The 64,954-nt window shown below is 35.9% G+C and overlaps 3 protein-coding genes across 3 annotated transcripts; 1 reads left to right on the forward strand and 2 right to left on the reverse strand.

The window, feature by feature from the left end:
- The first annotated feature begins 3,377 nt into the window (after positions 1 to 3,377).
- On the forward strand, positions 3,378 to 9,438 carry LOC123556633 (uncharacterized). Its single transcript, XM_045347517.2, has 3 exons — positions 3,378 to 3,742; positions 6,848 to 6,988; positions 7,938 to 9,438. Exons 1-3 carry the CDS (start codon positions 3,499 to 3,501, stop codon positions 8,321 to 8,323), a joined length of 771 nt encoding a protein of 256 aa, XP_045203452.2. The 5' UTR covers positions 3,378 to 3,498; the 3' UTR covers positions 8,324 to 9,438.
- A 5,511-nt stretch (positions 9,439 to 14,949) lies between these two features.
- Positions 14,950 to 43,746, reverse strand: LOC123556632 (cytoskeleton-associated protein 2-like). The gene is made up of 11 exons (XM_045347516.2): positions 43,650 to 43,746; positions 41,188 to 41,266; positions 38,917 to 39,066; positions 36,437 to 36,529; positions 34,689 to 34,736; positions 27,762 to 28,328; positions 27,045 to 27,192; positions 24,808 to 24,897; positions 22,896 to 23,066; positions 21,037 to 21,215; positions 14,950 to 20,143 (listed from the first exon to the last, which is right to left on the reverse strand). Exons 1-11 carry the CDS (start codon positions 43,666 to 43,668, stop codon positions 19,927 to 19,929), a joined length of 1,761 nt encoding a protein of 586 aa, XP_045203451.2. The 5' UTR covers positions 43,669 to 43,746; the 3' UTR covers positions 14,950 to 19,926.
- Positions 43,747 to 53,795: 10,049 nt separating this feature from the next.
- Positions 53,796 to 57,743, reverse strand: LOC123558822 (uncharacterized). Its single transcript, XM_045350672.2, has 5 exons — positions 57,430 to 57,743; positions 56,983 to 57,209; positions 55,773 to 56,466; positions 55,121 to 55,519; positions 53,796 to 54,519 (listed from the first exon to the last, which is right to left on the reverse strand). Exons 1-5 carry the CDS (start codon positions 57,685 to 57,687, stop codon positions 54,175 to 54,177), a joined length of 1,923 nt encoding a protein of 640 aa, XP_045206607.2. The 5' UTR covers positions 57,688 to 57,743; the 3' UTR covers positions 53,796 to 54,174.
- Positions 57,744 to 64,954: the final 7,211 nt, after the last annotated feature.

Consider the following 64,954-nt stretch of genomic DNA (forward strand, 5'->3'; position numbering starts at 1 on the left):
CCCACGACTTGGATTCATCATAATTCTGAATAGCGCGAGGATAGATCTACCACGTGGCGGACGTATGGAAATATTTAAACTTGTAGTAAAACTGATTTAAAATAAATTTTTAAACCTTCATGTCAAGATAGCAGCGATGACTAGGTGTCTTATATATAACAAAATTAAAATTATATTTAAATTATTATTTTATTAAGGAAAATTAATTTTTTAAGGACAATCGTGAAATAATATGTCCTCTACCTTCTCTCTGAGTTCCACAAACGTAAAAGGCCCGAGAATGGAAAAGTTCCTGCTATAGTGCGCTAAAAATAGCTCGCAGACTCAAAGACAACTGACTTGCTAATGGTACTAGAATTATACGGTATTATACAATATGTTTGCTAGTAGCTGACTATGTGGAAAATAAATGGGTTTAATCTCTAACGATTAAACTAGTTATTAATTTTACAGAACAAACTACTAAATGCACAGCACAACCTAAGATATGTACAGGACAAACTAGCAAATGTACGTAACAAACTACTTTATCTACATAACAAATAATGATTTGCACCGAATATATTGGTAATGCACATGACGAACTATTAATTTTACAGAACAAACTACTAAATGCATAGCACAACCTAAGATATGTACAGGACAAACTAGTAAATGTACGTAACAAACTGCTCAATCTTCACAACAAATTATAATTTGTACAGAATATATAGTAGAGATAGTACCTAAGTTTTTCAAATCATAGGTTTGAAGTTAAAAAGCTTTGAAATGAAGAGAAATGTCCATATATTTCTCAAAAACAGAAATATAGACAATATTTTAACCAGAAGTGCGGAGTTATGAGCATTTAATATTTTCATGATAACGAAAATTTTGTGATCAAGGAAATGTAACTCTTCTTGAACATGGAGAGCATAAACATCAAAGGGACATAATATAGTCAATATTTTCTAATTGGGTGCATTTGATTTAACATTCAACTTTGATCTGGATTGCTAAATACTGATCCATGATACTGTGTGCTAAAAATTTAGAACATCTGGAACAGTCTATTAACAGCAAAACTATGCTTTAGCAGAATCTAAATAGAGTTAAGCTCTAACTGGGACTCGAACCCAGGACCTCTCACCCCTAATGCAGACACTCTACCACTTCCCTATAACAGCAGTAGCTAATAGCTATGCAGTTTAATTGCTGGATTACATTGCGTGAACTGGAACAATAATCGGTGAACTCCGGATTATCGGCGTATTCGCTTTGTTACCTAACGGCAATTTTTGTGTAAAGAAAAAATATAATCTAATGCTGCCAACGTCATAATTGGTCAAATCTGCCCAAATTTCTCTGACGTGTTGTTCAGAGTATGAACTTACTAACTGGCAGTACCAGTGAAATATTACTTACACTGAATCTTTTATATTTGCCCTTATTGCAGCTGCCGAACGGCAAAGACGGTGAGTTTTGTCCAAATATAAGTAATTATTTTACCAGTTTTGAGAGGATTTCAATTGATGGGAAATTACAGTTACAAACTAAATACCTTTCTGCAACACATGGAGTCATTAGCATTCACTGTCAATCAGTATTATGACTGAGATCGACTGTCATTCATTCATTTCAAAGTTTCATAGACAGAGTCCGTTGTTTACATTTTTATCGTAACCGGTGCACTTGTAAAAATCACTTTAGTTTGAAAAATCAAAGTATGCGAAGAGCTATGGTACGGTCTCTATATATAGGAATGGCACATGACGAACTTATAATTATCACGCAAAGGCAGTTTAGGCGTTCCATAAAGAAGTACATTTATATATGTAATAGTTATATCGCTATTTTTGTTCGGGCACCGACTCTTAATTTACGGAAATATACGGCATATTCATGAGTGTCAGGTCAATACTTACGGACAATGTAATAAAATAAACAAACGCCAATTGTCCAATAATTACGTGAACCCTGTTTCACGGACGAAACATTAGGATTAACGACCGATGAATTAGAACGTAAAACCATGCTTTTCGAATACAAACCTATATTTTCGAGCGAAAAAATAAGATAATGCTCGTGAACCCAGGTTTATGTTCGATAACTATTGTTTCTCGGTTGAACTAAACATTTCGCTCGTTACTGGCGTTAACCTGGATTCAGGAGCTAAACGAGAGTTTACGAGTGTGAACTTATGTTAGCGACTGTGAACTTTTGTTAACGGCCGTGAACAAGGGTTTACGACCATAAACATAAATTAATGCTCGTGAACATAGGATGACGACCGAATATCGTAGTTTTGTTCTAGAAACCTAGTTTATCGAACGTAAACCTAGGTTCACGCTCGTAAACTACGCTTCACGCTCATAAACCCAAGGTCGCGGTGGTAAACATAGGTCCACGTCTGTAAACTTTTGTTCACGGCAAGCCAGTAATCCACTAATTACGTTCTTGGTCGAAAAACTAGGATTATTGAATACTAACTTACATTTTTACAGCGAAAACATATAATAACGGGCGTTAACCATAGTTTACACCTTTGAACCTATATCTACGTTCAATAAACTAGGTTTCTCGATTGAACTGTAAATTTCGGTCGTTTTCTAAGTTTACGAGCGTGATCATGTGTTTAAGGGCGTAAACCTGGGTTCACAAGCATGAGCCATAGTTTGCAAATGTAAACCTATGTTTACGACCGAAAATCATAGTTTTGTTCAAGAAACCTAGCTTATCGAACGTAAATCTAGGGCAACGCTCGTAAATCCATTTGTTAATCCTAATTTATCAATATGCTTTTATGTTGGAAAAAAAAACTAGTTCATCGATCGTTAATCCTAGTTTTCGACCGTGAACCCGGAATCACGTAATTATTGGACAATCGCCATACATGTCACGTCCGTAAGCTTGAGTTCACGCTCATAACCCAAGGCTTACGGTCGTAAACATTGGTTCACGTTCGTTAACATAGATTCATGGTCGTAAACATAGGTCACGGCCGTAAACCCATCTTAACGTCCGATTTTTATACCATGGTTTACGTTTGATAAACTAGGTTTCTCGACTGAACTACGTAATTTCGGTCGTTATCCTATGTTTACGGCCGTTATCTTATGTTTACGCTCGTGAACCTGGCTAGCTATGTTTACGACCGTGAACTTGGGTTTACAAGCTTGAACCTACGTTTACGAGTGTGAACTAAGGTTAACGGCATTATCTTTACGCTTAGTATTCGAAAAAAATACTGGTTTTACGTTTGGAAAACTTTGTTTCTAGTTATTATTGGACAGTTGCTGTGCCATATCTGCATCCGTTTCTACAAGTCGCAGGTCGTCATCGAATCGATAAAGCCACAAGCTGATAAATCCTGAAGCAGGAACTATTTGTTACAAAGACGTTATAGAAATTAACTGTTTTCATTCTATCTGAACAAGTATAACTGGCAACAGGAAAATTTATGCAATATTTCTCTGCAGAATTGTGCAGTACTTGGAGTATACAAAACATTCTCTGAAAATGGCGAATAGGGCGTTTTCTTCTAGCTCATGCAGCCTCAAAGCTGCCTCTGTGATTTTACTTGCAGTTTTAATTCTTCATATAATTGGATTTTCTTTACCTAGATGGGTTACTGTGGAGTTTAACATCTCCCGATATGAGACAGTAAGAACAGGGGGTGGCTATCATGCCGGTCTCTGGCAACACTGTAGCTGTGCTAGCGTGCTCGATGTATGTCTGTGTTTCTCAAGAACAAATGATCCAGGTATGAACTGTTGTGATCGACATGCTATTTACAAAAACGGTTACATGAATTAGTCGTATGTTAATGTTATTAAAGCTAATGATCCGTATTCGAGGATATTTACCGAAATATTTATCTGCCGCAAATGTAAGAAATATATCCAAACAAGAAATATCTTTAAAAATGATGGTCGGCGAATTGTAATAAGGAAAGAAGTTTATGAATTTTTCATCTAACATTCATCCTTTCATCTAACATTTTTCAAATTGCAAAACTAAACACCGCACTTTAACAATTTAAATGGTTCTCTTTTAATTTTTCGCAAAGGTTTCGTAGGGTTGCAATTTTGTTTCGTTTATCCTTAGACGAATAATTACAGCAGTAGTTTGATGAAGATTCATGAAGCGGTTCATGAGAAGAGGTCATTAAACGTGTTTATATTTTTAGCTAAATTGGTCCCTATCCCCATTTGTAACAAAATAGCAGGAGACCTTACGATATTGTTACACGTCGAGTTTGATAAAAATCCATTACATTTTAGTGCTTAATGCGAAGAAAGGCATATCTACTTTTAGCTATAGTGGTCCCTAGTAGGGCCCAAGTTCCTATATAAATAAATTTGGAAGAGGACCTTATAATGATGCTCCAGACCAAGTATGACAAAGATCCACCAAGCTGTTCATGAGACGCTGTATAAAGGCATTTCTAGTTTTAGCTCTAGCAGCCCCTAAAAGGGGTCAAATTTCCCAGCTGAACAAAGTTGGCTGCGGGCCTAATAAAGATGCTACAAATCAAGTTTGATTAGAATACATGAGAACAAATCAATTAAAGGATTTTTTTATTTATTATTTTCATTTATTTCTAAAATAGGCCAACTGATCCCGCTTTAACAAATGCATATTCGCTACTCATGAATCTTTGGACAATGACGTCACACCTATAAAAAAGTGAACGTCAAGCAAAACATACAATTGTAATTATTTCAATATTTCTGTTTCATAAGCAAAGTTTGACCGTAGTCATATCACATAGATAAACTGTATGCAGCGTACCTTCATTTCAGTGTAATGAGATTCAGTCGTTATATAGCATATATATAATGAAATAGATTTCAACTGAGTTCAATATTTGCATACCATACTAAAGAAAAATATTCATATATAATAAATCAGTTAAATAATTTATAACAAATATATCAAAGCAAACAAGTACTCATTTTAATATGCAATCTGAATAAGTCACAAAAGCAAGAAACCTTTTCATATACAGACGACAATTGTAACAAGGAAAATCTTTTAAAAAGCACTTCTCTACATAAAAGACTCTTATCACACCCTTATTCATGTGATACGCAGACCGTATTCAGCTCTTTCTTTAATTTGATATATGTTGGTATTTGAACAGGTTTTTATCATGTTTATTAAACTTACTTATCATTTTGAGATATATCAATATTCTTGCTAAATATACTGAGCCAAAGTTAGCTTTAAAACTGTGAACAGCGTCGTTTAGGATAAAACGCTTTGTCTACATTTCACTCAGCGTAGCACAATCAACAGAGTGAAAGAAATTGACACTCTCGTCCAATCAGGCAGAGTGTTGCATAAATCTTCCATTTTGATAAATAATCTATAATGCGTTATCAAGTAGTTTGATTTGCAAACTGAAGTCACGTGGCATAGGTAACGAAAACGAATTTAGACGGCGTCGCCGAAAAAGTAAAATGAGGACCACGAAGGCGCTTAGCCGCTCACCAGACATTAATCTTGAATGTTTAGGAAATACGTTTGATCAGGAGCAATTTCAATTTCTAGAAGAATGGTCGATGAAAGGCTGCTACATATTTTGGTATATTTGCATTTTAGAGATCCATGGAAAAGAGTTGATGTTTTTACAATGTGTGTTTTTTTTTTATTCTGTGAAGTTCAGCCTTTTTTATCTATAATTTGAGAAAGTGACCTAAGTTTTAATCCCAGGTAATCTAGTTTCTAAGATTTTCTAGAATTCGTAAAGATAAACATTCTGCCCATGTTTCATGCGAATCATATAAAAAGATGTTGTTTATTAAACTTTGATAACAAAAGTTTTGAATGATTATGCCTAGTGGCCTAGTTTTTACCACAGTCAGCGGAGAAGCTCTGTCTAAATGACGAAAGATCAATCTGACAAGTTTTCAAGCTGATCGCCAGAAATTTGGCAGGCTCTTCTAAGATTTTACCTAGTTTGGAACCTTAGATAAATAAGTTATATACTTGACCTAATCTTATAAAGACAAACTATGTGTAGTTTTCAGGTTTATATTGTCTAGAGTGTTCACAATGGTTTTATTTCCATAATATCACCTAGTAACCTAATGCAAAACCAAAAATAACCTGGTATGAATCTTGATACAAAGTTTAGAAGGCTGAACAGTTTTACTAGAATTCATGTAAATTTTGTAAAGTTACAATTTTTCCTACGATTTAACAAAGTAAGTTCGACTTTACCGCGGATTTCTCAGTATCGAATCCGAGATTTCATTGAGACAAATATATCAACCGGGTTTCATTAAATCTGGGACACTTTGATTACCTCTAAAGTGTTAACAATAAAAGTATTGACCGACGACGGTCGGAACAGGGTCGTACCGAACCTTGATTTCATTAAGATGGTTACTGGTAGATCAGAGAACATGTGGCATCATAAATGCTAACATGGTATTTCTATGACTGACGTTATGATCTGATTTCGATCGAAAATAACCACACACGTTTTCGGAAAAGTTTCATAAAGATTTGCTCAAAGATGTGACCTCTAAAGCTGTTGACGCCTACGGGCTGTCATAACAGCTCTTCACTTGCCTTTCATCGCGCTCAGGTGAGATACCCATTTAGTTTGAAAGTCTGGGATATTGCCAACTTTATTCTACGTTTTCGCACTTTTATCGAGCTATGTTATATTTTGTATTGAAATTTATATGAACTGTAGCTCTAACTTCCGTTGGAATGTGTTAATGGTAATTTACAATCTATAGGTTATTGTGAGGTTTTGCATTTGTTTGCTTTTCTAACGATACATTGATGGACAACAGTGAACATTTGTTACTCTATGCCTTAACTTATGTTATTTTCTTATTTTTGTTACTAGCATGGTTTAAGATGGTGCAAGTTGCTGAAACTCTCGGACTTATTGGTTTGATCATCTCTGTGTTCTTGTCTCTGGCTCTGATGTGCTACAAACAGAACAAGAACTACAAAATCACCAACCTGATAATTATGCTCATCTCAGGTAATTTAGTACAGAGATTCCATTCCACTGAACTCCAATAGCTAATGGGCTTATATTGCTATCATTGATAGGCAAAAGTAATGAAAGAAATATACATTTTACTTCACAGCGTGACTACAATAAGGGGAACAATAACCTGCTTATTGCGATATCGCTTGATAACAGCTAATTATGATTGTACCGTTTCACATCTGAAAATAATATGTTATACCAGATTTATATAGAGCCCTTTTCATGAAAAACACGGCGCCAAATTCATCCTCGACCAAGAGAGGGACAGAGCGAGAGAAAACCCTCAGAACAGAGAGCGGGAGAGAGGGAGGGGGAGAGAGAGAGAGAGAGATCCTTTATATATAAACATGTCAGGCTCTTTGCAAAAAGACTGCTTAATCAGTATTTATTTCAGTTAAAGAAGCGCGTCAAAGTTTTGATCCGAACAAGACCAGATAATGATATAATTTGACCCCTAAGCATGACCTTGACTTTTGAGACAGGGGCATGAGGTCTGACCGCCATACTCCGTCACCCAAACAAGAAACAGGATTTCTCTTAGCTAAAGCCCATCAAGATGTGACATCACCTTTTACATCGCAAAACTGCAAAAAAAATCTATGCCTAGTTCAATGCAAGTTAATATGCATCCTATTGCAAATGACTATCTACAACGTAAGATTTGATTCGTTTTTAAATCTATAATTGAGTTACCATTTTATTTCTAATGATATAAAACCGACACGGAGTATACCTAAACGATACTGATATCTAATACAATGCTTGCAAATAGTAGACAAAAATATGGTAAGCACCTTTGTTAATTTTTCACTGCTGGCAAGGATATAGCAACATGTCAATTTACTTAATCCCTCAAAGAGGTAGTTCCGTAACTTCCAAGGTGTGTCTCTCATAACGTCAGTTTGAAAGTATTTAATCGGAAAATTCTTCATTTCAGGTGCACTGCTGTTAATTGGAGTGATCGTGTTTGGAATTAAAACAAAGGAAGGTCTAAAAGAATTAAAAAATTATCCGGGCGCTGTCGAATTCAAAGAAGGTTATGGAGAGCTTACTTATGCTTTTGTTCTCTGTACTGTTGCTGGATGCATTTGCATAGTCGTGTGTGCGCCTCTCTTCCTGCGCGACATGTACACTAACACTTCAGAGACCTCTCATGACGCTTCCGTACATTACACAGCTCAGTCTCCTCCGCAAGGTTATGTGCAAGGCGATCAGCAACCAGTTCAAAATGTGCCTACACACCCACAAGCGCAGTACGGGCCTCCGCTAGGATATGCGCAATATTATCAGCAGGATAATAGTGGAATACCATACAAGGCGTAGCCAGATAGTATTTAACTTCAGCTTCAATGTTTGCATTCAGATAGTATTTAACATTCAGCTTCAATGTTTGCATTCAGACAGTATTAAACATTCAGCTTCAATGTTTGCATTCAGACAGTATTTAACATTCAGCTTCAATGTTTGCATTCAGACAGTATTAAACATTCAGCTTCAATGTTTGCATTCAGATAGTATTTAACATTCAGCTTCAATGTTTGCATTCAGATAGTATTAAACATTCAGCTTCAATGTTTGCATTCAGACAGTATTAAACATTCAGCTTCAATAATTGCATTCAGATAGACGTATTAACATTCAGCTTCAATGTTTGCATTTATAAACTTATTAACATGTATCGTCTAAACAGAAAATTCGGGGAAAATGTTAGAAACGCTGAAGTTTAGAAAAAGTTCAATACGAGATGTGTATGGCAGTATGCTGCGCAAAACAAGGCCACATCACCTCTCTCATTAATATTTTTCTTTTTGACAGAGAGGTGGATATCTATGTATGAAAAGTTTATTGATGGAACTCAGAACTTTCACTGTTTCATTTGTTTTAACAAAATATTATATGAAAAAGCTACAGGTAGGAGCGACTCCGCGAAATAAAAGAATGTTTTCCAAATTATAAATTGAACGTAATTTTTGCTTTACATGAAACATATTATAATGAAGTAAACGTCTTAAGAGGTGCTTCTTATATACATAATAAATATATATTGTTGAAAACTGGCCGATCATGTTTATCTAGTGTAATGTTTATCAAGTCGAAACGTTTCCGGAAAACTTCTCCCTATATTAGTTTAAACTAGACGATGCTTTTGTAGAAAAGCGCATGTCTCCCCAGTGCATAATCGTGTAGGCAAGAAGTCAATAGGGGACAGGAGCGAAATTCAAAGAGACACTGATGGTTGTCTACAATAGGGATAATCTACTTGGGATGTCAAATCATCCCACTAAGTTTCAACATTCTGGGCCTAGTAGTTCTCAAATTATGAACTGGAAACGGTTTTACATGTTCAGGCCCCTTTGACCTTGACCTTTGATCAAATGACCCCAAAATAAGTAGGTGTCATTTACTCCGCATGTCCAATCATCCTATTAAGTTTCAACATTCTGTGTCATGTTGTTCTCAAGTTATTGACTGGAAAGAGTTTTCTATGTTCAGCCCCCTGTGACCTTGACCTTTGATGGAGTAACCCCCAAAACAACAGGGGCCATCTACTCTGTAAGTTCTATCATCCTATGAAGTTAGAAGGTTCTAAGTCAAATGGTTCTTAAGTTATGGACAGGAAATGGATTTCCGTTTTCTGTCCGCTGCGACCTTGACCTTTAATACAATGATCCCAAAATCAACAAGCAAATTCGATGAATTGGTATCCCCCGCCGAAAGGGTTTGTAGTGAGGAATGGCAAAAAATATATCCAGCAAAAAGTTAAGGATGTTAATAAGAAGCAAATAATTTCATTAGTCAAAATCAATTTAACAGAAAACAAATGTTTAATTAAAGAGTACATAATAAATGTATGATATTTTGATCCTGACTAAAGAATTTATTTTGAATGGGATATGCTTACTGTAATAAGCTTAGCTTTTAAAATTAAATGCAGTTAATTGAAATGCGAGGTGGGGGAATGATACAACTTGCATGTTGATAAATATTCATGGAAGGTTTGAAAAAAATCTCAAATATGGCATGAACAAAAAAATTTTTTTAGTAGGGGAGGGGGGGGGGGGGACCAAGGTAAGTGGGTGACCAGGTGTGGGTGAACAACTTCACGTGTTAATAATAAATGTTCAGGGAAAAGAAATTTTAATGAAATTCTGCCAAAAGTTTGTTATGTACAAATAAGTGGATTTTAAGACAATTAAAGGGCAATAACTCTGAAGTTACAAAAGAAATCCGTACGAAATTGTGTGTGCACAACCACATTATAGTGCTCTAAATTCTGTTTAAGTTTCATAGTTCTAGGTCAAATATATCAAAAGTTATGATGCAGAAATTGCCATATTTATAGTACCCTATATAGTTAACACTAGAAACTTCTAAGGGTGATAACTCTGGTGTTACTTGGGCAATCTGACTGAAACTTGATTGGCCCCATAACCTCATAGCGGTGAACATGTATATGACGTTTGTTTGAAAAAAATCTAAAATGTAGGGATAATACACGTTTTTTTGTGTATTAACGTCTGCAGAAGCCCGCGGGATTGTTTGTGACCGAGACCGAAGGTCGAGGTCACAAACATATCCCAAGGGCTTCTGCAGACATTAATACACAAAACAAACGTGTATTGTCGCTATTCTTGCATAAAAAATATTTCACGACGATTTATGTATTGTTTTCATATGTGATGACTTGACGATTCCGGTACATTTTTTATTTACCATTGGTTAGAGACCACCAATTGTTTTCCCATAGACTTACATTGTAACATTATGGCGTGTACGGCCTTCCATACATCGAAACATGTAGAGCTATATCTAATTACAAGTTTTTCAAGAACTATCTTAATTCTACCAAAATATCGGACGAAATACATATGAATAGTGATACTTTATTTAAGTAATTTTCGTGTGAATGAGATGACCCCCTGTTTACATCATTGACATGGCGGGAGTAATTCGTTTGATAAAACTTTTTTTCAATACACATAAAATGTAGCAAATTTTGTCAAAATATATAATAAAATACTGTAAATGCAGTGAAAAAAATATCAATTTTGAACAAATAATCACTTCCTGTGTTTGTTTACATGACTGACCAATCAAAATGCACAGACGTTACCTTATTCCCAGGTATACACTTACCTCATTCCCAGTAAGTTCCCTGTACTTTTTTGAATTGGTGGTCTCTGACCCATTCCTGTTGTTCTTGGAAACGGTAAACATGTTTTAAATATCCGTATCCAGGGCCCGGAAATAAACAACACTATCAAAAGCACATCCTGAAGGTTTTTAAGCGATTTTTTTTATCTCTCATTATTACAAACATAAAATTACCAATAATTGTTCATATCATTTCACAATTCGGTGGACTCGATCACAATTTCAAGAATACCAACTTTACATTCGAGTTATATTGAGTACGGACACGCATTTGGAGTACGGATGAGTACGAACGTAGTGTCAAATCAAATCAAATCAAATCAAAATTTATTTATTGTCGGAGATATTTAACAAATCAACATAAGCTATGTATAGCTTTTTACCGACACATGTATAGCTTTTTACCGACACTTTTTTAACCAGTGTCAAGTTTCCAAGCTGTTTACAGTATATAAATTCTTCGAGAAATTAGATAAAAACATAGCGACTGATACTTACCAAAATCATAAATATAATAGAGAAATCTACCTAAAAACGAACAATAGCACAAGTTACTAATAAACTTTGATAATGTGGCAGTTGACCTCAATACAATCGACACTGTTTATTTTCCAATACAGGTAAATCCAATACTTGCTTTATAATGGATCTATGACGGATTATCTTTGAACACCCCTGGACTTATTGGACTCAACTGCCACGTTATCAAAGCTTATTAGTACACGCGATACTTATTTATTCACAGTTATTTACAATAACTGAACAGACGCTTTGTAAAGGGAGTGAACTCTAAGAGAAGCTAGTGCGTACATTGATGGGGGCAGTACGTTTGGGGTTGGAAACAGACACAGCTAAACATACTATGGATTACATTGTATCTATAATGCTACAAGAAGAGGTTGTTATGGAAGAAACAAGACGCAGATGCCAAATTTCAGTGTGCGCAAAAATACATATATTATATACCTGGTAAAGCATTTCAAAAATAAAAATCATGTATTAACAGCACGTGAATTGCCTTGTTTGCACACGATTTTTCTCCCGTTTATACATGGGCGGATCCAGTGAAAAAAAGTAGTTTTTATGCAAGAATAAGGAATATTTATTTTTTTTTGGGGGGGGGGGGGGGGGGGGGGGGGGGGGGGGGGGGGTGTGATCAAGGTAAGGGGGTGACCAGGTGTGGGTACACAACTTCACATGTTTATACAATAAATGTTCATGGAAAAGAATGAAAGAAATTTAATTAAATTCTACCAAAATGGTAAGTTTGTTATCTACAAATATGTGGATTTTTATACAATTAAAGGGCAATAACTCTTTAATTTACAAAATAAATCTGAACGAAATTGTGTGTACACAACCACATTATGGTAATCTAAAGTCTGTTTAAGTTTCATAGTTCTAGGTGAAATATATCAAAAGTTATGATGCAGAAATTGCCATATTTATAGTACCCTATATAGTTAACACTAGAAACTTCTAAGGGCCATAACTCTGGTGTTACTAGGGCAATCTGACTGAAACTTGGCGGGCCGCAAAAACTCATTGTGATGAACATGTATATGAAGTTTTATATAAATATTCCCAACCATTTCCTAGATATGGCTCCGGACGGACGGACAACGCCAAAACTATATCCCTCCGACTTTCGTCGGGGGATAAAAGGGTCATCTACTCTGCACGTCCAATAATCCTATGAAGTTTCAACATTCTGGGTCAAGTGGTTCTCACGTTACTGACCGAAATGTTTTTCCATGTTTAGGCACCTGTGACCTTGACCTTTAAAGAGTGATCCCGAAAATCAAGAGGGGTCATCTACTCTGCATGACCTATCATCCTGTGAAGTTTCAACATTCTAAGCAAAGTGCTTCTTATGTTATTGATTAGAAATGGTTTCCATGTTCAGGCCCCTGTGACCTTGACCTTTGATGGAGTGACCCCAAAAACAATAGGGGTCGTCTACTCCATAAGCCCTGCGACTCTGGAGTTTGAAGGTTCTAGGTCAAATGGTTCTCCAGTTATTGATCAGAAATGAAGTTTGATGGATGGACGGAAGGGCGGGCGGACAGGGCAAAAACAATATGTCTCCCCAAGGGGGCTGGAGGGGACACAATTTATACTTTTGTGATCCAACTTTGTAGTGATCACGGCCAGGTGAGGTCGTGCGTATTATCTGGTCAAAAACTTATAGCAGACCATGTGACATGCAATATTCGTTTTTATCGTTTGTTGACAATTTCTCCTACATCATATTTTATTTGACTTCGTAGTAATTAGCAGTTTTGAGTCTACCTGCGCATTTCATGTCTTGAATATGTGTGAACGTTTAATCCGATTTGTTTAAACATCGTCGAAATGCCATCGTCTGTACTAGTTGTGATGGACTATTCCATTTGAATATTTTTAACAGAATCACTGAATTTGGAATACATAACTCAATTTCTTGATCATTCTTCGACATCTTTTTTTTGTGTGTGTGTGTTTAACGTCGCACTGACACAATTATAGGTACAGCTGAGAAATCAACGCCCCGAGTGAGGCTTGAACCCACATCGGTGAGGGGCAAGTGATTTGAAGTCAGCGACCTTAACCACTCGGCCACGGAGGCCCCTCGACATCTTTCCTCAGTGGGTATTCCGGAATATGTTGCCTTTTGTAATAATACTCTAATTGGTCGCGTTCTAGAGAAGTTGTTATTAGATTCTTTGAGAATTCAGAACAAAGACATATTACCGTTGCTGGTCCCACAATTTTACATGCACTCTATGATTTTGATAAATTAAGTCTGAATAAAACCATTCCTAGTTGGTCGTACAATTTATTTGATTATAGGGACCAGAGATGTATCTAGCTTATGCTACCTGACGCAGAATATACACTTTATGACTGCTACGAGTGCATAAATATCATTACTTTCTTTTAAATAATCTTTTTTTTCTATTTCTTTCCTCAATATATTCTTTTCCACGAAACAAGTTGCCGAAAGACCATTTTTTAAGTTTTGACGAAATTCAAGTGTTTTTTTTTTCAAAATTCCAACATTTTTCAGATTTTTTAGAGTTTTTATCATTTTCAAGGAGTTTTCAAAGACTAGCACCAGATTCAATGAATTTTCAAACCCTGTAATAGAACACAAAAGAAAAGCAAATATGACAGAATAAAATTAATTTATTCATGTTTCAATAGCATTAAGTAATATACTAATTTGTATGTGTACTGAATTTACAATACATTGGCATAGTTCATTCTTTTTAAAGACATAAGAACAGCATCTCTTTAGTATGTTAATTTCATGGTAAGTTTTATTTTTTTTATTTGGGTTTTACGGCGCACCAACACAGTATAGGTTATATGGCGCCAAACAGGACTACAAATTTTGGTTTCACATCTCATTTACATCGAAATAAAAACATTAGGTATGGAATCAAAATTTGTATACCTGCTGGAATCACAGAGTTACAGCAAAACCAAGTGTTAAGACCCTATTAGTCGCCTTTTCCGATCATGAAAGGGTAAGGCAGTGGTTCCAATTCTTTTCATACAAAGATCGTCCCAGAACCACATCATAGCTTGTACATGTTGTAATATTTGACTATCAACTATAATGTGAACAAGCAAATTCGATGAACTGGTATCCCCCGCCGAAAGGGTCTGTGGTGAAGATCGGCAAAAAAATATATCCAGCAAAAAGTTAAGAATGTTACAAAGAAGCAAATAATTTCATTAGTCAAAATCAAATTAACAGAAAATGAATGGGTTTTTTTGTTTTTGTTTTTTTTTTGTTGGGGTTGGGGGGGGGGGGGGGGGGGGGGGGGGGGTGACCAAGGCAAGGTGGCGACCAGGTGTGGGGTACACAACTTCACATGTTTATAATAAATGTTCATGGAAAAGAATGAAAGAAGTTTAATGAAATTCTTCCAATTAGTTGGTTTGTTATGTACAAATCTGTGGATTTTTAAACAATTAAAGGGCAATAACTGTATGAAAAATTGACCAATAGGCTAAAATGGCTGCGGACGGACATTTTTCATTAAATCAAGGACAATAACTCTAAGGAAAATTGAAGGGCATCATCGCAGTATCTTGGTTCATGTCTATTTCAAGTTTGATGAAATTCTACCTGCTAGTTACTGAGAAATGGCTGCGGACAGACATTTTTCATTAAATCAAAGGCAATAACTGTAAGGGAAATTGACCAATCAAAAAAAAACTTGACGGGCATCATCGCAGTATGTTGGTTCATGTTTATTTCAAGTTTCATGAAATTCTACTAGGTAGTTACTGAGAAATGGCTGCGGACGGACGGATGGACTGACAACACCTTTTCAATACCCCACTCCCGATTTCATCGGCGGGAGATAATAAATAACCAAATATGGTTGGTTAGTTCATACATTTTAGCGACTGTTTGAAAAACACTGTCATGTTTATTGAGAAAGAAGATAGACAAAAGAGTGTAAGCAGTATAAATGTACCATTTCCCTTAAAAATATTTACAGCATTAGCACATATTGAAATAAGCAGCATCAGCAATAAATCCTCATATACAATATGACAGAATGAAATATTAAATATTTTTAAACCTGCACTGACAGCTATCTGTAAAAAGCAACCCTTCTAAAGGACCCTGAAACCCTTCCCCTAAGGCATATGACTGAAAAGAAGAGCTGTCACTATTGGTGACAAATGCCCAAGAATGCTACCAAGAATGCTACAGTTGTCTGCGCAAAAAACTCACACATCATTTCTGGACCTTGACCAGAGAAATCTGGGTCAGAAGTGTGACACACCTCAATATGGTTAACATTTCGTCGCTCGAGAACCGTAATGTTCCATGTGTATTTTTCTTGTTTTCGAGAAAATCAAGTTTGAAGTTTCAGGGGTTTATAACTTTTTTGTTTGTTGACGAATTCTAACAGAAATTGGTATGTGTTTTATTTATGTAGTTCTAAGGAAAGCTTTAAAATATTATAAAGAATCGTTGATTCAAACACCGCACTGGAAATCTGTCTAGTGCAGATAGAACATTCTACAAAATGTAATCGCTGTTCCACTCAGAACCATAATGTTCTTTGCATTTTTCGTTCCTGCCTGTTAATCATGCCTATGAGCAAATTCAATTAAACCGAGACTGCAGTTTCACTGTCTGGTTTGGTCTTTCTCAGTGCTTTCTAAGGAAGCATTGAAGTGTTACACCGAAGGGAATTACTTTTGTCCAAATACGTTCTCATCCGAATTATTACAGCACTCCAGTTTCACAATTTTTAATTAAACGTGCCATTTCTAGAGCAGAACAATTGTACAAATATGTATGAGTTTGGAATTAAAATGATTACTTACATCTAGACTACTGCTATGTGAGAATTCATTTGCAATTTTACTTGTTGACTTCTACATCAGATTCATTCTTCATCCATTTTATATGATATCACATGACTTGATAGGAGCAATCTGTTGGTTACCATGCAGATAGAACATTTTGGTTCTCAGGAAAACATGAAAATTGCAGATAGAACAAAAAGGCTCTGTTGATATCTAAAAATAGAAATGCCTCCCGAAAGAGGACCAGGTCACTGTAACCTAGATCTCACCGAGATCTTTCCAATGGTATACAATACTTATTTTGGCCAAAATGACAGAGAGAACATTATGGTTCTCAGGCGACGATTTGTGTCAAATTATTTTCAAATCCCTTGATAAATGGCAGGGTTATGGACACACAAGAAACACCTTTGTCTTCTAAGTTGGTCACCTTGGAGCTAGGGGTCTGGGTCTTGCACATGACATGTCATCTCAATATAGGGAACAATTATGCCAGGTAATTTTAAAATCCCTTCATCAATGGCAGAGTTATGGACCAGACAAGAAACAGACCATGATAACTTTTAACCTGAAAGTGTGACTTTGACCGAAGAGCTAGGGGTCTGGATCTTGCGCAAGACACGTCGTCTCATTATGGGAAACATTCAATCCAAGTAATTTTAAAATCCCTTCACCAATAGCAGTTATGAACCAGACACGAAACAGACCCTGTTAACCTTTGACCTCTAAATGTGATGACCTTGGAGCTAGGGGTCTGGGTCTTGCGCAGGACACGTTGTCTCATTATGGTGAACATTTATGCCAAGTTACTTCAAATTCCCTTTATGGATGGCACAGTTCGGGGCCATAAAATCCACTGGAAGATACCCTAAATAAGAGGGTCCCTAAGGCCGTGTATTGCTAACATGATCTAGCTCTTATCCCAGGCAAGTCTTGAGTATTTGTATGATTTTATAAATTTCATGAAGACTGAGCCAACATGTGACTGTGAGTGTCAAAAAGGATGACTGACACCAGGCAATCACAATAGCTCACCTTGAACACTTTGTTCTCAGGACAGCCAAAAATGAAACTTCCTCTGTTGTTTTTTTTTCCAGAAAGAAAACAATATCTCTTCAATAACATTGAAAGATGCCCATAAATCTATGAAAAAATACACAATACACTTGATAATATATTAGCATCTGATTATGCTAGTTCCTTCGGATCTAGTAAATATGATAATAAGCCATCCAGCAGTTACATCTATATGTGTGCATTCAAGTACTATAATGCAGTGTAAACATTCAAGCAGTATCAAATAAATAAAATGAAAATAAATACATGTAAACTTGCATGCAGAATTCTATTTATGTAACTGTACAGAACAAGCAAATTCGATGAATTGGTATCGCCTGCCAAATGGGTTTGTGGTGAGGAATGGCAAAGAAATATAACACGCAAAAGGTTAAGGATATTACAAAGAAGCAAATGATTTCATTACATTTGAACTTAAAAGAACAGATGTCCTTAAGACAGCGTGGGTGGTGGGTGGGGGTTACAACTTCACATGCTGATAGGGGGAGGGGGGGGGGGGGGGGGGTGACTGGGTGAAGGTACAAAACTTCACATGTTGATGATATTGATGGAAAATTAAAAATGAGGAAAAACTATTTGTTGGGGGAGGGGACAGGGTGCATGATCTTACAATTCTTTATCTAGTGAAATGTAGGGCAAGTCTTGCTGTTTCTCCAAAGAAATCAATAAGTACAGAGTAAAGTGTGGTTGAATTGTAAGGCTGCTTATGCAAAAAAACATAAAAAAATGATGTGAAATTTCCTATGGTATTTTATGATAATGGAACCCTAATACATAACATGCTATTAATCAAACAGCTTCCCTCTAGGAAATTCAAACTTTGTCTTACCTACTAATAAAAGGGTGATCATTGCACTTCACAAACAGGTAATTTCTTTTCTGGTTTCATACTTTGATACGTTTATTTTTAAAACAAAAATTGGTGTCAATCATCAGTGGTATTCTATGTCTAAAAAGTGACAAAGAATTTTTATTATTGCTATTAACTCCCACTAAAGAGGCAACTGTATTTACAAGGGTTGATCCAGAAGTAATGTCACTGTGTCCAGCATGCATTTATTCATCATTATATTATCATACAAGTTGTACCAAAATGAACGCTAATTCAGGTAAACATTATTTTCCAGGGTTATTTCATTCGTAAAATCATACAACTTCTAAGTTCATCCCTGTAGATATTTCGTCGCACACAAAAATAGAGTTTCTTTCACAAACAGAAAAAATAAATAAAATTAAAGACAACTGTTAACTGATATCAAAATAACACACTTTATCATATCACATTATTATGATGTAAAGTTACATCTTTCAGCAGTCAATGGTTAAAACTATAGTGGAGCCTTGCAGATTAAAGTAAGCTGTATAGTGGTAAGACTTTTTATTGCTTAGTGACAAAAACCTGAACTGCTAACTTCAATAATGTGCCGTGATCATCATTACCATACTTTCTGTACATGTCAATATTTCGATAAGAAAGCAATAAATTTTTATATTTTCAAAAATATTCCAAATAGATCAAGGTACTCAAGTAGGATTTTTGCTGCTTTTTTATGGCTATGGTAACATTACTTTTGGATCAACCTTCATTTGTTAATAATTTTAACCAAAAAGTAAGGTAATTCAATGAAGTGTAGTCAGTATAGCAACAAACTCAGTGCATCAAATAAATTTCAGACCTCCCTGTGATGTTACCTTACGTTGGTTGCACTGACTATACAGAGTAAATCTCCTAAAAGCTTTCATCACTCAATAGAAATATAATGCAAAATATGTATTCTTTACAATACTAAGAAAATATCAATTTTAATAAGACTGATTTATAACTTTTGTTGTTTAATGTATGCTCCAACCCCTCATTTTTTTAAGTTTTGATGTTCAACTGAAGGCAGGCCCATAAAAGAAAAACAACAAAAATTTGAATGGGCAACATTAGGTAAAAAAAGCAGTGTAATTCCACTAAACTCCTATAAACCTGTTTCAGATTATCACTAGATAATATCAACATTTCAAACTCACATCATTACTCTACATATTTCATGTCATTTGAACAAAGATTTATTTCCCTTTGCAATCATATTTCAGCTGTAAAATCTTAAAGTTTATTTCCACCAATTTCCTGTTATATTGGTGAATTCTCTGCTAATGCTATGACATTATCGATTACTGATATTTTTCAAAAATGTCATATGCAATGTTTTCCACATTTTCCAACTCTCATTGCATGACTCTTCAATCCATGTTCAGACATTTTCAAATACAACACTAATTTCATATTTTAAGAAAAGCTGTTAGAATTCCAGATACAGTCCATGGCTTCATGTTTCAATTTACATTTTTCTTGTGAATTACTATTTATAGAACACCATGTACATTTACGACTCCTCCACTGCTGCAAGTGCAGAGTCTAATGCCAGGTTGGGCTGAAACAATACATCGTCACCTTTAACATCATCCAGACTTGAATAACTCTTTTTCTTGTCTTTAAGTGATTCTGGGAGATTCTGCAGACTTCGTCTCGTAGATCTACGTACGGGAGTGATTACCTGACACTGACCGGGTGTAGATGTTTTCTTACTTGAGGACCGCTTTCTGTTGAAACAATAGAATATACTGTAGAACAACATAATACTTTTATATCTCTATAAACATTGTCATTGAATTCTTAGGTGTACATTCATACAAGTATGTTTTTCCACAGTAGTTCATTTAATTGTAATTGGTGTGTGTTGGAGGAGGGTTGGCAGTTAACCGAGCAGACCTGTTCTCCGCAAGTAACTGCCAACTTCCCCACATGAATCAATGGTGGACACATGATTTGTAACATGATCTCTTTTATCAAACCATCACAGAGAACATGCACCTCACCCTAGGATCAAACTCATGACCCTGCAATCCATAGACCTGTGTGCTCTCCCTATTGAGCTGAGCGGGTAGGCTTCAAAAAAGTATGTTTTATTTTTTTAAAGAATCAAACTGTAATGGAAGCATTACAAATAAAATAAGTCATCTTTGTACCTGGTACAAAATTTTAATTTTGTTCAAACTGGATGTATCTGTAATAAATAAAAATCTCCCAAAATAGTTCCCAATGTTTGTTTATTTAATGGATGCCTCTACCAGGACAAAATAAGACAATTTTCCTTAAAAACCACTAATTAACAAATAAACTAGATATGTGTCCCTACTTTCTGTCACTGCACATGGTTTTATAACTCTAGGTGAAATATTTTTAAGATATATTCAACACAAATTTTTAAGCACTTTATAATGTACTTTTTACTAAGTCAAGGACAATAAATCTGGTTTAGAAGAGTAAAATCCCATTTTGAGAACATCAAGTGCACAACTTCACTTGCTTTTTAACAATCCTCTAATGTACTCTAAGTCAAGTACTTTTTTAGACACAAACACAAATGTCAAAAGCAAATAGGACCTATCTGATATATTTGTTGAACAGTATTTCTGAACAGAAAAATACAAACCCTTCGCTAAATGGAGTAACATTTGATACTGTGTACACAACAGCGGATGATTCAAACACATTTTCCTCCTGGACTTCAGACCGACGTGGGGTATAACATCTTCGCTTTGCCTGTCTCACCTTCTCCTCTATCACATATTTCAATGTCTCTGTTTGACATTTTGCAAGTCCTTCTTTTGGCTATAAAATGAAATATTACTAAATGTATATACAATCGAACTTCGTTCACTTGATCTTGCTAGGCCCAGCAAAATTTGTTCCAAGTATTAGTGGTTCGAGCCATCGAACAAAATATATTATACAGGGATTTTGCGGGCCCTGACGACGAGTCCGAGTGATAGGTGGTGTACGTGTTATCCAAAGAACAAAGTTTGACGGTTATTAAGACAAATCTAAAATTTATTTGATAGTACATTTATGTATTCAGTCAAACACAAACATTACATTAAGAATAACTGAGGCTCAGAAAGTTACAAATATATGAAAATCCATGATTGTATGATATCCAAAAAATACCATGCATGCAACTTAGTCACTCAAAAAGAGGTAAAGTGATTCGAAGTCAGCAACCATAACCACCTGGTCACTGAGACCCCTACTTTACCACTGATACTGCTGAAAAAAACTATTAAACTACATGTATACTGGTAATTCATGCTAATACATGTCATCTGGAGTCCTGATATGTTTCTTTGTAAAAAGTCAATCAGTTAGATATAAAAACAAGAGCACCGCCTTGCGTGTGCTGACGCTCATCTGATTTTTTTTGTGTAATAGAAATATTGTCCTACCCATGATTTTCTAAGTCTAAAAAGGGCCATCATTCTTGCAAAAAGCAGGATAGAGTTATGTTTCTTGATGTTCAGTGTCCACTTATGATGGTGAAAAACTGTTGCAAGTTTTAAAGCAATAGCTTTGATAGTTTATAAGAAAAGTTGACTTAAGCATAATACTCAACCAAGAAAATGATTTTCTAAGTCCAAAAGGGGCAATAATTATTGCAAAAAGCAGGATGGAGTTACGCTGCTTGCTGTACAGGGTCAGCTTATGATGGTGAAGAAGTGTTGCAAGTTTCAAAGCAATAGCTTTGATAGTTTAAGAGAAAAAGTTGACCTAAACATAAAACTTAACCAAGAAATCTGATATTTTCTAAGTCCAAAAGGGGCCATAAATCTTGCAAACAGCAGGACAGAGTTATGTTTTTGCTGTACAGGGTCAACTTATGATGGTGAACAAGTGTTGCAAGTTTTAAAGCAATAGCTTTGATAGTTTAGGATAAAAGCTGACCTAAACATAAAACTTAACCAAGAAATCTGATTTTCTAAGTCCAAAAGGGGCAATAAATCTTGCAAAAAGCAAATGGAGTTATGTTTCTTGATGTACAGGGTCTGCTTATGATGGTGAACAAGTATTCCAAGTTTCAAAGCAATAGCTTTGATAGTTTGGGAGAAAAGTTGACCTAAACATAAAACTTAACCAAGAAATCTGATATTTTCTAAGTACAAAAGGGGCCATAAATCTTGCAAAAAGCAAGATGGAGTTATGTTTCTTGCTATACAGGGTCAGCTTATGATGGTGAACAAGTATTCCAAGTTTCAAAGCAATAGCTTTGATAGTTTAGGAGAAAAGCTGACCTAAACATAAAACTTAACCAGGCAACGCCGACGCAGACGCCGACGCCGACGCCGACAACCGCTCAAGTGATGACAATAACTCATCATTTTTTTTCAAAAAATCAGATGAGCTAAAAAATGTATATATCGTAAATCTGGCTATTTTTTAATATGACCATACTGTTCAATGTATTCTATTTGTGCATATATGATAAAACTTGAACAAAGGGATGTCAGTAGAATATACCTGTGCATTATTGATGGTTGCTTGTGCAAATATTTCCAATACAGCGTCAAGATCAAGACTGGATTTGATCACCTTGGCTTTACATATGTAAAATCGTGCCGAGGTATGTGAACATGGTACCTGTTTGTAGATGTCATCAAGCCATGGAACAATACTTTCTGTAGGACAACCCTACAAACATGCAAGATACATTTTTTACACAAGTAAAATTATAACGAAGTGTGTGAACTAGGTAAGTGCAAGTAGCAAGTCATTAAGCCATGGAACAATTATGTCAATACTTTCCATAAGACACCCTTAAAATACATTAAAAAAACTTAAGCCTTACAGTTTCAACATATCCTCAATCTCTCTTGTACATTTAAATGCATGCACCAAGACTGATAAAGTTTTTAGAAATTTAGAAATCATTTGTACATAATATATTTCCTATAAAAAAAGGTAAAAAAAAATATTCAAAGTTTAAAGAAGTATTTATTTATAAAACATGAGCGAATTATGTAAAATGTGTAAAAAGATGCATTAGCCAAGCAACATGGATCGAATTTAGCAGTCGCTAACTCGCGAACTTCGTGTAAGAATAAAAAAATGCGAGTAGAAAATCATGGCACCCGAATATATTCACGATCATGTTCGAAAATCGGGGAATTCCCTCAAACTGTTCTTTTCCCTTAAAAACTCCTTTGGTGCAGTTAATTTACCGATAATCACGTGACTGCTTGTAGACGCTTTACACAAAAGTAATTATCGGATATCTAAGTAAGCGTCTAGGCAATATTTGTTTTCATTTTAGTCTGTAACCTGCAAAGTTCTGCGGAAATGGAGAGGAAAATAACATGTTTCTTGGTGCAAAAAGGCCCGCAGAGACCGAAAATACTAGCAACACTAGGGGCAGTGCCTGAGAAAAACTTAAAACTTCAACGTTCAGCCAAAGTCCAAAGAATCATTGAGTACTACGGTTCGTATCGTACTTTCAAAACCAGAAAGTCCCCGGCCTATCCGGACCGTGAACTTTTATATGAAACCAAACAACAACAAAACAACTTAATAAATTTAGCAAGTAAACAGTTTTTAAATAACTGCTTGTGGAACCCATCATTTCGCTAGTGGAAAAAAATGGTACTAGCAAAAATGGAAAAAAAGTTAAATTCGATCCCTGCAACAGTATGTAATTTAAGATTAAAAGTATTTTGTTGTCTATAAATTGAGGCATGCCCATTTGATCTTAAAACTGTACTTTGCACTCTAGAAACACAGGTCACTGAAACTGCATTGTTTATCATTTTTATATATCATGCTATTTTCTTGAAAAGACAATGTGTTTAGTGTTGGCAAATATATTTCACATATTAAAGCCATTCATAACCACCAACATTTGGACAACTACAATGTTTTTGTAACGTCTTTAAAGCAGTTTGACTTAATTCTTGCAATATTTCAACTGTAACTTAAGTAAACCTGTGCAAAACAATAAGCTATAACCATTTACAAAAGATACAAGTTATGTGGTTGATTAAAAAAAAAAATGCAGCATTTTCTTTTGACCTTGCTCAGTTCTCCTATTCTTTCTATTTTTATCATGGATGTACACCAAGTTATTGCCCTCTGTGTCCTGAACAAGTTGTCAAAATTTCAAAAGTATCCCTCAATTCATTTGCAACATGTTGCTTAGGTGACAAAGGTAAAAATCTTTTTGAGACCTAACTACGTATGTTGGTCTTAATGTTCTAGCACATGTAGCTTACTGACATTTCATACAACTAGAAATTCTGATAACATCTATACCATGTTTTAACGGAGGTCATTCCATCTCATCAGCATAGTCTGAAACCAGTGCATCTGCAAAAACTATTTACAACTTAACTGACCGTAAAATTCTGACCGAGGATTCAGAAGGATATAGGTTACTTACGGCATCAAAGAGCAGCATGCACTCGTCTAGCATTGAATTCATCTTGTCCACAGCCTCTGCCTGGAGACGCTCCTGTTCTAGAACATCCATCTGTTTACAAAAAAAATTATCATGATAATAGAGCAAACCCTTAAAAGAACCTAAATATGACTCAAGTTCTAAAGTAAATGCAACAACATCTTACCAACCAGTAAAATTACTTTTTCTATAAAACATCTGAAAGTTTTCAAGATAACTTGGTACATATAAACTGAAACTAGAATGTGTCTGTACGACACAGGGTGTGCCCCCCACTGGTACATTTGTCACAAATAAGTGGCAATAATTCAAATGTTTGCAGTCTAAATGGGGTATAGCCTCAACAAACATTTTATGAAAAGGATTCATTATTCTAGGCGCTATACTTTTTGAGCTGTGAGCATCACAAACAAAAAATCCACTATTTTGGCTATTTCAAGGGCCATAACTCAGTAATAAGAGCTAAGGTTCTCAAGAAGAATGCAAAGTGTGCAAGGTCACATCACGATAAAGACTCCAGCAAGGTTTCCTGAATTTACATCAAATACTTTTTGAGCTAGATATATAATTAGGTGAAAAAGTGCATTTTTTTACTATTTCAGGGGCCATAACTTTAAAAATAAGGGTGAAGCCAGACAAAAAATTAGAGGTGTGCAAGTTTATATCATGATAAAGACTTATGCGAGTTTTCAACCATTTATATTAAATACTTTTTGAGCTAGGTGTGTCACAAGGTGAAAATGTACATTTTTGACTATTCAGGGCCATAACTCTAAAAATGGGGGGCGGACCCAAATGAAAAATAGGAGGTGCACAAGTTCATTCATGATTAAGACTCATGCAAGGTTTCATGAATCTATATCAAATACTTTTTGAGCTAGGCATGTCACAAGGTGAAAATGTGTATTTTTTGACTATTTCAGGGCCATAACTTTGAAAAATAGGGGGTGGAGCCAGATGAAAAATATGAGGTGCGCAAGTTCATTCAAGATTAAGACTCATGCAAGGTTTCATGAATCTATATCAAATACTTTTTGAGCTAGGCATGTCACAAGGTGAAAATGTGCATTTTTGACTATTTCAGGGGACATAACTCTGAGAATAGGGGGTGGAGCCAGACGAAAAATAGGAGGTGCGCAAGTTCATATCATGATTAAGACTCATGCAAGGTTTCATGAATCTATATCAAATACTTTTTGAGCTAGGCGTGTCACAAGGTCAAAATGTGCATTTTTGACTATTTCAGGGGACATAACTCTGAGAATAGGGGGTGGAGCCAGACGAAAAATAGGAGGTGCGCAAGTTCATATCATGATAAAGACTCATGCAAGGTTTCATCAATTTATATCAAACACTTTTCGAGCTAGGCGCGTCACGAACTTCGAACGGACGGACGGATGGATGGACAGACGGACGGACGCACGGACAAGAGCAAATCTATATGCCCCCACCACTCATGGGGGGGCACAACAACACTATTCTATTTGCGAGATAAGTGAACCACTACTTTTTTAAAATTATATCTTAACTTTATTTTGCTCTGGGTAACAATCTCTAAAATCAGGACAAGAGCATGCCAGTTAAGACTAATTTTCAACCGTATTTCAAGTATTTTATCAACACATCTCAAAAACAGTTGAAAAACAGTCTAAAATGATGGAGTTCCTGCCGTTTTTACTATCCAATTTCCTTGCATTTTATTACAGTTCTTCATTAACTTATCTCTCCACGTAATCAAAGGTGGAATAAAATGAGTTTGCAAGAGATCAAAAGCCTAGCATCTGGTTGTTTCTGAGGGAATTATTTTGAAACTGACCAATGACAAGACAGCATTCTGGCCTCCAAACAATCTTTATAACATCTAACCCAGAAGTTTTATCTTTATGTCTATTTTGTTAAGAACATTCATCTGACACTGAAATGCTCTTTTAGCAGTTGTGTACACTCCCTCCTGTCATAACTGGGCAAGCTTAACAGATTCATGGAATCTGGATGTTTTCAGAAAAATAATGCATAAATCAAATGACAATCTTACAAAACTCAAAAAATTTTGACAGCCAAATTATTAAAACTAGTATTTTGGAAGAAATAATTTCAATATTTTTTATGAAGAACTAAGTAATATTGTGGTACTTGCAAGATTATACACTTGTTCATGATTTCAAATACCCATCAGTATAATTTTGCAGAAAGACTTGAATACCTGAATAAAATTTTACCTGTTCACTTAATTCTTCAACAGACAATGTGTTTTTAGTGTGTGGATCTTGTGACTTTTCTTCTGCCTTTTCACCATGGAAGCACATCAGGTGACGGAATTTGCTTGGTGTTCTTCCTTTTGCTTTCAGCCAGTCACTGAGCTCTGCACTATTAAAGTAAAATGATTGATATTATGTTTCCATGTTAACCTTCAGCTTGCTGGCGGCATGTGATTTTGCTTTTGCGACTAGTGCAGACCAAAATCAGCCTGCACCCCTGTGCAGGCTAAATGATCTGCACTGTTCGCTATTTAGTCAGTAAATTTTCAGTGAACATCCCTTTAACTAAGTGAGTGGTACTGCACAAATTGAATGATGGACCATTTATTTTAGAAATTTAGCAGGGTGAAGGTAAAACTCTGCAAGCATTCACTGAATTATGTCTGAAGTGTGTAACAGTTAAACAGTTCAACTTTTAAATGCCATTCTGACTGAGTTAACCAATTAACATGATTCTAAGGAAATTTTGCACAAAGTTCAGGCAAACTTAAGAAAAATCTATGCTGATGAGTATTTCATAATCAGCTGAACTGTGAACTCAAGATGTTGGGCATTTTAAAGTCTTCATCTGTAGTTTTACTTTATGGAAATATTGGTAAAGGAAGTTTGAAGACTGCTGAAGATTACACACTAAAAGCTATGAAAATGTTACTTTAAAGCTATAAACTGAAAATGAACCTTCTTGTTGCTGGTGTTTTTGGAGTTTTTCTCAGTCTCCTTCCATCAACGTGTGAGTGATCATTTGGTGGTGTTGAAAATCTTACATTGCGTGTAGAAACTCCAGGGGTTACAGCAGCTGTAGACACTTGTCCACTCAAAAAATTGTTATTGTCATTGTTTGGTTCATTATTTTTCTCTACATAATTTCCTTTGGTGGTTTCATCCTGTTCTGTGTTTAATGCACCTGAAACACGTCTTCTTTTAGCTGCTGACTTATCAGAGTCACCACCGGTTAAATCAAATGATCCAATGCAGGACTTTCTTTTAAGAATTCCTACTGGTTTTGAACGTGGTTTGACCTTCTGTACATCAGAATGGCGTCTTCTGACACCTGCTTTAGAAACTTCTGTTTTCCTTGCATTTGCTCTTGGGACAGTGTCAGTTTTTCCACTCGAGATAAACACATTTTCTTTGTCCTTTTGACTGACATGTTGTTTTGGCTTTGACTGATAATCAAACAGCCTTGACCTCACTTCCTTGTAAGTGGGTTTTGTTGTTGCCTTTGGGATTACATTTTTCTGTATTCTGTAGAAGAAAAAATACCTGAATTAGAATAGAAACACTTCCTGGATACTCAAAATAAAACAAATAAAATTTTTCTAACAAATTTCAGTTTAAATCTGTCACTATCATAATCTGTACTAAACTAGAGATTGTTTCCAACACCATTTAAACCAGAATTGATATGAAATATATGGCCATAGCATAGAGAAATCTGTGTTTACATTGAGCTGACATGACTTAAGTCTCATCACAGCAAGCATTTGTGCCACGTTATTTGAAAACCTTTCAGTGGGATAAGCCAAAGTCAAGCTACATGTATTAAGAACAAATATAGAATGGTAGTGCTATGAGCTAGTGTTCGGAATAGTTTATTTCAATATATGGTATTTAACTAATTTATACCAGACAAGACTTGGCTCAGTTTGAGAAAAAACTAGATGTGTGTCCGTAGGTCACTGGTGCCCACCCCCCTCCATTCCAGTCACTGTACAGGATATAGATTATATTAATTGATCTTACGTCTCAGTCACAATCAAATGCATTTTTTTGTTTCACTTGGGGTCAAAAATAAAAGTTTGTAAAACCTTTTTATTTTGAAATGTTAATTTACCATATACCTTGGTTCTACAAAAACAATGGTAGTTGTCGCTGTCTGATAGTTCGACAATATTTTTTTTTCGATATAAAGATGAATCTTCAGGGAAAAAATAAAACAGACATGACCATTTTTAAAGGACTGTTTTATTCAAATAACTCTTTGAGACCCAACAAAATTGTTACCACATGATAAGGCACATAAAAGTAATGTAGAAAACCCAAAAAACTAATAAATTACACAAAAATTTGTAGTTATTTTCTTCTTTTGAAGTTCAAAATTCTAGAAATTTTTGTTTTCTACTTGCTTTCAGTTTTTGCATACCTTTTGAAATGCATTTATTCAACTCAAATATGTTATTTTTTAAAAATTCAGTCATTTCTCTTTAAATAATGGTCTCATTTTTGTGATTACGACTGTGTTTGGCAGAGATATCGCAATTTTAAAATGAAAGCTGAAATTTACCCAAAAAGTCTACAGACAAGACATCATTGCCAAGTGCTTTCTACATAGGTTTTAGAAGACAGTCTTTTAGTTCTGTTGAACTTTTTATGTTTAAAATGATCAAGAACAAGTAAATAACAAACAAATTTAAGAAAAGAAGTATAACTGACGGTCTTCGGAATGTGTCTTCGAATAATTGAAGGATTTGAACAACTGTGACTAAATCAAAATGTCATTATGTGACAAGTTCTGTGCTATTGCTTACATAAATTAGGACTAACTGTTTTCATATTTCACTATATACTAACAAGAGGACCATGATGGTCCTGAATCGCTCACCTCTTCCCACATGACCCAGTTTTGAGTATGACGTCGTTTTTTCTATTATTTGACATAGTGACCTAGTTTTTGAGCTCATGTGACCCAGTTTTGAACCTGACCTAGATATTATCAAGATAAAAATTCTGACCAATTTTCATGAAAATCCATTGAAAAATATGGTCTCTAGAGAGGTCACAAGGTTTTTCTATTATTTGACCTAGTTTTCGAAGGTACGTGACCCTGTTTTGAACTTTATCTAGATATCATCAAGGTGAACATTCTCACTAATTTTCATGAAGATCTCATGAAAAATATGGCCTCTAGAGAGGTCACAAGGTTTTTCTATTTTTATACCTACTGGCCTAGTTTTTGACCGCACGTGACCCAGTTTCGAAACTGACCTAGATATCATCAAGGTGAAAATTCAGATCAATTTTCATGAAGATCCATTGAAAAATATGGCCTCTAGAGAGGTCAAAAGATTTTAATAATTTTAGACCTACTGACCTATTTTATGACCGCAGTTGACCCAGTTTCGAACTTGACCTAGATATCATCAAGACGAACATTCAGACCAACTTTCATACAGATCCCATGAAAAGTATGGCCTCAAGAGAGGTCACAAGGTTTTTTTATTATTTGACCTACTGACCTAGTTTTTTACGGCACGTGACCCAGTTTCGAACTTGACCTAGATATCATCAAGTTGAACATTCTGACCAATTTTTATGGAGATCCATTCACAAGTATGGCCTCTAGAGAGGTCACAAGGTTTTTCTATTTTTAGACCTACTGACCTAGTTTTTGACCGCACATGACCCTGTTTCGAACTTGACCTAGATATCATCAAGATGAACATTCAGACCAATTTTCATACAGATCCCATGAAAAATATGGCCTTTAGAGAGGTCACAAGGTTTTTCTATTATTTGACCTACTGACCTAGTTTTTGAAGGCACGTGATCCACTTTCGAACTTGACCTAGATATCATCAAGATGAACATTCACACCAACTTTCATACAGATCCCATGAAAAATATGGCCTCTAGAGAGGTCACAAGGTTTTTCTATTATTTGACCTACTGACCTAGTTTTTGAAGGCACGTGACCCACTTTCGAACCTGACCTAGATATCATCAAGGAGAACATTCTGACCAATTTTCATGAAGATCTCATGAAATATATGGCCTCTAAAGAGGTCACAAGGTTTTTCTATTTTTAGACCTACTGACCTAGTTTTTGACCGCACGTGACCCAGTTTCGAACTTGACCTAGATATCATCAAGATGAACGTTCAGACCAACTTTCATACAGATCCCATGAAAAATATGGCCTCTAGAGAGGTCACAAAGTTTTTCTATTATTTGACCTACTGACCTAGTTTTTGAAGGCATGTGACCCACTTTCGAACTTGACCTAGATATCATCAAGGTGAACGTTCTGACCAACTTTCATGAAAATCTTATGAAAAATTTGGCCTCTAGAGAGGTCACAAGGTTTTTCTATTTTTAGACCTACTGACCTAGTTTTTGACATGTGACCCAGTTTCGAATTTGACCTAGATATCATCAAGGTGAACATTCTGACCAATTTTCATGAAGATCTTGTGAAATATATGGCCTCTAGAGAGGTCACAAGGTTTTTCTATTTTTAGACCTACTGACCTAGTTTTTGATGGCACGTGACCCAGTTTCGAACTTGACCTAGATATCACCAAGATGAACATTCTGACCAACTTTCATAAAGATCCCATGAAAAATGTGACCTCTAGAGTGGTCACAAGCAAAAGTTTACGGACGGACGCACGGACTGACTGACGGACTGACGGACGGACGACGGACACCGCGCGATCACAAAAGCTCACCTTGTCACTTTGTGACAGGTGAGCTAAAAATAATGATACTTGGAAGGATCCTCACTGAAATAGGCTGTTAAAAATCTCCTTCAGCTTGGTGTCTACGGACAAGACATTTGACCATAATTTCTGTCTAAAGGACAGATAGAGTAATAATGTTTCTGATCAATGCTCATACATTTAATGGGCTTAAGAACTGACCTTGCAGCCTGTTATGTACACCATTTAGACTATGTTTATTTATCTGTAATAACTTTTAACCTCAACTAAACAAAATAAACCACACTCTTCCTGAAATTGGATGGTGGAAGAAACCAGGTGACTAGACTTTGTTGAGGCAAATTATTTACATGCTGTTATCAACCATATCAATCAAGAAATAAACACAAAGTTTAACATGAAGAACTCTATGAGTTCATCTAAACATGTTCATTAAAGCAGAAACATTAAAAAAGTAGGAAGAACTTGTTAAACTTATAGCTGAGAACAACATCTTAAAAAGATTACAACTGTGTCTTAAATGGAAAACTAATGAAACAAACTCCCATGCTGACTGCTTAAATAGCTGTATGTTGTAAAATACTCATATGACATTTATTCTGTGAGATCCATAACTCATACTAATATTTTAAGTAGTCCTGCAAAATAAAATTCCTGTGAATTTTAACCTGTTTACAGAATAATTAAATGTTTTTCTAGCCAGTAATATTTTTGATTAATATTGACCTTTTTCCATTATATAAGATAGTATGACTGGAGACAAAGTTTTTTAATTATCTTTTTATCACATTTACTTCTTTTTTTTCATGTTATCACCTATATTAATATTATTTTCTTGGAAAAATACTGGAACAAATGTTAGTAACTCCAATCGTAAATCAAACTATGATTTCAAAATTCTAGACCTCTGCCTCTGATGCATGTGGGGAAGTTGGCAGTTACTTGCAGAGAACATGTGTACAGAATCAATTAACAATTGTTAAGTTACATAACTGAAATTCTGTTGAAAAAGGGCATTAAATCCCCCCAAAAACAAACAGATCTATATAGCTCTCATTTTTGAAAGGGAGAAAGCTGCAAGGAGACTACGGTAATCACATAGTAAATTGCTTGTAATTTCTTTTTTAAGATGATTTAAACTGCTTCAATTTTATGTGATTTCAGTCAGTTACAGAATAAAAGTTGATAGGCAAATGAATAGAATGAAATCTTGAAAACCAATCACCATTATATCTTGGCCCTGAAGAGCACAGAAATATGCCATCTTGAGTGGATTATAACAAAATGTTTAAGTTGAAAGTGGACAGCCCACACCATGTCTAACAATAGATCCATACTCAACTAGAATATGACCAAATGTCAAATGATTTTGTTTCTATCTTCTCATTCTTTCTGTTTTACTACTAACTTGTAAAAGATTGGGGTTTTTTTGCATTTCAGAGTCTCTTGATTTATTTCAAAGAACTCTTGATATATTTCTAAGGTCCAGTGCTGGTTTTTATTGAAAACAGAAAATATATTGAATAGTATTTGCATAATGTCTTGTCCGTAGACACCCTCATTGCATTCCTTGTTTTTGCCATAACAAAGGGAGGGTTAGAAAGAAATGTATTATTCCTTTTTTGATAGCTTTTAACATTTATATAAGTCATGTATAAGATTAAAACATATTCTATATCCATTGTACTTCTCAGATTCAGATTGTACACACAAGAATAAATGGGTAACATTTTGCATTTGGAAGAAGTAAGTTTCATTAGAAATATATTTATTCTATATTTTGTATAAACATTAAGTGTGGTGTATCATTGAAACTTGATAAATAGCTCCAGTATGATTTTATAAATGATATTTGTCAAAAAACCTTCGTTTCTTTAGTGTCTACGGACAAGACATGTGTCTACAGACAAGACATTTTGCAATTCAACAACTATTTATATCTATATAACCCATTTTAATTCCGTCTAATGTTTATCAACTTAGACACTATCCTAGCAGCTTTCATACCAACAGTGATTAAACTCTAATATTGTATCCTTCACAAAGAAAATAGGTGTCTACGGACAGGACAAAAAAATTGGCGCATTTATCATTGTCTGTTCAGAGTCAAATTTGAGGAGATAAGAAACTTCCACCTGAAAGAATGTTATTATTTTCAGAAGAAGGTAGACTGAAGTTCACACAGAGACAAATAAGACAGTAAAAAAAGAATTATTTCATAATGAAATCACATATCTGATATGAGGAAGAGCAAAAAGGCAAAATATATAACAAAACGGTCATGTCAGTCTTCAGTAAATATCTTCTGTTGTGGGTGACATAGACAGTTGAAATAACTTGCAGCTGAAAGAAGACAAATTTTCCTGTAGACCAAACAGCACAAAAAGGTCTTGCTGGTTCAGGTTTTAATTAAAATGAAATGACAAAAAGCACATTTTTTAAGGTGAAACAATATAACGCTGAATTTTGGCCTTTTTTCTGTTATTGGACAGCATGGCGTTCGTTTTATATGTACATCAGATACCTGAAAGTAGTTCTACCTGCAACTGGGTAGTGATATGTAACTCCTGAAGTGCTGAAGACAGAATATATAAACATGCACTTTTAAATTTGGGTGTATAACATGGAGCACCTAAAAAGTATGCATTTGATTGTGACTGAGGCGTTAGCCAAAGTGTGATGAAAGCTTCAAGGACGAGCCACTCTCAAGTCCACTTCCTGGAAAAGCCAGTAATGGACAGTGGTGTCATATGAGATGTGGCTGTGACCTCAGTGGGGCTCAAACCTATGATTCCTGGGTTGAATGGCTGAAACTTTAACCACTAGACCGCTGATCCCCTTCCGTACATGGTTTCATGACTCTTAGGGGATTTCCTTTTTTATTATTATTGTAGATTTATATATAATGTAATATTGTAAATCTGGTAGGTGTGATGATAGGGAAATATTGTGCAAAGTTTCGAAACTTTAACAAAGGTGAACCTGGTGTGATGCTGACACCTGAGCAAGTAGAGTTTCTCTCACTATTCTTCCATAAGTCAAGCTATAATTTAGTTCAAAACCAACCAACCAGATGCCAGTTTTGAGTCCAGCTTTCAAACTCTACTGTACAACCTGGGACCAGCTGATACTGCTGAGACACTATCAATATAAGCTCAAAACTTACTGTTTCTTTTCACTTTTCTTTTCTTCACGCCATTTATTTAACCTTTCACTGAAAGAGAATACGAAGCACCAATAATTTACAATCAACCATAAAATAAAAGAAAATACCTACCTAAGTCCTTGTCATGCATATCCATGGTTTTGTTAATATGTATGTAATTCTGAAGCGCTAGCCACTCAATAAAAAATTTATGTTATATAAAGTATTAGGGATAAATACTGGCCATCCGCTGCTGCGAATACTACAATGCATTTTTGGTACAGAGCATCTCTATGGAGAAAGTTATTTACTACTATAATTAAAAGAATTCTAGTCTGACAGGAGGGAAATATCTGCCTTTGGTATGAAAGATGCATTTGCAGCCTCTTCAGGCGAGTTACCAGAGATCAGTACAGTACTTTGTATCAACACCTCATCTGCAGGTATGTCTCATTAAACTCTATTTTATCTGAGATACTCCTGTATCTAGAAACCAAACAAGAAAGACTGATTCTTTAGACTTCCATGTAACTTTTGCTTTTCAAATCATATGGTGACTTTCTAGCTTTAATTGTAGAGCCGAAGATAACACCCTCCAAGCTTAATTTCAGTCATAGGCTAGCTCCTTGTTAGAACCACCCATCTTCCCTCAGCTGTATGGCTCACATGATCCAGATATGGCTGGAATGCTTAGAGGTTGGGGACTAATCTTTGAAATCAGTGACTAACCACTTGGCACTGGAGGCATCACCAAAACAAATTTTATTAAGTCAAGTATAATGATTTGTGTGTGTGTGTGTCCAGGCTTAATGACTTTTTCAACAATTTTTCAGTCATATAAACCACGGTGTCTACTTGTAGCAGTATGCACAATGCCCAACAGTGCTGCCTCACTGGAATATCACAAGGCAGACACCTGACATGATACCCCACCCAGTCACATTATACTGACACCGGGCTGACCAGTCCTAGCACTACCCTCTCAATGCTGAGCGCCAAGCGAGGAAGCTGCTAGTACCATTTTTTACGTCTTTGGTATGACGTGGCAGGGGATCGAACCCACGGCCTCCCACGCTCGAAGCGGACGCTCTACCAATAGGCTACCGAGGCGGTAATGTATAATGATTCTACACAGCAGTATAACGTAGATAAAATTTTGAACATTTAATCCCGAGTGTACACTTCAAATGCCACTAGCATCATACAAACATCTTAAAGGAAAACATTGCTTATTTTTTCCTCAACTAACAAATTTTATTCAAGGGTTCTACAAAAATCAATCATTTGTACACAGTATTAGTAGATTAAAACTGAAAAATAATAGGCCATATTACTTTATGATCATGTTTGACGTCATAGGAGTGAAATAAAGCCATTACATAATTTTAGTATTACACTTGTGTAATAAAGCTTTGACATTGATGTCATTTTAAGTTCTGGAGAGATTGCCCGAATTGACTTGGTGTAAGAGAAGAAATTTTGATGTTTCAGCAGGAAAAGCTTACATGTCATAAAACAATACATGTATATTAATAGAGTCAATGTAGAAAGACACAGATGTTATTATAACATCTGCATATGTGTCTTTCTACATCGACTCTATTAAATATGTTGAATAAAATTGAGAAAATGTCAACAAGAGCTTTGCATTTTGTTGTTTAAATCAACTTGTCTAGTAAAATCAATATGAAAAGACACCTATGATATATCCTCTATTTATGTAACAATGTATGAGCTGTATGTACAAAGAAAAATCTACATGTACTAACATAAGCTCCTTGGTTTCAGCAGATTTTCTTTTCTTCTCAACTTTTCCTGTGGGCTTGCTTAACACTTTTGGTGCTGACTTAACACCAGATACACTGAAATAAAAAAAGAATTTTCAACATACTTGATCTAACATTCAAACCTTTCCTTGTTTTCAAAGATAATTATATCACCTATAAATAGTTGTCCAGTCTGTTCAACTTGGAAGCATTTGAAACAAGAGCTGTCACTAATGGTGACAAATGCCCCCACAGTGCCTTGACCTTTGACCTGGTGACCCTAAAGTCAATAAGGGTTGTGTACTCAATAAGTACTATCAGCATGTGAAGTTTAAAGGTCAAGGGTGCAGTGTTTCGCAAGTAAAGAGCCTTCTTGCAAAAAGTTTTTAACATTGGCCCCTGTGACCTTGACCTTGTGACCCGTGACCCCAAAGTCAGTAGGGGTCGTGTACTCAATAAGTACTATCAGCATGTGAAGTTTGAAGGTCCTGGGTGCAGTGGTTCGCGAGTAAAGTGCCTTCATGCAAAAACTTAACATTGGCCCCTGTGACCTTGACCTTTGACCTGGTGACCCCAAAGTCAGTAGGGGTTGTGTACACAATAAGTTCTATCAGCATGTGAAGTTTGAAGGTCCTGGATGCAGTGGTTCGCGAGTAAAGTGCCTTCATGCAAAAAGTTAACATTGGCCCCTGTGACCTTGACTTTGACCTGGTGACCCCGAAGTCAGTAGGGGTCGTGTACTCAGTACGTACTATCAGCATGTGAAGTTTGAAGGTCCTGGGTGCAGTGTTTCGCGAGTAAAGTGCCTTCATGCAAAAAGTTAACGTTGTGATGAACGAACAAACGAACAGTTGAAAACTAATATGCCTCCCTTCGGGAGCATAAAAAAATTCAGAATGGATGATCTAATTTAATGACATAGAATGTAACACCTAACTCTTTAACTTATGTGTTTCACTAAGGTAAAAATCATTGTGATCTACTACAGATATGATAGTTCTTGTTAAACCACGTGTGTGGGAAGTATTTCCTTACTTTTGCAAAAGGGAATAAAACTGCATAATTTAAAAAAGTTCCTTGTAAAAGACAACTTATAATAAAATGGTCCCTCCTCTAGAAGAACAAGAGGGTCATGATGACCCTGGATCGCTCACCTGAGTAATATGAGCTACATGTTTCAAATGTCAAAATGATGATAAAATATTAAGAAAGTCAGTAGGTCACATTCATGGTCAATGAAATTCAGTTTTACGATTTGTATGCAAAACTGTGTATGTCATCAACCTTTCAAGGCTGTATCTTAAAAAACAAGAAAGTAGGTCAGTAGGTCAAGGTCACAGTCAAGTGACATCATATTACTTAGGGTCATCAGGTAATTATAATTAAACAGTCTTTGAAATAGGATCAGATGATTTTTTAAGTATTTTTCCTATATAACTCACATAATAACTAAGTGACCCCAGGGCGGGGCCTCTTTTAACCCCAGGGGCATAATTTGAACATTTTTGGTAGAGGACTACTAGACAATGCATCATACTAAATATCAAAAGCCTAGGTTGTATGGTTTCAGACAAGAAGATTTTTAAAGCTTCTTCCTATATAAGTCTATATAAAACTTGGGACCCCCAGGGCAGGGCCTCTTTTCACCCAAGGGGTACAATTTGAATAATTTTGATTGAGGACCATAAGACAATGGTACAAACCAAATATCAAAGGTCTAAGTGATGTGGTTTCAGACAAGATTTTTAAACTTTTTTCCCTATGTAAGTCTATGTAAAACTTGGGACCCCTGGAGCGGGGCCATATTTGACCCTAGGGGGATAATTTGAAAAATCTTGGTAGAGGACCACTAGATGATGCTACATATCAAATATCAAAGCCCTAGGCCATGTGGTTTTGTACAAGAAGATTTTCAAAGTTTTCCCTATATAAGTCTATATAAACCATGTGACCCCCAGGGCAGGGCCATATTTGACCCTAGGACAATCTTGGTAGAGGACCACTAGATGATGCTACATACCAAATATCAAAGCCCTAGGCCATGTGGTTTTGTACAAGAAGATTTTCAAAGTTTTCCCTATATAAGTCTATATAAACCATGTGACCCCCGGGGCGGGGCCATATTTGACCCTAGGGGGATAATTTGAACAAATTTGGTAGAGGACCACTAGATGATGCTACACACCAGATATCAAAGCCCTAGGCCCTGTGGTTTTGGACAAGAAGATTTTTAAAGTTTTTCCTTTTGGTTGCCATGGCAACCAGAGTTCTGCATGGAATTCAATTCTTTGAACAATTTTGAAAGGGGGCCACCCAAGGATCATTCCTGTGAAGTTTGGTGTAATTCTGCCCTGTGGTTTTCAAGAAGATTTTTTAGGAATTGTTGACGGACGACTGACGACGGACATCAAGCGGTCACAATAGCTCACCTTGTCACTTTGTGACAGGTGAGCTAAAAAGCCAGGATCATTTCTATAACATACCCAATTTTAACTTGTTTTGAACCTGTGCAATGCTGACTGCTTTTGCCTATAGTCGTTTTTGGAACAGCTGCGGCAACACTTTTCACAGGTTTAATCGCTGGCTTAACACCGACTGGCTTCACAGCTACTGCTGCAGTTTGTTTACTTGGCCTAAAACATTGAGAACACATTCATGGTATCATTTATCAACAAAAGAGGTTAAATTTTGTTCTTATTCTTAACCTTTGTGTATACATATTAAACTGTTTTTAAAAATATTACAATAAAGTAATGCTCTTTCCATTTTTGTACTTTAATAATTTTGTTATAATATCGCTACATAGTATATTTCATCCCATTTTTCCCTTGGAACTAAACTGACCAGTCACCAATGTTCAACTGTGCTGGTAAAAGTTTAAAACTACCTATCACTCACTTACTGCCTAACATATTAACATTGTGAGCAATGAGTTTACTTTAAAGTGTGCCCAGTGGTTATGTGTTAGTAAATGTATGAGAAACTGAAAGATTGGGTCATTTAAAATTTTAACTTGTGTACAAATTAAGAAAAAATTTGCTCATTTCAATGACTGTTTTTTATTCCAGGAATTTGGAATATGAAACAGAAAACATTCAGTTTACAGATTGTTATAAAGACTCATTTATCTGGACAGTATTCTTAAGAAAATTAAGTGAGTTTGGGACCAATGAATAACAGAAATTTAATCAAAATTTCATACTTTCTGCCATTCAATGTAATGTTTACTTCATGATGGCCAGGGTTTCAGAAATCTGCAAATTTATTGGTAGCCCATTGGGCTACCAAAATTTTAATCTGGTAGCCCACTGGGCTACCAAATTTTAATCTGGTAGCCCGAACATTTAAGTTTATTTGGCAATGGCCATTTCGGTTTATTTACTATGTGCTTCTATACTACAGTGGATGGAATGATTAAATTATTAGAGATTTCATAATTTTAGCCATACGCACGTTGTTATAAATTTTGTTCTCTTAAGTAGCAATTAACATTACTCCCTTTTACATTTTAAAAGATAAAACTACATGTTTTTAAACTAAGAAATATTATCAGGAGTACTCCTGGAAGTTATTGCAACATGGCAATAAAAAAAGAGTGGAAATCAATTTTTATAAGCTTGCAAATTCCTTAGAACTTACTAACTTAGAGCTGTATGAATTGTAATTTATCTCAAAATTATTTAAAGTTGATCCTTTCTGATTCTAAACATCTGACTGGTTTAATAAACAGACTAGAACTGCGTATATAACGTCTCTCAGTTTCTTGACACTGTGTATTCACTTATCCGAATTTATGTTTGTCCAAAATTCTGTATACTTTCTGATATTTTGCAAAATCATGGTCGATTTTTTTTGCATGTTAGGCAAGTATTTAAATTGAAAAGCATAAACAATCAGTGTAAGCACTAAACTGTCTCAATATCAAATATCTGTTCTTTTGGATTCTGATCACCCGATAAATATTACACTTTGGCAGGTGGCGCTAAAATGACGTAGTTTTAAGACTGGTTTGCATATTGTTTTAAACAATACCTATCAGCGACTTTGATGTTATTGGATCAGTCTAAAATCAATCTTGCACATGTTTTTGTATTATCATGAAGTTCAAATGAAGTCACTTACTTTTTATTTGAAGTAATTTGTAACCTCTCTCTCTCTTTAGCTTTCTCTGTAGAAATATGTTGTATTACGTGCTCTCCCGCAATATTTATATTTATATGTATGCACTGTAATGATCGTTTTCTTCAGCCTAGTATATCATTTATAATTGTGTTATTACCTCATGTTGTCATGTTTATTTGCATGATCTGAGTGAAATAAAGAAATTGAAATTGTAAACATTTGCCTGCGGGTACGATTAAATGGTTAATTGTTTGCCGATTGTGACAGTAGGTGTTAAGATAATTAAAGCCTCGGGCATGTATCTCTTGATAAACAAGGGGATTATAGACAACTATCAAAATTATATTTGAAGACTAAATTAATGATTTCCGGGCTACTCGATACGGCGTTTCAAGGTAGCCCGCCGGGCACGCTCTGAAAAAATTTAGTAGCCCGACAGAATTTTCTGGTAGCCCCCGGGCTCCGGACATGGGATTTCTGAAACCCTGTGATGGCACATCCGTTGTTTTACTTTTATTATGTATTTATCCCAATGAAGGCTAAAACGCGGTAACGTTGATAAAAGATAAATATTCACATGTTGTGGTTGAATTTTACCATGGTAATAAAATTGGTAATATTAAATAACTTACTTTTGTTTATTCTTCAGCCTATCTTCCTTATCTTTCATTTTCTGCTCTTTCCATTTTTGTACTTTTTCTAAATATAGTTCTGAAATAATAATAAAAACAAATGTCAGAGTATCTTTGTTAATACATTAATTTTAGTTACATTTACTTTTTAAATACACATACCAGATATATGTTCTAATTCAAGTTAAATTATTATAATCATGTGATATATAATTTGTGAAAGCCAGGATGTATCAATTAGATCAGAGTCCCACTTGTCATAATGGTTGCTGTTGTGTACTCACATATAAAAGCATATATGAAATGTTCAGCTTTAATTTTCATCTTTTATTTCATTGTCAAAATACTGAAAGACCTTTGACTAAAAATCTGAAGGAGATACAGTTACATTTGCCCAGCCATGCTTTCGGACAGTCAATATGACGTCACCTATTTGATTAAAGGAGTATCTAACCGGACTTACCATTATAATAATTATTGTTGCGAATCATTTGCAGCTTATCTACAGAGATGTACAATCAATATAGTGTCAGTGAAAGCATGAACCAAGTCAACAAAACAACCGTGTTGCTAATTTTGGGGGCTTCAAATACATATTTAAACCAAAGTTTTCACATTGCAAGTGCTAAAAAAATTACATGTCTGGAAAGCTCATTCCAAATTTACAATCATTATATATGTCCTAACTAATGAGAAAACCTCCATTTTGTAGGAAAGACACTTTTACACTTCATGTATTTCAGCGTATTTTCTGCTTACACAGTTAAATTTCTACCTCGGTCATGTAAAGCCATACTCGAGGGTTCAACGCAATAAGGGCGTACCTACATATAGTTATTATATGTAGATACGCCCTTATTGCGTTGAACCCTCGACGTGTGTTTATAGTGTATCGAACGTTTTATTTTTAAACCTCAATTACTTGATGTGTATGTAAAACTATAAATCATGAAGTTTAAATTGTGTTGATTTCCACCAAAGACTTGAGACGTAGAAGCAGATATACGGTAAATCGGTAAATCATGTGAGTTTGTGAAATAGGATTGCCTTGCAGTCGCAAAATTGAACTAAGTCTGTGGTATTACCGTATATCAGTAGATTATATATAAATTTCTGTCACGACATTTGGTTAAGTTTCAATCATGGTTTAAATTCAGTGCTTGCTAACTCGCAAAATGCCTAAACTCGAAAAATGTAAGTAGATTTTAAATAATGCAAGTGCAAAAATCTGGCAGTCACATTTTTTTTTGAGTGACCCGAAATTTCCAAAAAGTCAACAGATAATGCTGCTTCACGATGGACTGCAAAACAACATTGTTCTTTTCAAATAAAAGCGACAGATCAAAATCTCCTGAGGCAGATGATCCTGTCCCGGACAAAAAAAAAACAAGGAGCTGCGTTCAATAAACGCTTGATGCCCTCGGTGGCATCCTTGTCGATACAAAGCAAGCGAAGTCCAAAACGAGGTCAAGGTCAGGTGATGTTTGAAGATGAGGAATGGTCAAAGGTTACATCTGTATTAGTATCAATTCATTCTTGTAAGTGGTATTGATGCTAGACGAAACGGTCCCATTTGGTTAACCAAGAGATGGCCCATATAAAGCAACCTAAGTCCAAAATGAGGTCAAGGTCAAACTGAGGTCAGGTGATGTCTGAAGATGAGGAATGGTCACAGGTTACATCTGCATTAGTATCAAGTCATTCTAGTAAGGGATATTGATGCTAGACGAAACGGTCCCATTTGGTTAACCTCGTACGTACGGACGAACGAACGGGACAATCACTATATGCCTCCCGCATCAGTAGATGCCGGGGGCATAAAAAACTGTTTGGGGAAAAAAGCCCAACTGTGTCAGTCAAGACCTTAAAAAATGGACACTGGAGCTCATTACACTGCTCCAGTATAAAGCTACGGCCAATGGTGGCACATAAAATTTGGTGCCAGATATGCAGACTTCAGACCAGTATGTACAGACAAATCCTTAAGTGTAAGCATTTTTCTTGATTGTTGACTCATGCTTTGTTTATTTGTATTTTCTTGAAAGATGTTGGTTTTGCCAATAAACACCGACTCGTATGATGTACCATCATGTGGATTGGTTGTAATTTCTATCACACAATATATCTTAAACTAGGTTAGAAATTATAAATTTATGCTTTTTCTGGAAAAATTAAGGCAAAAATGAGACAAAATTATGCAAAATTTTGATAGTATAGCATCGAATTAGTTTCAGCTCAGACAGCCACAACAGTATATAACATCTGAAGCTAAATTGTTTTAGCTAATGAGAAACAAGCGTTACAGAATGAATTTCAATTTTTTAGTTCGCGAAAACTTGTGACTAACCGATCAAGTATGAACTTTGAATGTAATATTTCATGAAGGGACCAATCTAGATACCGAAAATTTACTACTGCTCGCTACCATAAGCCAAAACATGAAGATATAGAAGTACTTTTACCTGCTTTTGTTTTTTCCATTTTCACGTAATGACAACCTTCTTTATTTTTGTTTTGATTTTAGCGCCTACAGTCACGTGACAAATCTGATTGGACGAAACGATATTACTTAAGCGGAAAGAAGACATTTGAACCTAAGATTTAGTAAATACAGAACGTCTAAAATGCAAAACGCCATAGAATAAAGTTTTGAATGAGTTTACCTACTCTTTCAACCAAAAGTATTGAGATTGGTCCTTAAAACCATCAGAATGCAAATGGGAGAACAAAGATTTCACCAAAACAGCACAATTGAAGGCCACAATTGAAAGTAAAAAATTGGCAATTCTGACATGTTTATCATTATTGAGTGGTGATATTCAATCAAACCCTGGACCTGTAAATAATGCTGAAATCTTTCCTTGCGGTCTTTGTGAAATGCCAGTCACCTGGGAGCATTGAGACGGCCTTGCATGTGATGGCTGTTCGGTTTGGCACCATAGATTTTGTTTAGAATTGTGCTCGGCGGATTATGACTTGTTGGCTAGACACTCTCATATCCAATGGCTTTGCTGTAAATGTGAAAGCATGAATATTAACAGTTTTACGTTTAGATCTTTTGAATTGTCAAACGTTTAAATCCACTCCTTGAAATTGATTCCTCCATAGACTCTGTAATTTCTAGTGCACCATTTAACCGCTTTACACCAGTAGCCCGTCTGGTTTAAATCGCTCAAGTATTAGACATTCACGGCTTTCGTCATCTGAACCATCAAACGTGTCATCTCTCTTTGACATCTCTGAAAAAAGAAATTTTAGACTAATGAATATATAATAATTGCCGAAGTGTTAGTGGTAAAAGTTCTGAACTTGAAGCTGCCTTGAATTATATAAAGCCAGATGTGGTATGTCCATTGTCAAACGAACCAGTGTAATGCCAGGTATCAGTGATCATGATGCTGTCTTGGTACAGTCAAACGCATCTGCCCAAAGAAAGCCCCAAAAACCTAGACAAATCCACCTCTATAAAAAGGCTGACTGGGATGGTCTTAGGTCACATGTATCAGAACTCCACAACTCCCTGACAATGTCAAACTCCTATGAAAATTTATCAGTAGAATCTCTTTGGAAGACCATCGCCAGCTCTATTGAAGAAGGAATTAAGAACTTTATCCCGTCTAAAATGTCATCAACCAAAGATAAATTCCCTTGGATCAAGGTTAACTTAAAACGACTCTACAGAAGACGAGATAAAGCCTTTAGGAAATATAAGACAAACAAAATGCCCAAGGAAACTTACCTTAGTCTCAAACATCAATGTAGGAAAGAAACCAAATTAGCATATGAAGAGTACCTTGAAGACATCCTTAATGTGAACGTCGAAACTGATCAAATACAAGCACAACATAATAGACCAAATACCAAGAAATTATACAGCCTTCTCTAGCACTCAAAACAAGATTCCACTGGCACTGACACACTCAAACATGACAACAAACTTCACAAACAGGACCCTGACAAAGCCACAGTACTCAATAAGCAATTTCAGTCAGTTTTTACTTCCAAATCTACTCTCTTTGTGAAATCTTTGGCTGATATGAAAGTCCAGGATATCGCAGATACCGGTAAAGAGATCCCAGGAAAAGAAACGTACAGTCCACACAAACCTATGCCTGATATTGAACACAAGGTATCGAAAAACTTCTTAGCAACCTTAATCCCCATAAAGCTGCAGGGCCCGACCAAATTAGACCGGTCGTACTTAAGAATATTAGCCAAGTTATCTCCCCTATCCTTACAAAACTCTTCCAAAAATCCCTGCAGTCCAGTTCTCTGCCAGATATATGGAAAATGGTGAATGTCGCTCCCATCTTTAAGAAAGGCTCTAGGTCAGACCCAGCCAACTATCGCCCAATATCTCTTACCTCTATCTTGTGTAAAACCCTGGAACACATTGCATGCATTGTATCCTCTAGCATAACAAAACACTTCACAAAGAACAATATGTTCTATGAATTGCAGCATGGTTTCCGAGAAAAGAGGTCTTGTCAAACTCAGTTACTAATGTTAGTAGAAGATATCATTCAATTCTTGAACCTGAAAAGTCAAGTTGACCTCATACTCCTTGACTTTTCAAAGGCGTTCGATATGGTCAACCATGAAAAACTACTCTACAAGCTGCGTTTCTATGGTGTAAGGGGTCAAACTCTTAAATGGATTAAAGCTTTCCTTGATAACAGGACACAGTCAGTGGTAGTTAACTGGTCCACATCAGGCATCATACCAGTCTCCTCAGGTGTTCCCCAGGGTTCGGTCTTCGGGCCTCTCTTATTTCTTATCTATATCAACGATCTACCTGACTTTGTTAAACACTCTAAAGTTCGACGCTTTGCCGATGACACGGCCATCTACCTTTCTCTGACTGTCTCTTCCCATTCAAGCTTACTACAACAAGACTTACAGCAACTGGAACTCTGGGAAACAAAATGGGACATGAAATTCAATCCGTCTAAATGCCAAGTATTACAGATCACTAAGCGTAAAACACCTGTACCAACACAGTACCTTTTACACAAAACCATCTTACAAACAGTACCATCTGCAAATTACCTTGGCATAACTATATCACACAACCTTACATGGAATGACCACATTGATAGCATCACGAAAAAAGCAAATCAAACATTGGGTTTCCTAAGACGTAACATCAAAGTGCACTCAGAAGGGTTAAAATCACAAGCATACAAAACACTTGTACGGCCCCAGCTGGAGTACAGTTCTACTGTGTGGTCCCCCCACTCTGATACTCTGATTGATCAGCTTGAGTCTGTGCAGCGCAGGGCTGCACGCTGGGCCAAGCGTGATTACGGCCGTACATCCAGTGTAGACAACATGCTGACTTCCCTAAATTGGCGACGCCTTGCACTCCGTCGCATTTACCAGCGCCTGGTTATGTTTTATAACATCTTGCATAACCAGGTCGCCATCCCACTACCGGACTACCTAACACCCAACACTAGATCTTCCAGAACCAGAACCACTCATTCCCAGGCATTCGTTCAAGTTTCACCCTCATCCAACTATCATAAATTTTCATTCTTCCCTCGTACAGTATATCATTGGAATGCCTTGCCTTCAGATGTTGTCAACTCGTCTGGGCCAATGTTCAGTCAGGCTGTAAGCCAGATTGAGCACATCTCACCTTAAATACACCTGCCTTGTTTTTAATCTGCTTTTAACCATTCTCCTTCTTGCTTTTTACTACTACTTTTTTACTCGTTTAATATTCTTGCTAGTTGACGCGCAAAGTCTAGGTCCCCAGCAGGGGTTTGACTATATGGAAGATAGACAGATATGTGGAACTGAGTCTTGGTTAAGAGGGTGGGTGTGTGTGTGTGGGGGGGGGGGGGGGGTTAAACCCGGCAAGCCGAACTCGCTTGACGCCATTAAATCTAGTGAAGTGTTCCCAGGCCATTATAATGCATACAGAAATGATCGTTGTTCTTTGGGAGGAGGTGTGTTTGTTTTATCTCATAAAGACTTAGTGGCACTTGAAAAACCTGAATTTGTGACAAACTGTGAAATAAATTGGGTGCAATTAAAACTTCAGGAAAGGAAATCATTATTGACATCTTCTTTCTATATGCCACATAGAAACTTGAATGATATCAGTGAATTGCGTCGCTCTCTAGAATTAGTTACCAAAAACAATAAAGATCCTCAAATTATTCTTTCTGGCGACTTCAACTGCCCAGATATAGATTGGCAAGCTCTGACAGTAAATAAAGGTGCACAGGACAGGGGAGTTCAGCAAGCCCTCATAGATCTATCAATTGACTTTAACCTGACACAAATCCATAACACACCAACTCGAGAAGGCAAGCTCCTGGATTTGATATTCACAAATAATCCGTCGTTGATCAAATCTTCTGTTAACGCGCCTGGTATCTCCGACCACGACATAGTGGTTTTTGACTCTGATACAAAGCCTTTTTACACAAAGCAAAAACCAAGAAAGTGTTTTCAATATTTTAAAGCCAACTGGGACAACCTTAAAACAAAAACGTCAGAAATATCGAGGAACATTATGAAAGCAAATAATGAAGGTGCCTCAGTAGATGAATTATGGGTCTGTTTCAAATCTGAATTTATGACAGCTATAAACACTGACATTCCCTCAAAAATGGTTAAATCCAATACTTCCTGTCCTTGGATCAGAGGTAAAGTGAAACGGGCTCTACGACGCAAAGCCAGACTGTACAAGAAAGCAAAGAAATCGAAAAATTTGGAAAATTATAGACAATAACAACGTGAATGTAAACGTGAAATAAGAAAGGCTGAATATACATACATGAATAAGACCATTAATGAAAGTTTAAAACAAAACAATAGCAAACCTTTCTGGAAGTATGTGAAGTCTAAAAAGGAAGATAACGTTGGAGTTGCGGCACTTAAATCTAGAAACCACTTAGTTACGGAGGGTAAAGGCAAGGCAGAACAATTAATTAAACAATTCCAGTCAGTTTTACAAAAGACAATGGCTCAGATATACCATCTTTCCCAACACGTGTTTCATATTCCATCCCTACACTTACCATCCGAGAGGAAGGGGTATACAAACTGCTGAAAAACATCAATATTAGCAAGGCCACTGGTCCTGATGGATTACCCAACCGTGTACTTCGTGAATGTGCTTCGGAAAAAGCCTCTGCTATCACGGCTATTTTTCAAAGTCCATAAATTCTGGAGAGCTACCTAGTGATTGGAGGAATGCTAATGTATAAAAAGGGTGATAGACATTTACCAGAGAACTATCGGCCTGTTTCCCTTACATGTGTGTTATCTAGAATGATGGAACAGATAATCTGTCGCCATATGTTGAACCACTTGGACAAACACAAAGTGCTCACACCACTAAACCATGATTTCCGTGCTGTTTTTCATGTGAGACTCAGTTAGCGGTTACAGCAAATGATCTTCTTGAATCCTTCGACAGTGACATTCAAACAGACTGAATGGTGCTCGATTTCAGCAAAACATTTGATACCGTCCCCCACAAGAAACTTTTGAAAGAAACTTGAAGCATATGGTATACGTGGCTCTATCCTACAATGGATCACAAACGAAACGGAAAATGAGTGTAGTTGTTGATGGCGAAAAATCTCAACAAGTGGATGTTGACTCAGGTGTGCCTCAGGGAACTGTGCTAGGCCCTCTGTTATTTCTTTGCCATATTAATGATATGCCTGAATATGTGAAATCAACAATACGCCTATTCGGAGATGACTGTTTATTATATAGAAAAATCAAAACCTTTAAAGATCATCTTCAGCTTCAACAAGACCTTGACAATTTAGTTAAATGGGCCAGTGACTGGGGAATGGAATTTAATGTAAAGAAATGTTTCCATCTCAGTACAAAACAAAAATCAGTGTACTTCTATTCTATGAAAGGTCAAATTCTAAAACAGGTCCAGGAACATCCATACTTGGGTATCAATATCTCTGAAGACTTGAAATGGAACACTCACATTGACCAAGTACGAAAGAAAGCAAATTCGACCTTAGGCTTTCTGAGGAGGAATCTACATCACACTCCTCAAGAGTGTAGGAAAAATGCATATATATCCCTGGTACGTTCTAAAATGGAATATGGGAGTGCAATCTGGGACCCATATACTAAAGGTGAAATTGAAAAACTTGAGAAAGTGCAAAGATCAGCAGCACGTTTCATCACCAAAGACTATCACTCAAGACACGAAGGATGTGTAACAGAGATGCTTCAAAAGTTGGAACTTCCATCATTGCAGAAACATCGTAAGAACCAACGGCTGACGCTGATGTACAAGGTGGTGGAAGGGCTGGTACCGGCTATCAACGCAGATCACTACATTCAGAGACAGAGACCTAAACGAACAGTAAGGGCAAAAAAATATTCTGACCACAGTACCTCCAACATCGTGGATAATTACGTTACCAACAACTCAAAGTGCTATAAACCAATCTCAGCATGCAGTCACTGATAACTATAGATACTCATTTTTTCCAAGAACAGTATTGGATTGGAATAAACTTGATGACAGTGTCGTGAACTTAGAAACAGTGGACTCATTTAGAAATAGACTCTCTCAGTTAGACTAAGCGTACTCCCTCCCGTCGCGTAAAAGCCAGCAGTGATCGCTACGACATATCCTATTCAGATTCAGATAAAGTCCATTAAAATACTATATAATATTATACACGGGTGGTAAACGCGCAATCCTATGCCCGCTCTTAAGCACCGGACGTCGCGCAACCCATTTTAAGCGTATTCCCAGTGGGAATCGGATTGCGCGTTTACCACCCGTGATATGATATCAATTTGTTAATTATACATTAAACTACCCATTTTCTATGAAATTTATATGTTGTGATTCGCAGCTATATAAGTGGTGATGTATGATTAGCTCATGCATTTTTGTGTTTATATTAACTTTCAAAATTTTATTACAGGCTAAATCTATCTGCTTTTGCAAAGATTAGCATAGCTAATGTTAAGCCAGGTTGGTACAGACTATAATTCAAGAAGATCAATTCTATGAAAGGTGAAAAAAGGTTAAGGTAGTGGAAAGCTTTACAGACAGCATGAGCTGCAAAGCTATTGTGCAAACAACATGATACATAGTTACAAATACTTACCTGGACGTTTTCACTTTTGTTACGACTTTTCAAACAAATGGGTTACCCGTGCCATTTTTCACATGCCTGGTTTGTATGATTTGACCGGGAACCGCAAAGCAGGCGCTCTACCATTGTGTTATTGAGGAGGTAATTAAAGTGGGACATGATGTTACAGACAAGGATCCATACGTTCCATCATTTTAGAGAAAACTCATGCTGGAGATATATGCTTATATAGAATAGAGAAAAGTGGAAACTTCACAGGTCGCTCAACAAGACAAAAACGAAAATGTTACAGGCTTACACTCTTTCCACATACTTGGTCACTTCTAAGAGATGTACGTGTATATCGTTGGACACCTTTCTCATGATTCGAACAATCTCTTAGTGAATCTGTTTGAGAATTCTTAGCGAAATTCTCTTCGAGACCAAAGACTTTTATTTGTTTTAGTCCCTATAGTAACGTTTCCACGCTCTCAAAATGTGCAGAACATTGGCATATGTGGTACTGGCTGGGCATTAGCAGGTTTCTTTCAAAGTTGTTTTACACTATTTAAAGGTATATTTGGGACTGCATGGGCTTTGAAAAAAATAAACGATTCAATTTGTTTATTCAGGAAAGCCGTTGTTTCGGATTAGAATGAGTAAGACCCTCAGGAATACTTCAAAAGGGCTACACTACACTATCTGAAATCGCCAGTAAAGATAACGGAGTCTAAGTATAACCAGTCGGCAGTTCTTATTTCTTATCGCATCGGCTTTAAATGCATTGTTATGTTAAGTATTTGCTCAATTTATTTCATGTTTCAATACGCATTATCTCGTCTACGTATACTAGTAAGTCTTAGTAGTTCTGGGAATCAGAGAGCGACATATATTTGGGACCTAGCCTATTTATTCCTTCATTGAATAACATGTATTATTTTTATTATGTGTATAAAGTGTATAAACTTATACAATTTTTGAAAGGTTTTAACGGATAATGTAAAACCAATCACAGTCTGTATAAGTACAAAGAGATGTAGGTCACTAAAGGAAAATAAAATGTTTTTCATGATATCTATTGATTTATGAACATGTCTTACAGCTAGGAGTGATCGCCATGATTTACCCAAAAATCACAGAGCCTACTGTATTTTATACAACTTATATAATGCTTGAGGGAACATTGTCACATAATTCTGACAACCTCTTCAAATTAAATTTATGGTCTTTTATGTTCAGTGACACTTACCTTTGATGACCATTGGCCATCTTGTAAGGTTATGTCGTAGAAAGCCAATACTACTATTAGCCTTGTTCCAAGTTTTGTCGACAGAGTGGTTCCAACTTAGGTTGTCAGGTATGTTAACACCGAAGTACCCAGCGTGTTTCACAAAGGCTAGGCTGTGGCCATTAATGTATAGATTTCCATTTTCAAGTGATTCTGATGAACTCGCACTTGGATGGATTGAATGGTTTCTGTCATTCTTCCTCTCACTATTGCAGACATTATCCTATACAATGGACCAATTTTCTGGATTCTAAATTTTTGTACATGAGGTATACCATCAGCAAACAAGCTTGCAGTCGAGGTCACCTTTCATGGCAGGTCGTTTATGTAGAGGAGAGATAGCAGAGGACCCAAAACTGATCGCATAGAAACACCTTATATAATAGGAGTAAGGAAGAAGTGTGCTTGTTTTTTTTTAGGGGGGTGGGGGAGAGGGGGGGGTATTGTTTGATTAAAAACTCAGTGTAGTGTAGGATGCTACAATGAAGCTTCAAAGAAGCACGTATATTTGTGTTGTTCTTTATCAAACACTTTGCTGAATAGCGTAGATTTTTTCCAGCTTAATTTAGTCCAGCCTAGAGGTTCTGCAGTGTGATAATAAGCTATGGCTCACACGAAAGCCTCTTACGAAAACTTTGTTGCTTGTCTTGTAGGTCTCCAGGTGGCTTAAGATCTGGCTTTGAACAATATCTTAAATGTTTTTGAGCAGACGGAGGTGACAGAAATAGGCCTGTACAGCTGAGGTGCCTCTGTTACCCTGCGTAAAAGTGGAATTACCCTTGCTTGTTTCCAGTCATCTGGAATAGGTCTATGCTAAAGGAAAGTCTTGAATGTAAGAGTAAGTGCAGGAGATAACGACTCTGTATATGTCTTCAGAAAATTGGAGGGTAAGCCGTCCAAGTCATTGAGCCTCATGAAGGTTGAGGTCCTTAACAGTTTTGATAACAGAAAAGATGTGCATGGATGAACTTGGGCTCACCGTCGTGATTGGTAAGCAGGCGTTACAATGTGTGTACTTATCGTTTCATAAATTGAATGCTGATCTTCTATGACACGAAGGTAAAGTATTATATCTCGTAAATTGTATGTCTAATTCATTTGGTACTCAGAATTCAAAAGGAAGGATCAAAGACAGAGAGGAAGTTCAGAAATTTTATTAAATGATATTACAGAGGTGGCTTAATACTCAATTGTTTGGAGCTGACATATCAGAATACATTTCAAATTTAGACATATGTTACGCTGGCCACAATATAACATGCGACTCCCTAGCGCAGGTTGTAGATGGATGTGACATAAGCAGGGCTCATTCAATCGACGAAAACTATTGATGCATCTACGGATTTATTCTAACCAGAAATGAATTCGTATCGCATGACTGCGAAGAAAATGTAAAGCGAGGACTATGCGAGATCGATGGAGTGTATCGAGTTGGAAAGCCCGGGTCAAAAATCCAGAAAGTGAGCAATTCGCGTAAAGTTGAAATGTTGTTTTGGTATTTTATGTTACGATCTGGTTACTTGCCAATCGTCATGCAAAGATCTCCGATCACAAAGGTCAGTTGGAGCAAAAAAAAACAAAAACAACCCAATACCAAAGGTTAACATTGTTCAAGAAGTTTACAGAAAATTTAATTTAGAAGACGCAACAAAATGAGATGTATACATGGCATGAAATATGCAATGCACGATTTGGAAAAGTATTTTATTGCACTTAGTAGTGCAGAGCATAAATTTCATTTCTATTGAGTTAATATCTCGTGTTGCTGATAGTTGTCATATCAAAGCACGCACGTTGAATGATAATTTCGGATGTTGCTAGGGATTTATCTTGACGAGTTTATGATGCACGACATTAATGAGTGCCAGTTAAATCATTAGAAATCAATGAAATGCTTCAAAACTCAAACAGATGCGCCTAATCTGAGACCACCACTAAAACCAATCCCGCCTCGCCCAACAGGCGCCACGTGTTAGCCTCATCTGATTCAATACCCGCACTCAATACTATAGAAGTTCAAAACATGAAATGGCGGCATTATGTTATATATAAGACATAGAATTGAACTTTTTCTAGATATGGGTATGTACCTGTATGTAGTACAAAATCATGGTTGGAAATGTAATAGTTCGGAACTGTTAAAAGCAGCTGGTAAGGGAACACTTTTGAACATCTAATTTTGCTTTAGGCGACTGACGTGGGTGGGGGTGGGGGGGGGGGTGTGGGGGCGTGGGGGTGTTGCACATTTCATTTACGCTCATGGTCAAACCCAAATCCCGAGTATGCTATTATTTTGCATGATTGCATTCTTTGCTTACAAAGGATGGTTGTGAAATAAATCATAGAAAAGCATTCATTTAATATAATTTCTTTTTCTTTCTTATCATAGTCACACTCGTTTATACATTCATTCTGCATTTAATAAATCATACTTCAAGTTGTTAAAAAGAATTACCTTTTGTTTCTTATTGCCTAAAACACTAAACACCTTCTTAAAACTCCAAAATAACAACAGTTGTTTTAGCAAAGTCTCTAAATATCTACTGTTGTTCATACACTGTTTATATTGGACCATTTTTTGAAAATAATATTTTTGAGCAGATTTGAGGTAGTTCCTTAAATGGATGGAATATTTAGTGCAAAAGGGATATCCTGCCCATATATTCTATGTACTGGTCTCTGCACTATTCGGTAATATTTCTTGGTTTGTCTGTCATTTGCAAAATTGGCAAAACCCTCCCCTCTTGTAAAATCATATTTGAATGCGCATGTGTGGTATCCTCCATCAGCTGTGACTTTCACATATCCTTTCTGCGCAAGCTCCATGATGTCGTAAGGGTCATACATTTGTATATACATCAGGGAAGGAATTCGATCGTGTTGTATTCCCCAGTCCAACTCGAAATAATACCCATGTACCTGACTGACAACCCTGTGCCCGTTCACATTAGGCCAATCAATCTAGAACAAGATATAAGTATTCTATATTACAAGCATGAATAATTAATCTGCAGCATTCATTTATCTATTTATTAAACTTAACCTGGAAGTTTTTGAGAGAACCTTCCTTGCCAAGTTGTTAAGGCCGCTAAATTCAAATCACTTACCGTTAACCGCAGTACATGTATGTGAAATTATTTCATGTAAGGAAACTAATTATGTCTCATTTTCTGTCCGGTTCGCTAGAAGCCCAATTGAAGTAATGCAACTGACTTACGGGAAGTCGGTAGTTCTACCCGTTGGATATTCCTGCCACGAGTTTGCTATGTAGTAATCATGACAATATTCCAAACTTTCTCAGCAAAGTCGTGATATTTTCAGATAATTGTTGAAATATAATTTATTTTCATGAAACTTTAGGCTGTTGAGATAAACTTTTCAGATCAAACTAAAATGCTTTAGTTGCACTAAATCTAAAACTATGTCTGGTTATAATTTAAATAAAACTCCATAGGTTTGCCGCGGACACAGTTTTGTCTTTTTCATTTTATTCAGTTATGACCTAATTAAAACTTATTATTTGTGTACATTTATGTTAGCGTGTAAAATTCATTAGACATACCGTAAATCCTTGTGTTTCTCTCATTAAATTATAACCCATTACTACAACAGATCGGTTGAAGGAACTATGAAAGGAGCAGTGTGCAATAATCGGTCTTTCGGAGTCTGCAACTATCAGGTTTCTGAGGGGTGTATGGTGTGCCTTTGTTTTGCATGTAAAACTCGGGTCCCAGGCGAAAGCAACCACTTTCTGCACGGAAGAGCCTGCATGTGTAAGAACTCTATCTATACGTGATTTTGTTACACTGTTGACCAAGCGGTCCATTGCAGAACCTGTGGTGTCCACTTGAAGACATGGATCGTCATGCAAAGCATCAAAAGCTTCAATATTCAACCAAAGATCAACATTATACCCTGACTTCTTGAGGTCGTCACGTTTTGCTGCCAGCGTCTCGAAAACCTAATAATCAATAGAAAATACGATTTATACTTTACTCATTACAGACTCATGTGTTAATAAGATAATGTTTACCTACAAAAACAACCATTAATAAATGAAGCTATTGGACAGGACTACCCAACGTACCTTTAATAACTTTTATATGGAATGTATCAAGATAATAAATGTTGAAAGTTAATTCTGGTGCCCTTAAAGAAGCAATAGTATAGCTGAGTTTTGATGAACTGAAATCGAAAAAGATCACTTTACTTACCTCGTATATACTGAAATTGAAGAAGTAATCAAATGTTTTTAAAGTTAGATTACGCATTGTAGAGGGATAGTAGTAGTTCAAAAGCTGATACAGCTCGGCATCAGTCGTATCTATTCTTGAATTCGTTTGAGTTTCCCAAAACAACGCGCCATAAGCAGAACCGCGGCCATCTTTAACGGAAATGACGTCAATGTCACTTTTAACTACAAATGAGCTGAATGCAGCAGCATTATCTTCGAGTGTCAAACTTCCCTCAAACTTGTTGGATTGTACGTATGTAGAAATTCCGAATCGTTTCTTATTTTCATGAATATGATTTGCGAGTATTTTAAAAACGCCTGTGTACGTAATATTATTAGGTTGCACTATTTTACCTATATCAGTTAGTAAAATATCATCGGACCACATATAGCCTTTTACTGTATCATATAAGACTATTTCCTTGGAGGAATTAGAGTGACTGTATCGCGTCCTATGATCTACCAGAATCCTTCGAACAAATTCGTAATATGCTGGCATATGTGACGTATTCAAAACGTGACCATTTTTATACAAAGTAGGTGGCAATGGAAGACCGAAATATACAGACATGTTGTGTTCTGCCGCGGTTGTTAGAAGTAGTTCGTGTGGATCAATTCCAGAAAAGATGGTGAACAGTAATAAAACACTTGTACCATTGAAGACACAAGGGTCACTGTAAATAAAAAGTGAATGAATAACATAATAAAGTGATTTTGACGTTCATAAACATAGGAATACAGTACTTTTAAGGAACTGATATGCACATACTGAAACATGAAAACAAACATGCAAAATGCATTTGTGAGAAATCGTAAGTCTCACTGAAAATATTATAATGTCGGTTTATATCATAACGTTTTATTATTATTATTATTATGTAATAGCATCTGCCTACGTTCAGATATTGTATGAAAAGTCGTTAATACACTCTGTGGGATTTACAACTTTTGTATCATTATAATCAGACGACATGTACCTATAGTCAGACAAGGGAAGAGCAAATCCAGAACACGCCTTGTCGGATTTACGACTTTTGCATTATCATTATAAGACGATATTTACGTATATTCAGAAAAGGAAAGTCTGAAATACACCCCTTATACATAATATTCAGACAAAGGAGAAACAAGTCTGTAAAACACCCTGTCTGATTCATGACTCTGCATTATAATAATCAGACGACAATTACCTATATTCAGACATGGGAAGAACAAGCCGGTAATACACCCTGTCGGAAACAATTCTCTTCTCATACTGCGGACATTGTATTATGGCAGATGCATCATAATCCTCTTCATACTGATACAGCGCAATGGCAGAAACAGTAATATCATATTGTTGCAAATCCTTCACAGCTTCATTATAACAGTCGCGATATTCATCCGCCGGGTTGTTCCGGAAATTGCTACCGCACCACTGAAATGTAATGGATGCCCGAGGTAATCTTTTCTCTTAGTTTTTTCTGCTGGTCGTGAGCCAACGAATTGACATGAATGCATGAAATGAAGTATGAATGCGTACTTCTTCATATCAGCTTGTTTTTGCTGTACTATTTTTGCAGAAAACACCAGGTGTTAAATTAAACAAAAATCAAAATAAATGAAAAATGCTGAAGTATATTCAAAACATCGCTTACTTTGAAGTTTGGATCTTCGGCAAGATCTTCGTACTGAACAAGCTTCATTGCAGGTGATCGTAGTAAAACTGTGTCCCCGCCTTGTCTGGAAAATTCGTTCAGTGTTGTGTTCCATTCTGCGAGGGAAAATCTGTCTTTGAACCAGGAACCAGTTACCGGATATGGCGGACCAAATGGAAACAAACAGTGAGATAACTTACTGCACAGAATAACAATAAAAACAAGTCTGTAAATCATTTTAAAAATATGTTTAAGCATGAATAGTGTTAAAATCACCCACGTTAATAATAAACAACTGATAAAACTGAATTTATCTATACCCATACATGATACATGTCGTGTCACATTATGTTATCGTCCAACTTGTTGTATTCTTATTTATTCAGACTTTAAAAATTTAGTTATGTTTAAGGTCACACTGATATAATTATAGGCGACTTTTCAGCTTTTTATGGTGAAGGAAGATCCAAGGTGCACCCCAAAACATTATTCCAGGAATGGGTCAACAACGGGGTAGGACTGCTAGCCTTCCGTAAGCTAACTCGATGGCTTCTTCACATGAAAGAATTCTACACCGTTATATAGGTTTAAAGCCTATATCAGTTAGGGGTAAGTGATTTCAAGTCAGCAACCTTACCCTGTAGAGTAGGCCCCAAAGTTACGAACATATGGACATTACCTTAACTAAAAAGAGCAAACTTTTATGCAAATAAATTTTAGCCGCTATATTTTAATGCTGACACCTGTATATCTATCACTATCAAAACTCTATAAAGGTTACTCAAACAGTAATCAATTACTAAATGAAATCAAGTCAATATTTATTTGTTGTCGGTAATCTAAACACAAAAAGCCGAATCCATGCCCCTGCATGAAAACGCATCATTGAAAAGGTCTCGAATTTATTATTATTATTATCATCATCATCATCATCATCATTATTATTATTTAGTTCGTATTTAGTTGGTTGGTAACTATGCTATATTTAACTTCTGTCAATATCTGCGGTATTTTTAGCAACCTAAATGTAAAACGCTCACATTTTAAAACAATTTCGATTTTGTGTATCATACCTAAATATAAAGCCTTTTATAGGTTATACTTTTAAAAGAAAGTCTAGATGGTTTGTTTTGGTGCACATCGGTTATTCAGTTGTTCTAGTAAATAGCAAATAAGCAAATTGTAGTTTTTGTTTGAATTTCGTCAACTTTAAGAATTTGTGATTACTACCAAATAGTAGGCTAACCAGAGAATGTTATAAATAGCTCATTTCTTTCTTCATTTTCATCAAAGAAAACATGTAATTGTTCGTGTTCATTTTGATCTATTTAGACGCTATCATGTCTTTCGTCATTATGGCACACGCTTTATAGAGCTTCTGAAAGATAGATTCTCTCTTAAGTAAAATTAATCTAGACTGATTTACATACTGTCTTTATATTTTCAACTATTCTCTCCACAGTGATACCGTATGTTGTCATGCTGATGTCGAAATATTCTGGGGAGGTTATTTTCGGGGTTTTCATATGGGTAGTTAGACCAGCTGTAGATGAAAACCAGAAAAGCCACGATGTAAATTTCCGCATGATCTGCAGTGTCAATAATTATTATTTCAACATCCTTATTTTGTGCTTTTCATTTTCTGGCCGTCATCAGTCATTATAGTATTACAATTATATTTCCATGCGTTCTCACACATTGATGAAACTATCATTATTATCGACACATTTTTCTCCACATAGTTTACCAATTATTTTCATATATGTGGCTGGAAAACACCTACGTAGGCATTTCGTGAAGATGAAAGTTTAATGTGTTATATGTGAAGTATATGCTATAAGTAGTTCATTGATGCCGGTAGTCACAATTCTAAGGTCAAATTAAGGTCAAGAAATTAGGTCAAAGGTCATTAAGTGCAGTTTTTACTAATTTCACTTATATGGCATCATATCTTCGCCATTTTGATGAAATAAGTGAGCAAAAATGGTAGTTAATTGAAGCCAATGTATTTAACTATGAAAATAAATCACTATATGCAAATTAGCTCATTTGCATATTAACTAATATTAATGAAAATGACAAAATCGTACAAAATTACGATAAAAATTGGCATGTATGTACAGCTGTACAATATTTATTGTTTTATATATAATTTTCATGATTTGAAAAACAGAAAGGTAACAAATGATATGTGGGATACTCATTTCTTGATAAACGCAACTGTTTATATCGCCATCAAAATTGTTTTATGTGTAGTTACTGCTAGAAGTGGGTGGGTTGAGTTGACTTCTGACCAACAGTTATCTTTAGCATAATTGTGTAGTTTTTTCACAAAAGCAAGGCAATTCTTTTGTATTAAGTACATATCTGCCGGCTATTTTAAACTATGAACCTATATCACACAGCCAATATGGCTGCCCTTTTTTCAAAATGGCGACCAAAACAACCACCAAAGGTAAGTATGTTCAAAAGTATGCATATATATGAGCGTTTACATAAGTTTTAATGTAATATATTGCAATATTAAGATTGATAAATACAACTGATAATAAGACCATACGCCGTGTAGGCAACCTCAGATAAACAAAATGGCGCTCATTTTTTTCAAAATGGCTGCCAAATGTCAATATGTTAAGGTTTCTTTGCATACATTATAGAGTTTACATAGTTGTTTTATGTAGTTTAGCACAGTATTGTAATTGAAAGACATTACTATTTTAAATCAGGTTGACGCCATCTCAGACAACCAATAAGACAGCCACTTTTCACAATGACCGTCAAGAAGTCAGTATGTTTAGTTTTTCCAAAGAGCTATAAAAATAAATAGATTGGCAACTTGAAAGGCATACAGAGCAAATCTCGCCAACCTCCCGTGACAAAAAAACGAGATCTCGTTTACCGGAAGTGGCGCTTTCTCCACGCGCCATTTTGTTTGCGAAAGCAATTATTCATCGGTAAAATAATTATCACCGTATGACCACGCTTCTTTCGATGGCAAAAAAAACGTGTACTTCGTGTCTTAAGACCATTTCACATTAAACTAATTTTGTTTTAGAAGCTAACATGTACTTTAAATGTAGTTTTAAAGGTACAAATTGTAACTCAATGCTCGCCGATGTTTGTTTTTAGTAAGATAACGCCGAATCACGCTCTGACACGAGCTCACGCGAAATTACAGCCAGTTGCCATTCTGTGTATTTTATACTTCTTTGGTTTTTCTAATATTTACTGGAGAATGTACAAAAGGTTTTATGTAAGGTTTTGAAATATTTTGACGGATAATTAAACTAAATTTACTATTTAAAACATAAATTGGGTTAACAGCCAGGATAGCCTAAATTGGTATCAATAGTATACTTGGTATAACGACTGGGCACTAAACGTATCTAGTGGTATAGAGAAGGCAAATATGTATCTTTGGCATATCGGCAGGCAAACTTGGCTTTTCATACATGCCACTATGGATATTCTTAGGATACAGACAGGCAAACTGTGTAGAAGTGATATATAGTCAGGCCATTTTTGGTATCATTTGTTTACAGACACGCCATCCGAGATAAATATTGATGCCACTATCGGTATCGAGGGTATACAGACATGCCACTCTGGGTATCCTGTGTATGCAGACTGGCCCTACTTGCTAAACATACAGACATCTAGGGAAAACCTGGCTATACATATAGACAACAATAGGTAGCCTTGATACAGAGACAGATAAAATGGGTATCCTAGTTATACAGGAAAATTAGCCTGGGTATACATACATGTACATTCCACTATAGGTATCTTAGTAATACAATCATTCACTCTGTGTGTTTAGTGCATACATGTATAGCCACCCTGGCCATACATACAGTCCACTTTGGGTACCTTGGCAATATATACAGGTCATGGGTATACAGAAAGGCCTATCTTGGTATCCTGTGCATACAGACAGGTCATATTGGCTACAGTTGTATACATTCTGACAAATTCTGGTATACTGAATACACAGACAGGCAATTCTGGGTATTCTAGACATACAGAAGGGCAAACCGAGTTTCCTTGCAACTCTGGATATTCTGGGTATACAGGCATGTCATCTTGGCTTTACAGTTGTATATAAAGGCTACTAAGGGTATCTTCGATTTACATACACACCATTCTAAGTATCTTGGGTATACAGACACGCCATCACGGCTATACATTCAGGTCACCTTGGATGGCATTGGTATACAGACAGGTTACCTATGTATCCACGGTATAAAAACTATATCACTCTGTAGCCCGGATATACAAACATGTCACCGTGGCCATATATACTGGCCATTATGGATATCCCGGTTTTACATAATAAGCCTTTCTGGGTAAAAAACTGGGTATACAGACAGACCATCGTTGCTATACACTAGGCCAGTATATGTGTCGAGTATGCCTGGTACATAGACAGGTCACCTGAGTGCATCCTAGGTAGGCCACCTTAAGTATCCTGGGTATACAAAAATCCTGACCGTTTACTTAATGTCACCACTATGAATATCCTGGGTATAAATACATGCCACCGGTGTACCCTAGGTATAAAGGCAGGTCTATCTGGGTATCCTTGGTATACTGTCAGGTCTTCTTGGCTATAAATACAGACCACTATTGGCTCCTGGGTACTGCTATTTGGTCAGAGACCACCAATTCAAAAAAGTACAGGGAACTTACTGGGAATGAGGTAAGCGTATACCTAGGAATAAGGTAACGTCTGTGCGTTCTGATTGGTCAATTATGTAAACAAACCCAGGAAGTGATTATTTTTTCAAAATTGATAGTTTTGCACTGCATTTACAGTATTTTATTATACATTTTGACAAAATTTGCTACATTTTATGTGTATTGAAAAAAGTTTTATCAAACGAATTTCTCCCGCCATGCCAACGATGTAAACAGGGGGTCATCTCATTCACACGAAAATTACTTAAATAAAGTATCACTATTGATATGTTTTTCGTCCGATATTTTGGTAGAACTAAGATAGTTCTTGAAAAATATGTAGTTAGATATACATTCGATGTATGGAAGGCCGTACACGCCATAATGTTATAATGTAAGTCTATGGGAAAACAATTGGTGGTCTCTACCCATTTGTAAACTTGCTATACATAAAGACCACTCTGGGTATACTGGGTATATAGATCTTCCTGGTTATATAAAATTATACAGCAAACTATGGGTATCCTAGGTGTACAAACAGGCCTCTCATGGTATCCATTGTATACATACAGGCTATCTGGGCTATATATGTATGCCAATACGGATATCCTTGATATACATAAAGACCGGCAATGTATCCAAGGTAGACAGGTCACTCTGGGTAAGTAATATGGATAAACATACAGGTCAGGTTAGTGATACATACAGATACACTTTGAGTGGCCGTGGCATAAAAAAAGGCAACTGTCGGTACCTTAGGTATAGATGCAGGACATTTCGGGTATCTGGGTTACACAGACTGATAACATGTGTATCCTGTTTATACAGACAGACCGTCATAGCTATACATATATGCCAGTTATATACATACTAATTACGCTTCACAACTTTGCATCGATAAATTCGTAAAATAATGGATATAAGTTTGCATGCATACAAAGGATACCACGGGTGACATGTATGACTGTATTCCTATAATACCCAACGTAATATATCATATACTAATGTGGATTGCAAGACGAAATGTGGCAGTTAAATGTGCAAATGCTACCGATCCAACCAGGTTTGCATGTCTGAATGTGCATGCGAGGCTATTTATATACCAACTTTAGAAATGTACATGGCAACAAGGACAATAAAGTTGTGACATTTTTAAAACAAAGTCCTATGGCATTGTGTATAGAGAAAAGACTTTGAGCAAGATTGAACTGTGTAAACTACGTTGTGCAGTATTTGTATAAGTGTTAAATACTAATAATATGTCACATTGAATGATTCTTAATGTATGGAATATTTACAAGCTTTACTTGGAGATTTATAAAACTGATAAAATTCTTATCAATGGTTAAGAACAGATATATGTGTACTAAATGAAGGTTTTAAATGCATATTTGATACATTTCAATTAATATTCAGGAGTATGCAAATGAGCTGAAAAGCTCTTAATTAATATTTATGAAAAACATTATTCCGAAATCGAAATATCTTTCTATCTCAAAATATGGTTTATATTTGAGAAATGTAAATATTGTCATTTTTTTTTAATATTTGTTTTTTCATGATTAATATACCCCACCCACTTTTGACAGTATTTTACTCTTGCAATCAATAAATAATGATACAAACAGATATATATTTATATAAAGTAATGTTTCAAATGTAATATTGCTTATTTTTGTCCATTTATAAACACAAATAGTGAAGATTTTATCTTTGTATTATTTAATAATAACATTTTTAACGAATTATCTGCCCATTTTTTAGGTTTTCATGAATATTCATAAGTATGTAAATGAGAAAAATTTTGATTAAGTGTTTGTAAATAAAGGTACAAAGCATTGGCTTCATTTTGATATCATTGTTGTTATTCTACACCAATAAATGACCAAGATACAAGGTATTTTATGTGACACACATGAAAATATGCACCGAATGACCTTTGACCTCGTTTATTTCACTATAAAGGGCATCTCAAGCGTGACTACCGGGCAAGTCTTTCTTGTGGCACCTAGTAGATAACGTTTAACATGGTAGTCGTCCATCTTCAGAGAATGCCTACGCAAGTCACAATTTTGAAAATTCTAGGTATACTATATTGAATTGTAAAAGACATTTTACAACTAAATAACACTATACATATCTTTATACTTACAGGTAAATCTGAGGACTAGCTGCTAATTTATGATGCTAAAACAAACTTATAAAACGAAAGCTACAGAAATAATGAGAATGGAAAATAAAACTATTGCGCAAACTAAGAAAAGGGTATACAAGAACCTTACCCGTCTCAATTAGACTGAGACTAGTTTATTTAGCAACCACTACTCGGCAGTACTAAAAAGATAAAGGAATACATTATTTACAGATTTAATTTTTTTCTTTGTAAACTAAGGTAGCGAGTTTTAGCGCATATTCTTAATAAGGAAATATTACCAAACAAAAACCCTAAGTTTATCTGCATTAGTAAATATATTAAATTATTAACAACACTTTCAGCCTGATCAAAAAAGGTCTTTCTTCGGTCATTATACACCTGACATTCTTACAACACGTGAGCTTCATCTATTACATGACAAAATAAGCAGAGAAGCCTACCTAATTGTACACCTTCATATTCACCAGTCTAGCCCGCATCTAAATTTACTGGAAGCAGACATATGAATTCATGGCATACTCATTTTACATTAATTTGCAATACAATATTAATCTTAAAACAATAAGCAATAAGTTCTTAGTTTGTTACGGCCTCTACCTGATGGGCTGTATGTGCATTCAGTTTTTAAAACCAATCATTTTTGAAATCAACAGGCGCTCCTTAATCAACATAACAATATTAGCTTTAGAGATT

Source organism: Mercenaria mercenaria, chromosome 5, assembly GCF_021730395.1.
Source record: "Mercenaria mercenaria strain notata chromosome 5, MADL_Memer_1, whole genome shotgun sequence".
Lineage (NCBI taxonomy): Eukaryota > Metazoa > Mollusca > Bivalvia > Venerida > Veneridae > Mercenaria > Mercenaria mercenaria.

Coding starts and splice junctions, on each gene's coding strand:
- LOC123556632 (XM_045347516.2), bottom strand. Junction 28,329..34,688: donor AAGAAAAGTGAAAAGAAACA/GTAAGTTTTGAG, acceptor TTTCTTCTACAG/AATACAGAAAAATGTAATCC. Junction 21,216..22,895: donor CAACCATCAATAATGCACAG/GTATATTCTACT, acceptor TTCATTTTATAG/CCAAAAGAAGGACTTGCAAA.
- LOC123556633 (XM_045347517.2), top strand. CDS start 3,499: ATGGCGAATAGGGCGTTTTCTTCTAGCTCATGCAGCCTCAAAGCTGCC. Junction 3,743..6,847: donor CTCAAGAACAAATGATCCAG/GTATGAACTGTT, acceptor TTTTGTTACTAG/CATGGTTTAAGATGGTGCAA. Junction 6,989..7,937: donor GATAATTATGCTCATCTCAG/GTAATTTAGTAC, acceptor TCTTCATTTCAG/GTGCACTGCTGTTAATTGGA.
- LOC123558822 (XM_045350672.2), bottom strand. CDS start 57,687: ATGCTTAAACATATTTTTAAAATGATTTACAGACTTGTTTTTATTGTT. Junction 55,520..55,772: donor TCAATTTCAGTATATACGAG/GTAAGTAAAGTG, acceptor ATTGATTATTAG/GTTTTCGAGACGCTGGCAGC. Junction 54,520..55,120: donor GAGAAACACAAGGATTTACG/GTATGTCTAATG, acceptor ATCTTGTTCTAG/ATTGATTGGCCTAATGTGAA.